The sequence below is a fragment of the Rhipicephalus sanguineus genome, chromosome 10, assembly GCF_013339695.2.
Source record: "Rhipicephalus sanguineus isolate Rsan-2018 chromosome 10, BIME_Rsan_1.4, whole genome shotgun sequence".
Taxonomy (NCBI): domain Eukaryota; kingdom Metazoa; phylum Arthropoda; class Arachnida; order Ixodida; family Ixodidae; genus Rhipicephalus; species Rhipicephalus sanguineus.
The window spans coordinates 15,070,606-15,131,722 of record NC_051185.1 but is presented as its reverse complement, the minus strand read 5'-3'; the positions used below and the strand labels follow the sequence as shown (position 1 = coordinate 15,131,722).

The 61,117-nt window shown below is 46.0% G+C and overlaps 3 protein-coding genes across 9 annotated transcripts; 2 read left to right on the top strand and 1 right to left on the bottom strand.

Annotated features, from left to right (window-relative positions):
- Positions 1–1,650: 1,650 nt before the first annotated feature.
- On the bottom strand, positions 1,651–28,635 carry LOC119407098 (uncharacterized). The gene is made up of 9 exons (XM_037673940.2): positions 28,379–28,635; positions 27,895–27,964; positions 25,142–25,582; positions 23,532–23,808; positions 19,894–19,972; positions 17,194–17,428; positions 5,860–5,992; positions 5,141–5,228; positions 1,651–3,811 (listed from the first exon to the last, which is right to left on the bottom strand). Exons 1-9 carry the CDS (start codon positions 28,487–28,489, stop codon positions 3,512–3,514), a joined length of 1,734 nt encoding a protein of 577 aa, XP_037529868.1. The 5' UTR covers positions 28,490–28,635; the 3' UTR covers positions 1,651–3,511.
- A 479-nt stretch (positions 28,636–29,114) lies between these two features.
- On the top strand, positions 29,115–51,775 carry LOC119407096 (nuclear receptor-binding protein). 7 transcript variants are annotated; one of them, XM_037673939.2, is made up of 13 exons: positions 29,115–29,426; positions 32,750–32,872; positions 34,522–34,716; positions 38,483–38,523; positions 38,708–38,802; positions 40,627–40,719; positions 42,113–42,171; positions 43,127–43,228; positions 43,718–43,850; positions 45,665–45,812; positions 47,056–47,242; positions 48,302–48,421; positions 49,853–51,775. In XM_037673939.2, exons 1-13 carry the CDS (start codon positions 29,295–29,297, stop codon positions 49,955–49,957), a joined length of 1,533 nt encoding a protein of 510 aa, XP_037529867.1. In that variant the 5' UTR covers positions 29,115–29,294; the 3' UTR covers positions 49,958–51,775. The 7 variants fall into 7 exon arrangements, with proteins under 7 accessions (XP_037529867.1, XP_049275775.1, XP_037529865.1 ...); XM_049419818.1 differs by having other exon boundaries at positions 29,117–29,426; positions 34,525–34,716; positions 40,627–40,710; XM_037673937.2 differs by having other exon boundaries at positions 29,117–29,426; positions 40,627–40,710; positions 45,653–45,812.
- A 4,705-nt stretch (positions 51,776–56,480) lies between these two features.
- LOC119372365 (uncharacterized) lies at positions 56,481–58,919 on the top strand. Its single transcript, XM_037642839.1, has 2 exons — positions 56,481–56,966; positions 58,674–58,919. The coding sequence occupies exons 1-2, from the start codon at positions 56,481–56,483 to the stop codon at positions 58,917–58,919; spliced, it is 732 nt and encodes a 243-aa protein (XP_037498767.1).
- Positions 58,920–61,117: the final 2,198 nt, after the last annotated feature.

Here is a 61,117-nt window from a genome sequence, read left to right as displayed (position 1 = left end):
AGTGTGTGGTGCCACTAAGCGTACGTCTTAGTACGACCGTTCTGTGTGATCAAATGATAAATCACCACATAATTACCTGTTTTAACAAAGCTACTAGATCTCCGACGTACTGACCTGAAAACCAATGTAGCAGTGCGTGAAATTAAACAATTTCAAAGTAGAAATGCCCTCACGTTGTTCAGTGCATCAGGTGGCACATAAGAATGTGAATAAGACACCTGAAGGTTCATGTTTAGCTGTATTCCTATTCTGCGAACCACTATAACCCAATTCTTGGCCATTATTTCACAGCTGAAGAGCAAATTTTTGAGAAACAAGTAAACAAACAATATGGGCTACACTGTGAGGGAGTATTAATTGCTACTGCAATGACAGAGTTTGATGCATGCAAGACTGCAGATGTCTGCAGTATTTATTAAAGGACTCCTAAACTATCTGCGATATTTAAAACACGAGTATTTGGTAAGGGTCATGTCTCCCATACACACTCCCACCCATCCTTTTCACAAGCAGGCTCCCTCGTTTGTCAAGGATCTAGACAAACATACTTTTGCACAGATGCCATCGTTTGTCAAGGACCTAGACAAACATGCTTTTGCACAGATTCCAGAAGCCGGTTGTCAATCTCGAACTCTTGCTCTTTCACCACACTGTTGAGTGTTACCTTTTGTCCATAGGTGTGCGCAGGGTTCCCCATCAGGGGGGCAAAGGTCCATCGCAGCGGCCCCCCCACCCTACTAAGTCAATGTATGGGGCATATTTTGCACCCCCCCCCCCCCTCTTAGGTGACTAGAACGGTTAATGTATGGGGCAGATTTTGCGCCCCCCCCCCCTGCCCCCGCTTGTGCGCACGCCTATGCTTTTGTCTACTGTAAACTTTTCAACCCCACAACAAATTGGGCGTGCTGGCTACACCATCGTAACGGACGATGAAGTGCGAGAAGGAACAAGGATGTGAATGAAAGTTGTTTTCTGTCCTTCCCTATTGAAACATTCTGTGTGCATTCCAATAATTCCACATGCTGTCTGTAAGATTGTTAGGGAAATTACACTGAATTTATACAGAATCCACATATGTCTGTACATTCACACGGAAGTGATAGACTTCTTGGAACGGCATTTAAAACATTTCAACAGGGTTGTTCTTTCTCATCCTGTTCATCATCCCCTACTTCGAAAGCTTTCTACTGAGAACCTCAATCATTTGTCGTAATTCATTCATTGCCACCATCGCTCTATGTTCACAGGTGGTTTTCCTTCCCTGTCTTCTTCCATGTACTGAAGTCAAGGGAAGGCGTCATGTTCAAGTGATGAGTCCCACCTAGGAGCAGGCATGAGTGTTCACAAATAGTTGATTACTTAAAGGAAATGACACTGCGGCACATTGATTTCAATACAATTTCTTATGAATCACTTTTTTTTTCCAGTTTGGAACAGAATGAGTGCGGCAAAGGAAGTGGCAGCATTCACGAATGTTTGTACGAAGAACCATGCAGATTATCACGTCATCTCCTCTCATTTCATCGCTCTGAATCGCATAGGAAGAATTTTGTGTCGAACGACCCGCTGCACATGTCAAAGTGTCATAATGGCTGATGTACTGCACAAAGAACCATCTATATTAGGAAAAAAAAAATGTGATACAGCATATCGCTCCTTCAATGAACATTTATGTGTGATGCTCCTTTGTTGAACATGGCATGTCTTGAGAGCAAGAAAAAGCAATTATTTACAAGCGCACAGTGCATATAACATGACATAACAAGACTGAAAAACAAAACAAAACAATCGTAATGCGAACATCTCGGCAACTGTACCACGAGGTATGTACAAGAGCCACTCTTTGCACATAGGTTTGGAGGCAACAACCGAGAAATTAACCAGTGTTAAAAACTGCGCCATGTGTATAAGATGGCAACACGTAGTGTCAAAAGTAGCACTAACATTTGCCTATTATGAAACAGCATACACTTTATGCACGACCTACTTTAACAAAGGTACACCGGTCAAAGTATATGAGTGACAGGCGAGTCAGCGTACATTACAAGTGCCGAAGATATATCTTACCATCGTATGAAACGTAACAGTTTGTTGGCAGCGGCTTCCCTTGTGTGAGACTACCGCCTGTGAACACACCATAAACAACAGAAATCCCTCTGCACAAACACGTAAAAGACACTAGAAGGCGATGACACCCAAAGCGAAATAACGGCCAGTGGAAGTCAAAAAAACGTTTAAATCGAAGGCCAAGACGTGACAAACACATCCTACCGTCATCTTTAAAGTCACAACGCAAGGCGCCCGGCGTGAGAAATGTGCCGAAACTGTCCACACGGCTTTTCGTAAAGAACTGCTGGCGACATGAAAGTACAAAGTTCCCCCCCTTTACAAGCTGTGCAGTGTGGTAACTTACGTAGTTGTCAGCAGAGTTCGTCGGAAGAGGTTGCGAGTGGCGTGCACAATGCAGAAGTACAGCGAGATCACCGAGTTTACAGACGTCTTTGCACCTTTTGCACACGTGACATTAGTGGGGACCGTGCAAAATGGCTTTCCTTGTAAAAAAAAGATGATACCAACGGAAGTGCTGGTTCGGTAGGAACACGTGCCTGCGTGCCTAAGCGGACAATCTACTGGACCGCCCAAGGCAATCTTCAAAAACGCTTGCTCCCACTCCCGCTGCAACAAGTGTTTAATTGTGTTCAGGCTCCCATAACACTGCTGACAAGCCAGTAGAATGTGCCAGTTTTTGCCACCAAGTCGGGTGTTCGATAGCTAATGGACAGAGCTAACAATAAAACAAAGCAGAGACAACAAAGCAGTGGATGTTCCCTTCTTCCTAGCGCTCTCAGAATGCTCCCAGAGAGACAAAAACAACTTCACGAGATCAAGGTAATATTAGACAAGTACCAAATAAAGTACCAAGGCGACCAATGCTAGCAGTATCAGCAAATGCCTGCTTTTCCGGTAGTACTGCCAACACGAACACATGTTCCGTGTTCTCAAAAATGTACATACCAAATAAGGCGCTCGGATAATTTTTACGAAGCTTACCTTTCTTCAACCGCATGGGCGGGCCACAGGTGGGCCACATGGGAGTGCCACAAAAAGTGATATCCCTCATGTCGCCTACACGAGGCCTCTGTCTAGCAGACCTGTTTCACTTTTATCAAAAGTAAACCAACAAAGATAATTTTTACAGAATCTACAAATCACAACATAGCTGAATTAAGGCTGAATTCATGCGTCAGTGTAGAGAGGGACCACATTCGCAGGGACTAAAAAAAAAAATCAGGGAGGTGCATTCTGATTAATGTGAAAAGCATCTGTTCTCAACGCACACGACGACTCTGCACCAAGTAGCACCGATGTGCACCTCGGTGCATCAAAAATCACTGATGCAACTTGGTGACGCAAAACTGTGATGCAAAAGAGACTCGAAGAAGCAATAGAACAGACGGGAGAGCAGTAACAAAAAAAAGATAAAAAACTAAGAAATGGCAGTTTTGTATGTCTACACATCCGTCACTTCTGTCGCTTTGGCACCGTTAGGAGTGGCTTCAACGTCGCCGGCGGTCGCAGAATCGTCCACGCGGCACCGCTTCGACGGGGTCTCTTCAACAGTGTCCTTGTCGGACTCCTTTGTGCCTTCCGACGGCTCTCCATCTGCAGGTAATGACCGCTTCTGTCCTCTGTTGCCATTGGCGACGTGGTCGTCATCTTTGTCTTGATGGAATTGTACAATGATGCAGGTCATGTTGTCACAGCCCGTGCCGTCGCCTGTCGTGTCTGGCGCAAGGCAAGCGTCGAAGAGCTGGAAAGAACAAGATAAAAAAAGTAAAAAATGCAGCTCCACAACTGTGAAACCTAAGGAAGTGGAAGTGTCTAGCACAAACAACCCAGCAATTCCCTTGGCAATCGCATGCTTTCCGAGGTGGTGGCGCCCTCTACTGCGCGGTGCAGGTATCAGCCAGATGATTCAGAAGCATTTCTCGCGATTTCAGGTAAATTATTGCGATTAATTCTTCATTATTTCTGTAGTTTATAATATTTTAGACGCTGTTCATTTTACACTGGTTTTGAGCATTGTTAGCCTTGTTTTAGGAATCACACATCTCGAGCTAGTTGGTTGATCATAACAAAGCAAAAACAACATGCACTTTACGAGGACGGACGGAACACAGGGCACAGGCGGTGACTAACAACTGGAGTTTTATTGCTCATATGCTGCGGTAAACATACAGCATGTGTCAACAACAACGAAAAAAAAAAAAAAAAAGAAAGAAAGAAAGAAAGAAAAAGAAGGCGCAACAAAATGAGCAAAGCCTGACAGATACACGTTCAAAGCAGTTGATGAGAGGGAATCGTGACTATCCAGCCCCCGATAGGAAAGCTAACTCTTTATCTAAAAGGGCTATGGAAAGGATACTGACGCAGCCGTCTTTTAGGTTCACGATATTATGGGCTTTTATGATTTCTCGAGCCATGTTGTCACCACACCTGCGCAGTACGCTCGTGCTACTGAATTGAGGCGAGCACTCACAATCTCAGCAGTGGATGCCCAGCCGACAGTGACAGTGCGAATTTCAGGACATCTGGGCATCCACTGCTGGGACTGTGAATGCTTGCCTCAATTCAGCAGCACGAGCGTGCCGTGCAGGTCTGGTGGCAAAATAAATGCGATTAGGCCGTACTGGCGCGTTTGCCGCCTGCTGCTAATCAAGCCTACATGCATTTCCGCGGCTTATCCGTAAAGCCATCACTGCACCGCGCCGTGATAGTGGCGCCTTTGGATTCCTGGTATGCTTCACCCCATAACACATAAGCATTGCGACAAAGCTGACTTTCGAGCACTACTATACGGCGGCAAACAGATCAACTCAAGAAAGCGCTGGTTCAAACCTACGGGATGATAGATGCAGCCGCGGTGGGGGCTTTAATTAATGCCGTTTCGGACCTAAAATTTGGGCTGAAAGTCCAAAAAATCAGACGTACACTCATGTCTATGGGACTTGTGACGGTGCCGTGAGAGTGTCCGAATTTTCAAGCATGTCCGAAAAATCGCCAGTCAACTGTATGAACAAAACTTTGCCATTGTGCAGAGGCACCTGCCACCTGCAAAGTCACCGATTGACCGACTTACCATTTCGCAGATTGTAGACAGTGGACGGGTACCTTTGTCCAGTTCGCGCTTCACAAAATCCACCACCTCCTGACTTGTCATGTTGTTCCTGCAGAAAAGATTTTCTTTGCGTTAAAACAATGTTAACCAGGACGGAGGAAAGATCATTTGCAGTGACGTGTCCGCGCGTTGTCACACTGAAGTCAGGTGCAGCAAAACTTTTCATGCATTACAAAAAGTATTTTCCATTATGGTTGGTACATGAGGTTCAATAAAGTTAGTCTATGCTTCTGAACTTCACAGGAATGGCTGTTTGCATAATGCAAGCACTTCAGTCATAGAAATCTTACTTTGCGCATTTTGCGGTGCAGTTGGTTGTGAGCTCCCCATGTGTGTGTGTCGTCTTCTCGACTTTGCCTTTTCGCATTATTATTCAATCAGCTGGAAACACCAACATTTATCGAAACCTGAGCGTTAACTTTATTCTCCAATTCCCCGTACGAATCAAGCAGATTTAAATTTTAAATGTCCTGTCAATGTCACAACTCAATAACAAAGAGTAAGGGTCGATGTTTTATCAAAAATTTTCATCTTTCACATATTCTAGTTGCTGGACGGTTCAGTGCATATCAGAACATATTTTGATAACGATGATGGTGGTATATGGTGCTTAATGGCGCAAGTGCCAGTGAAACAGATTTTGAGAGCCCATCCGGAAGACCGCTTCTGGGAGTTCTCACCAGATGCCGTCGCAGGCCAAGACCATAAACTCGTCGGTGGCAGGATCAATGTCCAGTGCCTTGACGTCGGGCAGCGCAGTGATCATCTGGTCCCGCAGCTCAAGATCTTTGTTCCGCTTGTACGCGTGGTCACCTGTCGAAAGAACGGAGGAATTTTCTCAATAAGGGGAAAAAAAAAAATCACAGCATATCCACGGAGTGAATGATGATGAGTGGGCGAAGCTGCGGAGGTTCATCGGTAAACCGTGAATCTTCCGTGAATTCTGCCCAGTACATCATCACCGACATGAGATCGGGCGCGTTTATACTAAAGGTTCGATGAGTTATGACGACTTGCAGCTCACTTTAATTTTACATGTACGCTGTGAATTTTCATTGTTTAGAAAACCATTGCTTTCGAAAACATCTGGCGTCTTTCGTTAAGCAGCTGGCGTCTTTTCGTTTTGCTTTAGAAACATCTGGCGTTCTTTCGTTTTGCTTTTACGAAACATCTGGCGTCTTTCGTTGGTTTATTTCATCAATCAAGGGCGTTTTGAACAAAATTTTTATTGTTTAATCACGCACAGGAGAAATCTCACCAGGCACTACCTTGGAGGTAAACAATGGCTGCTAATGGGAATGAGAGACAGAAGAAGTCGGCTTTTAGCTAACGCTGCGAATTTTTTATTGTTTAACAACGCACAGGAAAAATCTCCCACCGGCACCACCTTGGAGGTCAAAGTGTAAGAATGGTTACGCACTACGACTACTACGACTACGACTACGACTACGAAGGACGAACGGGTGCCGCCTTAAGGAGCTTCGCCCCTAAAAAAGAATTGCAACTGATCAAACAATGCACGAATTCCTTTTCAGTCAGTTGAATCGTGATGTAATGCATCTCACCTTACTCTTTTCCACAAGGTACACCATCATACAGTTTTGAAAGGTCATCCATCCATCCATCCCCCCCGCAACTTATTATTTTCTACATATTGATACCATACATCCGCCGCAGCGTGGCTGCATGAAAGACGAGGAAGACGACGTCGCTTCTCTGGTTGTTGCTGGACTGACGCCATCTTGTCCACCCTGCGCTGTTTTAACGATTTAATAAATAGTTACTGAGCTACCCGTAACATTATTGGTGGAGGTGGACGATTCCCGTACCTCCATGGAGACGCGCAGCGGTCGCAACACCGGCGAGCCCTCACCGACTTCGCCTGCCGGAGCTTCATCACCGCCGACCCCTTCCGCCCCAGCTACAACCTACGTCACGTTCTCGCCCCCCCGAGATCCAGGCACGTTCTCCGGAGATGGTTCTACCGACGTTGACGCCTGGCTGCACCGGTACGAGCGCGTCAGTGCTACGCACCGCTGGGATCGCACACTCATGCTCGCTAACGTTCTTTTTTACCTCGACGGCACTCCGCGGACATGGTTTGAAACCCACGAAGACGAAATAACGAGCTGGGATCTCTTCAAAGAGAAGATCCGCGACCTTTTCGGCGATTCCTCTGGTCGTCAGCTCGCTGCAAAGAAGGCTCTCGCCACACGCGCCCAGACTTCTACGGAATCATACGTTTCCTACATCCTTGACGTCTTGGCTCTTTGTAGCAAGGCCGACCAGCGCATGTCGGAGGACGAGAAAGTTAACCACGTACTAAAAGGTATTGCCGACGACGCCTTCAATCTGCTGGTTTTCAACAACGTCGCGAGCATCGACACGATCCTTAAAGAATGCCGCCGTCTCGAACAGGCTAAAGCCCGCCGCGTACCTCAAAGCATCACGCGCCTTCCGAACACAGCGCCTACTTCGTCTTGTGATGACGTCTTCCGCCAGACCCCTCCATGTGACAACCTCACCCGCATCATTCGTCGAGAAGTCGAGGCAGCGCAACCGGTAGTGACTCCATTCACAACGCCTGAGCCTTCCCCGACCACGCTTTCCTTGATCCAGGCCGTCGTCCGTCAAGAATTATCGAACGTCGGCCTACATCCTGTTCCACCTGTATATTCTGCTGAGCCTTTTTATCGTCGGCCGTCAACTCCTCGACTTGCGTCCAAATATTCTCGACAACGCAACCTGTCCGAATGGCGTACCTTTGACGACAAGCCCATATGTTTCAACTGCCGACGCGTTGGTCATATCGCTCGCCATTGCCGCAACCACTGGGCTCCAACGGCACACTATGGGTCTCCAAACCAGGCCAGCTCTGTCACCCAGTCGTCCTCAACACTTGCATCTTCTATGCCGACCACATTCTCTGCTCCAGCCGCACCTCTGACCAGACCTCGCTACGACCGCTCACCATCCCCTGCTCGCCGTCAATCTCGCTCGCCCCCACAATCTCGCCGTGCTGCCTCTCCGACCTATTCGCAGCGCCTCCGACCGGAAAACTAGGCAGTGCAGCTTCTGGAGGTGGAGCTGCATCGACGACCTCAGCAAGAAATCCTCTTTTGACGTTAACGACCAACCGGAATCTTTTAGACGTTACTGTGGACGATGTTCCTGTGAGCGCGTTAATAGACACTGGGGCGCATGTGTCCATTATGAGTGCTGCTCTTCGCCGCCGACTTAAGAAGGTTGTCACGCCCGCCCTAAACCGAGCCGTACGAGTCGCCGACGGGGGAACTGCCGCTATCCTTGGCATGTGCTCTGCCCGAGTTACTATTGAAGATAGAAGCGCTGTCGTTCTTTTTGCTGTTATCGAACATTGCCCTCATGAACTCATTCTCGGTATGGATTTCCTAGCCACTCACTCTGCCCTCATAGACTGTTCAGCCGGCTCTCTTCACCTTGATTTGCCTCTCCTTTCCGATCCGACCTACCCACCTCAAAGTCGTCTGAGCTGCATGGATTTCATACGCCTCCCGCCTAATTCCGTTATACACGTCGACTTATCCTCCACGCCACCTGTACCTGACGGCGATTACATGGTTGCACCGATTCCTGCCGTGATGCTTACGCGTGGCGTCGCTGTTCCGCACACGATTCTGACAATTACTGGAAACCGCACCTGCCTTCCTCTTGTCAATTTCGCATTGACTGCACAAGTTCTTCCACAGGGTATCTCCCTCGCCCAAATTACCGCTCTTCAGGACCACCATGTCGAGCCCTTCAGAGTGGACGATTGCTGCAGCTCAGCCCAAGGTTCAACTTCATCACCATCCTCGGGCGTCGACATTGAACGGATGGTTTCATCGGACCTCACGTCTGATCAAGCTGCAGCTCTTTGCCAAGTTCTGGAGCGCTATCGCGATATTTTTGATTTTGCCAGTACATCCTTAAGCCAAACGACCGTCGTTACGCATCGCATCAATACTGGCGATGCGAATCCTATTCACAGGCGTCCATATCGTGTTTCCGCGTCGGAGCGTACAGCAATACAACAGGAAGTCGAGAAGATGCTCGCGAAAGACATTATCGAACCCTCGTGCAGCCCCTGGGCTTCTCCTGTCGTCCTTGTCAAAAAGAAGGATGGAACATGGCGCTTTTGTGTAGATTATCGGCACCTCAACAAGATTACCAAAAAAGATGTTTACCCTTTGCCCCGCATCGACGACGCCCTAGACTGCCTGTATGGTGCTACTTATTTTTCAACTATCGACCTTCGGTCTGGCTACTGGCAGATAGCCGTCGATGACATGGATCGCGAGAAGACCGCATTTGTCACTCCTGATGGTCTTTATCAGTTCAAGGTGATGCCCTTCGGTCTCTGTAATGCGCCGGCCACCTTCGAAAGAATGATGGACTCATTGCTCCAAGGGTTCAAATGGTCCACCTGCTTGTGTTATCTCGACGACGTTATTGTTTTTTCGCCCACATTCGACTCACATCTCAGTCGTTTAGAGGCAATTCTTGACGTTTTCCGTAGAGCCGGACTTCAACTGAACTCCTCCAAGTGCCACTTTGCTCGTCGTCAAATCACCGTGCTTGGCCACCTCGTCGATGCCACAGGCGTGCGCCCAGATCCAGAGAAAATTCGCGCCGTTATAAACTTTCCTGTTCCGAAGTCCCCAAAGGATGTTCGCAGCTTTGTGGGGCTGTGCTCCTATTTCCGGCGCTTTGTTAAGGACTTTGCGACCATTGCACGCCCCCTCACAGACCTCTTGAAGAAAGACGCCCCGTTTTACTGGGGCCCTGATCAAGCCTCATCTTTTTCCCAACTTACGACCCTGCTTACCACGCCGCCAGTCTTGGCCCACTTCGACCCATCAGCTTCAACCGAGGTCCGCACTGACGCCAGTGGGCATGGCATAGGAGCAATGTTATTGCAACACCAACGTGGACACGACCGTGTTATAGCCTATGCAAGCCGACTGCTCTCTCCCGCCGAGCGCAACTATTCAATCACGGAGCGCGAGTGCCTCGCTCTTGTGTGGGCAGTCGCCAAGTTTCGTCCATACTTATACGGGCGCCCATTCTGTGTCGTCACCGACCATCACGCGCTCTGCTGGCTAGCCTCACTCAAGGATCCCACAGGACGACTCGCTCGCTGGGCTCTACGCCTGCAAGAATACACGTTCTCTGTAACGTATAAAACAGGGCGATTGCATCAGGATGCGGATTGTTTATCCCGCTACCCTGTGGAGGAAGCAACCGATACTGATACCATCGCAGACGCTTTTTCTGTGTCGCAGCTGCTCAATATTGGCGAAGAGCAACGCAAGGATTCTTCTTTACGAGCCATTATTGACCAACTTGAGTCCACGCCTCGCGACGCGCCTGTACGAATGTATCTCGTCAAAGACGGGATCCTATACCGCCGCAACCTCGATCCACTCGGCTCCGACTTACTCCTCGTCATACCAGCCCACCTGCGTTCGACTGTCCTTCACCAACTTCATGACGCTCCCTTGGCGGGCCACTTGGGCGTTTCCCGCACATACGACCGTGTACGTCGTCGTTTTTTTTGGCCTGGACTTGCCCGTTCTGTTCGACGCTATGTCGCCGCTTGTGAGCCCTGCCAGCTGGATGCCTTCAGCCGATCGACGTTCCCGCTGAACCTTTTTTTCGAGTTGGTCTTGACCTGCTTGGTCCTTTCCCACTCTCCAGCTCCGGAAATAAATGGATTGCTGTCGCCACAGACTACGCGACGCGGTACGCTATCACACGAGCGCTTCCGACGAGTTGCGCTACCGACGTTGCGGACTTTCTGTTGTACGACATAATTTTAGTGCACGGAGCCCCTCGCCAACTTCTCACTGATCGTGGCCGCACCTTTCTCTCAGCTGTCGTTGACGAAATCCTGCGGTCTTGCAATACCAAACACAAGTTTACGACTTCGTACCATCCACAGACGAACGGCCTCACGGAGCGCCTCAACAGGACCATAACCGACATGCTCGCAAAATACGTTGCGGCTGATCACCGGGACTGGGACATTCATTTGCCATATGTGACGTTCGCCTACAATTCCTCGCGTCACGACACTGCCGGCTATTCACCATTCTATCTCCTATACGGACGAGAACCCGCACTACCCTTGGACACCTTGCTGCCCTCCGCCACCGAATATGCCGCAGAAGCCATCGCCCGCGCCGACCACGCGCGCCAACTCGCCCGTAATCGCCTCGAGGCCTCGCAGGAGCACCAAAGACAGCTCTATGATTGTCGTCATAGAGATGTGCACTTTTCTCCGGGTTCTCTTGTGCTCCTCTGGTCTCCCACTCGGCGTGTGGGGCTTTCTGAGAAACTCCTGTCACGGTACACTGGACCATACCGTGTCGTTCGCCAAATCACTGACGTTACGTATGAGATCGTCCCAGCCGATCCAACAACGCCATCAGCAGCTACGAGCGACGTCGTTCACGTGTCTAGGCTCAAGCCTTATTACCCTCCCTCGACCACATCTGTGTAGATTAAGCACCGAGACGGTGCTTCTACCGCCGGGGGGTTATGATACCATACATCCGCCGCAGCGTGGCTGCATGAAAGACGAGGAAGACGACGTCGCTTCTCTGGTTGTTGCTGGACTGACGCCATCTTGTCCACCCTGCGCTGTTTTAACGATTTAATAAATAGTTACTGAGCTACCCGTAACAATATTATCACCATGAGGTAGACGTTGCTACTTGCTGCGCCTACAATTTTATTTATCGCTTCATTCTGTGCACTTCCAAAGACTGGAACTTCTGATATCATTTCCACTGCAGGCCATGACATGTTTTGTTTGTCGATCTATACTTATTTAACCAACAAGGCAGGAAGTGAACAATGTTGTCTTCTTTTTTTCTTTGTTTTGTAAAATGTACCTTGTGTCTTAATTTTTTTGTTGCGTGACTGTTGAAAATTGTGTTCTAGTTGGTGCCTGTACGTGTTTATACTTTTTATTTCATTTAGAGCGATGGCTCTGCTCCTCCCTGTATAAACACGGAAAAAGCCTGTGTGCATGCATTTGACCTTCAACGAACACTATACAGTAGACTCTCAGTAAACCGAAATCTGCTAAACGGAACTGCGGCTTAAACGGAACAACTGCATCTAATATAATTGGTTTCATACTTGGATTCTGCACTGCTGTTCATCTCTCAGTAAACGAAACTCCTGTTAAATGGAACACATTTTCTTGGTCCCTTCAGGTTCCGTTTAACGAGAGTCTACTGTACAGTAGAACCTTGTTGATACGTTCCCGCTTAGTACGATTTCCCGGCTCTTATGCTTGCAATAGTGAAAATTAAAAATAACCCAATACAGCTGTGTGTAATACGTGCCGGTTACTTTCCTGGAAAATACGACAATTCAGCAGCAATGTCCAGCACCGCAGAAAACTGCGGTCGTATAATAGGTTTTGTAGTCAAACTCTCATTCAAGTGTGCAAAAAGGGCCCTCTCGTGTACTTGTGAAACGCGAAGTGGCAGACAGCCACCGCGTGGCGATGGCAGCTTCTCTGCAATGCATTCCCCCCCCTCTGCGCTCTCTGCTTTGCTGAATTGTCCCCTCAGCGTCTCTTCTGATTTGCTCGGCGACGACACAACGACCCAAAAGCAAGAGGCGACGCTGGCCGTCAAAATTTTCAAACGGACAACACGGACGTAAACAATAAAAAAAAAGTATTTTCTATAGCACTTGGCACGATTTTGCTGAGCACTGCAAATCCTTCATCCCTAGCACGGTACATAGATGCACACTTGTTCCACACACTTAAGTTCAGACCCCATGGCTACAACAACAGCCTAGGAACTAACAATGCGGCCCAAACAATGGAGCCTGTCGCTCCTCCAGCCCGCCACGGTTCGGTATAAGCCCTACGGAAATGCACATGCCACCGCTGCAGCAGCACAACGCGCCGCGACACCTAACTATAGCAACGACGCCATTGTGCCCAGTGTATATGGCTCATAATTTCCCCCACACTTTTCTCCCCGAGCGTGTTCGTTCTCGGGTTACTTCGCCCATCGCGCGGCGCAATTCCAGTAGGTGTGCATTTTTTTTTTCTCTGGCTAGACAATTCTGCCTACCAGCGAGTCATCAAAACCTGCCAGAAAAAATTTGTTCTGGAAAATATCTGGAAGGTTTCTGGTTATCAGATGCCAAAACGAGACGATGTGCGCTCGCCGCCATCTTTGTGAAGACTTGACAGTCGCAATGAGGGCGCTATCTTTTAAAGCCCGTTCCAGCGTGCGAGATGGTGCGATTATGAGTGGCGGTGAACATACAACCGCAAGTCTCAAGTTAAGACAGAACACAAACTGATCAGCGCGAGTGTACGACGTAGTATGCGATAGCTGCAGGCAGCTATCGCTTCCGAGGATGGTTATCACTTTTGCGAGATTTCGCATATCGCATTATACCGCGATTGTTACGGGCACTGTGCAGAGTTCAACTTGTTATGCCTTTAGCGGGGCGGCAGTTTTCTTCACTGACGGGGTGAGTCGCGCGTCATCTTTCGAACATACTTGATCATATCCCACATGCGTATGCTCGAGAATATCATTTCCGCTCTTAGGCAAACCTAGCCCCATATTTCCAAGCGGCAATGCCGAAAGAACCAATGCTGATGCGGCGCAAAGTTTCGTTTGCTGACATGGCGGTAGCGTTTCTTTAAGTTTACGGCGGTTGTCCCAGAGTTTGAGTTTGCGATATTCGGGTTGCCTCGGGATTTCAACACACGTAACCACGACGTTATTTCCGGTCAGGACCGGAGCTAGCTGGCTGACCTCTGGCTGCCAGCGAGTTCGAAAATCGAAATGCCCCTTCATGTTTTTTGAGAAATAAATGTTTTTTGCCTTGCACCTCAATATGGGCTTGTCAGCCTAAATTTTTACTGGATTCGGATCGTACGTTTTCCCAGATCATAGGTTTATTTTCTGCGTTTTTTCGGAAATGTATCAACGAGCTTCTAGTGTACTCGTCGATTTTTCTTGGGCAGTACTGTGGAAGCTACAGAACCTAAATGCTTGCCTGCTCGCGCGCCATGAAATAGTACCTATTTTTATTTTCCAATTTTCAGTAGCCTAGCTCGAATTAATAAAGCTTTCTTCATCATAAACATAAAACAAGTACAGTCGCCGACCGTTTATTCGGACTCGGCAGGAACCGCTGAAAAGTCCAAATAATCGAGAGTCCGAAGAAAGGATTCAATAGAAACGAAAGCACCTTGGCCGGAAAAACTTGTCAATGCACGTCTGCACATACCGTATTTATTCGAATCTAGGCCGATAGTTTTTTCGGAATTTCTTTGTATCAAACTCCAGGGTCGGCTTAGATTCGAGGATTTTGAAAAACGCGCCATTTTTCATCGAGAAAAGTGTTGCAAAGCTAGCGCCACCTAGACAGTATTGTAGCCGTTAGTAGCCGAGCCAACACCTGGCTTAAGTACGCACGCGAGGCCGCCATTTTTAACTTTGTGGCGAGTGTTGAGGCGAGCCGTTCGTCAGTTCGAGTCTCGCTTCGAGTGGGCTGTGTGTGGTGTAGCTCAATGGCGCCAAACGAGTGTAGTCATTATAGTGTGGCGTATAAAAGGAACGTTGTACTAGCCGCAGAGTCGTCCTCCAACGTTCAAGCCGGGCGGGACTTAGGAGTAGACGAAAAGAATGTTCGTCACTGGAGGGGCCAACGGGAGAAGCTCTTCGCGTGCACCGCAACGAGGATGGCTTTTACTGGTCCACGGAAAGGCCGTCACCCTGAAATGGAAACGGCATTGGCCGACTTCGTTCGGACTCAGCGAGCAGCTGCCCTCCCAGTGACAACGGAAGTGCTCCAGGCGACGGCGAGGGCGTTTTCAAGGGAGCAAGGTGTTTCGGCGGCAGACTTCAAAGCCAGCCGAGGCTGGCTGCAGAAATTCATGAAGCGCTTTGGCTTCAGCCTCCATCGTCGCACCTCAATCGCGCAAAAGTTACCGGCTGACTATGAAGAGAAGTTGCTGGAGTTCCAGCGTTTCGTGCTTCGGAAGAGAGAAGCGAGAGCGTATCTGCTAGACCAAATCGGCAACGCGGACCAAACGCCGGTGTATTTTGATATGCCGGTGGCGTACACAGTCTCAGAAAAAGGGGCCAAGGAAGTGAAGGTGCGCTCTGCGGGCTATGAAAAGCAGCGCGCAACTGTTTTTCTCTTTGTGAATTTTACCCAGCCTACATTCGAGGTAAGTTTTTTTTTTTTTTTTCGGGCTTCGGACTTTAGGGGGTCGGCTTCGAATCGGGGTCGGCCTAGATTCGAGTAATTACGGTAAGCATGCTCACGCACGACCAAGTAGGCCTGTATTTTAGCCAGCATTTAGCCATCGCTGTACGCTGTCAGTAGCAGCACTGTCACGACCAGCATTAAATCCGCATTTGATAACTGTGGTGTGGGCAGTGCGTCACTGGAGTCACTGTGCACCCGTGCTGGTTCGAGGACCTGATGGATGATCTCATCATTGCCCAATTCAGCGAAAACTCCCGAGCAACATCAGATTGAGGTTGGCCACCTTCCACCTGACGTATCATTGTGCCATCATCAGTGTCTTGTAGTTGCCGCGTTTCTTCATTGGTACCGACGGCACAAATGGAACAGGTGGCGTCAGAACCACATCAGCAGATCCGGCCTTGCATGCCAAGCAACAAACAAGAGAGTGAGACACAAAGTGCGAGATGCTGATAAGGCCTAGATGCAGAAACAACTGACAATGCCAACCCTTAACAACCAAAGGGAACGACGTCGGGCTAGTTTGCGCTGCAGCACTCGTGGTGTAGTTCTTTCTTTGTAATACACTCTAAGAAAAAGTCGAGTATTTGGGGGGTGTTTCTGCCACACAACAATAATCGTCATCCAGTTTGCTCGCATTTCCTTTCTTGAAAACCCGGCTCTCGTCACTTTCCTATCAAGAATGCTATGTCACGCTGATAACGCGCGAACCGTTCGTGACCGGGAAGTGCTGGGACCGCAGTGATAATGCGAGGAATCTACGCGAGGTGGATGACGATTATAATAGTGTGGCAGAAATACTTCCCAAATACTCAATTTTTTCTTAGAGTGTAGAGGAATCCTTTAAGTCTCTTTGTCCATGTCGTACGTGTGGTCATTATTCTCAAATGCCACACCGAGCTGACTCCGAGCACTGCTTGGCTTGGCCTGCCAGCCATGGTAGCCATTCAAAAGATACTCAACTGGCTAAAGCCAAAAGGCGACCATTATGTGTAGCCAACAAACATAGCCTTCGAGAGCGGCAATTGTGATTTCTGCGTGTATTTTCACACTGGCACGACCTCTAGCCATAGCCAGGGCAACCTTTCAGTGCTGGCAACCAAGCAAAAATATTGTAAACATCGCTGACAGCTTGTGACGGAGTTCAATGTTCCACTCGATCAGCCAGCCTGAGTCCGAAAAATCGTACGGTGCACTATGGGGCATCCGAATTTTCAGTCATGATTTTACATTACTTCAATGGGACGAGTGGCTTTGCCATGAAGGTGTCCCAAAAAGGTTTTTGACTGTGTGGGAAGGTTCTGGTAGAAAAAAATTATTGTACACATTAAATTTTTTTCTTCCTTCATTTCTTGGACAGCCCAACGTTCGCAGCGCATTTGTGCAGACGGCGCCAAACAGCGTCTGTGTGTTGTCTTGTAGTGCAACACGTTGTCCCTCCTGTGCGACGTGTAGCCAAACCGTGTACAATTCATGTGGTCCTTGCCTAAACTAGGACATGCAGAAAAATTAAATCTCTGCAAACCAGTGGTCTCGTCCTTTTTCAAAGCGAGCAAAACTGAGCTATCACTTCACAAACTTTGTTTAGCCATGCTCAACCACGGCAAGTTTTTTTTTCTTTGTGTGGTCTACTCTCCTCTGCAAAGCTCTGTGTATGTGAAGGTAAAAAAAAACACAAATAAATACATACATAAACACAGCGACCAAACAGTTTGTGGTGCACTGACCTATGGCTCGAGAGAGATTGAGGCCACCGTTGACCCGCCCTTCCTTCGTGACACGACCGCCGGCGTTGCGGATGCGGTTGTACTCGGCAGCGTCCTCTGGCTTGTGGTCGAGCGACATGTCTAGAGCCTGGCCAGAGCGGCAGACGACACAGCGAGAGTCGCCCGCATTCGCCACCACCAGGTGGCGTCCTCGGACGAGACCGACCACGGCCGTGCAGCCGCTGTCGTAGCCAGCCTGCAAAAAAGGAAAAAAAAAAAAAAAATGTGTGAGTGAACCAAGTGACACCAATGGGGTTCAGCAACATTGATAGAGTTAACCCTTTACTGCCGGTTGTCGCGAATTCGCGACATACCGAAAGACGCCGATTAAGTAACACACGAAACGCGTTGATGCGTTCACCGGCGGCCGTCACGTATTTGCGGCGAACGTAGCTTTCAGCACTAGACATCTAGCGCCATCGCATGTAAGGTATTGCAAGCTGGAACCGAGTGTTGTGTATCAGTTGCCGGAGAGAGCGAAGCACGTGCAACAGCTCTCACTACTTCGTTGTTTTCTGTCCAAGGGACGTAAGTTCCATCTCCTATAAAATGTTTTCGATGTGCACGCATACAAGAGGTTGCACACGACATGTCACGTTGTTTAGAAGTACGTTATTTCCTGCGCGATCCTCGCTTCTGTGGTATGTCGCGAATTCGCGACATCCGGCATTTGAGTCAGTCAGTGATGACTGCCGGTATGACAAGTTCATCATGGACTTCCGCTCATTTTATGGGAAAAAAAGCCTTCGCATGCACTTGCCACCTGAAGATAAAAGTGACGACAGCTGTCTCAATGACAGCGAAGACGACGATGTCGATGTCGATCATCATGCACAAGCACGAGTGTCTTGAGTGGGGATGAAGACGAAGATGTGGTAGACCAGCCAAGCTAGTGCCTCTCTAAAACATGCAGTGCGGTGAAAAAAAAAAACTGTCAAGAACAGCGGGAAATGCCACACTGGAAAACCGCTCATCTTCAATGTGACACTGTCCGAGCTTCTACTGAATATTCCAAGGAATTTTTTATGACATTTTCACGGAACACATCGTTCAGCAGAGCAATCTGTTTGCGACGCAGAAAAATCCGAACAAAGGACTGGCTCTGTCTCGTGGTGAGCTAGATCTATTTCTCGGTGCCGTCACTTTCACGTCATTCGGTCGGCTCCCAAAAAGTCGGCTATACTGGGCGGCGGAGTCTAGGGCACACGTGGTGGCCCACACGATGTCACGTGATTGGTAGGAGGCAATAAAGTCAAACTTGCATTCAACAACAATGACGACGCCAAGTTACGTCGCCCTGAAGAGATCCGCTTCATTGATGCGGCGATGCCATACTTATGTTGCATTGAACATATTGAGCTACTATTGGCTTAAGTGCCGGTTGTCGCGAATTCGCGACATACCTAAAAGTATGCATTAAAGTTGCATTTTGGATAATACAACTGCTGATTTGTGTTAAGGCTGCTATTTAAAGCTGAAAAAACGAAAAACAAATTTTTTTCTTCGGTGCTTTCATAATTCAGGCATTAAAGGGTTAAGCAACACCCACAGGATTCAGAAACACACATGAGGTTTCACTCCAATGCAAACTATTCGCACAACAGGAAGTTGAATTGTCATTAAATGTTGTTAAAAGAAGGCAATGGTCCCTATGCAAGATCGGTAGTGCTGCACAGAAACATGCAGCAAGTTAAGGGAATAACAACACATTTTTAAGTTGTAGAAGTGACGGCTCCATTTTTGGCACAAAAAACAAATGACATTTGGTATGTACAGGGTTAGAAAATGCAACATATTGTCTCAATTTGATGGCAAAGTTGGTCCCGAAATGCTGAAACTGACATATTCGACATTATCATGACACTATAAAATAGAGCAAAATTTGTTGCGCAGAAACAAGCCAACGTACGACAACAACACTCTAAGTAAACAGGTGTGCTGTGGCTATTTTTTCTGGCTGCGCTTGGCACATGGCAGCTGCAATGATTGCAAGAACAAAGGTGCGCACGAAGAACCACTATACAAAGATGTCACAATGCATTCAACCGTGCATCGGTGTTGCTTATTTAAAGTGCAGTATAATTGTTAAAGAATGCACGCTTGCGCGAAAGGTATTTTCATAGAGAGTTTAAAACAACGCGTTCACAGAGTTCAGCCATCGTGTATGGCCACAGCGACATCATCTCAACATCTTGCCAGCGTGTGATAAACCGCATGAGCGGTTTATGATGCTGGCAAGTTCAAACCACATCAAAACACAAGTTTACAAAACAACAATCACTAAAACACAAGAAAATGCTCGTTGAAAGCTTCAGCTGAAAAAAAAAAATGCTGTGCACATCTGTCACAGCACAATACTAAAAGCTACAGTCTACGTCACTCAAATGCCAAACTTTGCCAATAACCGACGGTGAAAAGGCGTGTTCGTTTATCCTGTGGATGTCAAGACAGCACCGTACAGCACTGTGATGTAAAACTAACATTGCCAAAAATACTATGAGGCGCCATCAATTTTCCAGTTTTGCTCACCAGCCAATCAGCACGCATTGGAGGTGACAGTTTGGTGACATCTCAAAAAAGTGATCATCTCGGAATAAGGTCCGCAGCGCACTTCAACAACAGTAACCATCTCTGCAAAGAGGGATGGGATGTGAGCCTCACCGTTTCGGTGTCACCAGTCGGTAATGTGTTGAGTTGGCTGAGCCTGCGTTTCAGTCGCTCGTTCCAACCACCACAGCCCCTGCAAAGGAGATGAAAAATTGATACCTTCCATATGCAGGTTGCGGGATCAAATTTTGGGCCGTGGCAGTCGCATTTTTGATAGAAGCGAGAATGCTCGAGGCCCGTGAGCTTAGATTTAGGTGCACGTTAAAGAACCCCACATGGTCAAAATTTCCGGAGCCCTCCACTACGGCGTCTGTCATAATCATATCGTGGTTTTGGAACTCCATCAATTGTTGAATACCTTCCATAGCCGTAAGAACAATGTTAACAGCGTACCAACATTCCTTCAGCCTGTGCGATAAGGAATAGATATGAACGCAATACTAATGCATTCATGTTTTCTAAATTACAACATTGCGCTTGTATGGACATGAATTATATACCCAGAATTGATCAAAATTCAGTACAGCATCGCAATTTTCGGTCACCACTGTGCATTAGTCCAACAACAGTTTATTTAGTTGCCTTTATGACAGAACAGATACGTAACTTTGTCGCGTCAGTAGTGGTGTGGCAGATCATAGCAAGCAGCTCCAAGAAATCAGACAGCAATCGATCGACACTGTTTTCATTTCGGATCATGACTTATGTTCCATCTTACATAATTATTTACTTGGCAATGCATGTATATGGTACAATTTGGTACAACTCGCTGCACCTGTGCACAAGCACAGCGAGTAGCCCGTTCGTTCAAGGCGGCGAAGACAAGTATTTTGCAAGCAACACGCACCCTACGTCTCCGCGTGGTCCTGCACAACGAGGCACGGCAAGCTTAGGTTGCCGCCTAATAAAACATCCAGTATACGCTCGCTGTCAGTACATCATTGTTCTCAGTGCCAGTGCTGCTCAACACCAGAGAGCCACTTTCGTTTCTACAAAGCAACGAGCACTAAAGTGGTCCCGCATGATGAAGCGGCGGTGAACTTGTGCACGACAACCATGGCGCGATTGTACCACCATCAATCCGCATAGCTTACACCACACGCGTAGCCAGGCAGATAGCTGCAGATGACTATGATATGGCCATCGACGATAAGCCATAATGGCACTTTCATCACGGGCTGTCACCTCACCTTCGCTCTTTTCTGATGCTTATCTGTGGAGGCATTGCCACAATCGCGTGGAAGCCATAATCATTGATCGGCTGGTCTCTACCATTTCCGAAAAGACACATTGTGGTGTCGACGAGTTGAGGGACGCAGTGAACTTTTTTGTGCGACGAAAAGTTACAGCGGTTATTGCATTTGTGGTTTCTTCAGTTCCAAGATATTGTTTGGTTCATCATAGGTAGTCGTAGCTGCAAAGAACGGCGCCAGAAAAAGTTGCCGTGGAAATTTAAACGCAGGGCTTGATGCTGCCTCCTATTTTTTTCCCCCTCGCTGTCATTCTGCCACTGAAGAAGCATCAGAAAAGCGAGCGACCTTGCTCGCAGCGTCCGAAATCTCCGTGCAGGGCTCGCCGATCTAGGATATCTTAGCCGCGAGTAAACTGGAGTGGGGCAAGCACAAGTGCATGCCTCCGTCACGCTTCGGAAGACCTGTTATAACTTTTTTTTTTTTTCGCTTTGTAGGCACCATATTTTTACCGCGACTGTGTCTGAAATGTTCATTGTAGAAGTAGGAGGCTTTGAAAAATATTCACTATTTGTGGACACAGTTTCAATGGGTAGCATAGAAAAATCGTAAGTGCGCTGAAATATGGTCGGTACAACCTATAGATTGTTATATGTGGGATGTACAGTAAAACCTCGTTAATTCGAAGTCACTGGGACTGTAAAAAATCTTCGAATTAAGCGGGTTTTCGAATAAACAAAACATATAAAAAGTGGGATGCAAAGAACTTTGTTCAATTAATGAAAGTAATCAGAGGTGGTCGTTTGGTGTTCCTGCTAGTTTGAGGCCTCAAGGATTATGTTTGACAGCAATACCCGGTCCCAATTTTGCCACAAACCCAGGAAAACAGTGGGCCTCGCTGCTGCCAGCGCATAAAACAAAAACAAAAACCACAATCTTGTGGTTAGCTGAATGCGCGCCTGCAGAAAAGAAGACGTGCTTCAGTGCAGCACAGTGGTGACATGTGGGCAGCATGTCCCCTACTCCTCGCAGCATCAGTGCGTCATGATGCGACCATTCGCCCCTTCTTTCTGGTAAAATAAATAATTTATTATTGGCCAGTGCAATGGAATTCGTAATGTCTTATGGCTGGAAGACATGATCACTGAGGTTTACGAACAGAGTTTTCGAAGTAGGTCTTGCAGGCAAGAACTCCACCAGCAGTGCAAGTGCGAAAATTGCCGGAGCAACCGCCAATCGAAGGTTCGCATACATCGTGAATTTCGTCACATCGTCCTTTATTATTTTTTCTTTTCCCAGAAAGAATGGGTAAATGATGACGCGCTGACGTTGCGAGAAGCATGCGACATGCTGCCCGCGTGTCACTGCTGTGTTGCAGAGCACTACTGGTTTCTCACCTTTCTTCTTACTGTACAGAAGGCACCCGTCGCACATCATCAACACAATACTTCCACACAAGCCGGATCCATCCGAGTGTGCGCCTATTTCAGACACAGCCAGGCTTGCTGAAGAGTGTTGCGAGCTTGCCAAGATCTTTACAACGTACAAACAAGAGCTGCAGAAGAGCATTTGCGGTGGCACCACCCCTTCTGAGCCCATGTTCCTCCCTAGAGCGCTCGTATGGCTCTCGATCCCTACCACTGCCACTGGCCTCTCTTCAAAACTACTGCCGAAATACGAAGGCCCCTACCGTGTTGTCGAGCGCACATCCCCGGTAAACTACCTGATCGCGAAACCATCTAACCATCTTCAAACATGCGCCGTTCGAGGGCGCGACATTGTCACCGTGGAGCACCCGCCCGTAGTGACCCGCTTTTCGAACTCGGGGTAATTGCAGCGAAGCCTCTTTGGCTTCTTGAAAGGATGCCGCTCCCGTTGAAAGCCTGTGCTTTGCCTTTGCGTGTTGTCATTGAGTGCCATCAAATAAACACCTTAACATTTTTCTTTTCCGCCGGCAGCAGCGCGGCTTCCGTGTTGTTTCCGCGGATTTGCCGCGAAATTGGGATCGGGAATTGGCACATAGCACCCAAAGTTTTCGAATGAAACGGGCTGGTGCTGACCACCGTTTCAAATTATCCACTAAAATTTACTTTGCAAAATACGGGCCCGCAGAAACCATTCGAATTAAATGGGATTTCGAATTCATGAGGTTTTACTGTACAGTTGAGTGTAAAATAAATGAAATTAAATATATGAAAATTAAAACTTTTCGTGGTAGTGCACTTGCCAAAAAAGCTTTCATCTGTGATAAAACCACCTGCCCAATCTGATCGCTTTCCCCCCTGGGAATTTATTTTATTCTTTAAAGATCCCAGTATTCAATATGATTTGGCTTGATTTTGGCACTATTTCTTTAACAATCCATTTGTTTTAAAAAAGACGCACAGCCATAACACCTGTAACTCTGAACCACACTACGACACAGAGCAGCTAGCCGCACAACGACTACGCATAATTTCGTGCAGAAGAGCCAGCCACGAAAGTAGAGTACAAGCGACTCACTCTTCGTCTCCTTCCTCTCCTTCTTCCCCCTCCTCCTCCTCTTCTTCCTCGTCCTCCTCATCCTCAGCTTCTTCCTCTTCCCCGGACTCTTCTTCGTCCTCGCCACTCTCGGAGGAATCGGAAGACGCGTCCTGGTCAGCGACCAGCGCCATGTAGGGCTTCCAGTTCCGGCGCGACCTCCTCCCGGACTGTGGCTCCTCGTCACCTGCGCCTGCTGACCCTGATGACGATGCCGATCCACCCGCCTCAGCGGTGTCGCACGAGCTTCCTGCCTTGCCTGCAGGAAGAGGAGACAACAAAATCAAATTTGCTTTAATTTCATAGCATTGTTATTGTTTTTTTTAAACCATATATATGTCCAGTGACTCGATAATAGCATTATACAACTTTATTATAATTCGTGTTAATTTTTTATGCATGTGCCCAATTACCCTTTGTAATGCTTTGGCGCTTGAAGGTATGTGAAATAAATAAATAGATTAATAAATAAAAGCGAGACATTCTTCTGAGAGTGCTTTTGAGGCAACATCACACAACAGTATGCAAGCTCCATCAAAAGAAGTGCCAACAAACATTCTGGAAGGCTTTAGTACACTCTACTCGAACGTGAAAAGACACTTAACAGCCATGAAGACTGCAGAAGCACGGAAATGCAAGACATTGCTATTTGGCAACGAAGCTGGTCTCAAGGTGATGTACCTGGCATCACTGACATTACCGTAAAATCATTGACAATGGGCAAAATTTGTTCCTGACATGTAGCAATAAAGCTAGGCATGATGATGTTGCTCATAAACATATCAACAACCAAGAAAAAGAAATTGAGAAATTTTGTCAGTACTCAATGAAATTTATCACAGCTCCCATCTTGATTAGGCCTCACTGGGACTTCTCATGCCATCTAACGTATTCATTACCTCATACGTCGTCAAAAGATTTTAGGAATTATCCCAAGCAGCAACTGCGGCCTTCTAGTTAGGATAATGGATACTAAACAAAACTTTAAAGGACAACTATTCCCGTATAGGAACAGCTAAATGTTGTACGACTTCTCTGCGGCCAGAAAGCATAGACAAATGCAAAAAATCTTTGAAGTGGAAATGCTCCTCTAACATTTTACTAGTTTTCCCACATAAAAAGCTGACCATTTTTTTGAGCCTGCACATATGAAACACGGCAAAGCCCTGTACAGTCCACTGTTAACGGGATCACTCGAATGTGCACCTTTCGAATTGCTGGCCCCCTAACTGCAAGTGGATGGGAAAACATACTTTGTGCAGGATACTAGTCTGTCCATAGGAGTCAGAACTGTGAACACCAGTAGTCTTATGCAAATAGAAGCCACTACGTTTTTGCAAGAGAGTGAAATCCAAACATGCCTTGAATGCAAACGTTCCCTTCAACAGTGAACCTGCCTGTACAAAAGAATGCAAAGATGAGAGAGGAATGCACGAAGTGGTGTTACTTGTGTTAGTTGCTTTTCTTTCGTTTACAGTCCTTTAAGCCTCGAATTTTAGTCTAGCAGCATGCCTATTTGCCTGAGCAGACTTAACAGCATGACTGCAACAATGCTTAACGAGCGTTAAGTGGAAAACCAGCCGAGACCTCACCTTCATCGTCGACTTTCTGCTCCGACTGCTCTTCCTGCGAACACTCCCCGTTGACAATCTTCTCACCCGCCTGCTGAGATTCCGGTTTGTCATCGGCGTCGCTTCCTCCGGTCACGCCGCCCTTCTTTCCACCGTCCTTCTCTTCGCATACGGCTTCCTTCACTCTGCCGCTGTAGCGTGCGAGGAGATCTTCAATGGGCATCGTGGCTTCGGCGTGAAGCATGTCCGCCTCGCCTTCCTCCGGAGTCGCTTCACCCGAATCGTCGGAACTCGTACCGGCCAGTGCCTTCAGTTCGCTCAGTCCGGTGGTAGTCACCAGGCTGGCGTCGAACTGAAGAAAGCCCTCCCGCAGGGCTTCCTCGAGGTTCCCTTCCTTGTAGCACGACAACGTTTTAACAAAGTCGGGCAATTTCATGGCGCAATACTTGGCCACCTCGGCACCTGAATGAAATGTGGCAAGGTGAACTGTGTCAAGCCCAAGTTTCACCTTAGTACGTGCTTCAGCTACGACGCACTGTCCCGAGACAGCGTACTCCAGCTGCAAATACTTCAAACCTTACTAAGAACTAAGAAAATTGTGCGACAGAAATAAAAAAAACGTTAACCACACAAACACGGCACCTGTGTTTGTGTGGTTAGTCCTTTAGTCTTTCTCTGTCGCGCTGTTTTCTTGATAATGCATCCGTACCAACTAGCCCAATTGTCAGTGTTGTTTCAAACCTGCTTTCCAAATTCTTTTACCACTCCAGCGAGTGGTAAAAGCTGTGATTACTCAGTGTCTATAATGTTGTGCTGCTAAAGATGAGTTTATGGGTTCGAATTATCCGCTGTGATTGCATTTGGCGAAAGGAGTATGCAGGAATACCTATCCACCAAGCTTAAGATTCACCAGAAATGAAATGGGCAAAGTTATTCTAGAACCTGTCAATATGTCTTGCATAGTTCCTGAATACGCATTGCATCACTTCAGTTTATGGTACTACGTCCGTACCAACAACCCTGACTAACCACCATTTTACAGTTTCTGTGTTGCTTCAGGAAGTGAAGATTCAATGGTCTCTCAGTTTCCTATGAGTACAGTTGGCCCTGTGATCACACTTCTAGTGCACATGCTACCTTAAAACAGCAGGCCTTTAAAAGCTGGATCATTAGGTTATCATGCAGCTACATTTGTCACGCCACTGTCATATCTACATGCGCATTTTATTAACTGCAATAAATTATTACAATGCTATAAGACAAATAGAAAAAAAAAAGCTAGTTTCATTTTCTACAGTCCTTTCTACAGTTTTTTTCTACACATATCTTCAAATGGGTTAGTAGGTAGACAAACAAGAATAAATATAATGACTTATACTGAAGTGGTTACGTGGAGCAGCAGTACAGGAGTACTTGTAATCCTCATTTTGAATACGTAAGCTTTTTTTCTTGAGGTTTTTCAGTCAAACCTGAATCACAAGCTTGTGATCTTCTTTATGATATTGTTTTTAGACATGTGCTAAATTTACTAGATCTGAAAAATAGACAATGGGGTCTAATCATTATGCAACCACACTTGGACAACCTACAAAGGTAGAAAAATAGGAACCCTCATCAGTAACTGCCTGTTGCGTCAACAATGAATCTCTGTAAAACAATGAGATGACTGGAGATTGCTAGTACATACTATTTTGTCTGCAAGTAGACATGAAATAGGATGTGCAGACGGCAGCGAAAGAATGCTGGTCTAAGAAAACTTGTTTAACTGTTTGACCCTTGCTGAATGTGAAAGGCGTCATTTACAGTCTCATGGTGTAAAGTATCTATAGTGAGAGCAAATAAATACACTCATTCACAATGTGACACAAGTCACTGGTGTGTAAGTTGACATTGCATGGAGATTGAAAAGGTCGTCAGCAAGAAATTATATTTTCAGTGTCAGGCTTCTACGCTGATAACAATCACCACTGATCATAGATATGTCGTGTCACAACTCGCAGTAACATACAGCAAAGTGCATCTGTGGTCACTAACAATATTACTCTAGTTTAGCTCAGCTTAGTGATTAGCTCAGATTAGCATCACTAAGCTGCAACTTTGCCACCAAAGGTGCAAAGTAACAGGTTTTGCTTTAGCTTTAAATGCACATTTTATCTCGTTAATGTGGACCGATATTTGTTGAATAAAACACGAATATAACGAATTATTGGATATACAAAACAATTAGGAAAATTTGTGATGTATCTAATTGATATCAACCTGTAAAGAATAGGAATTCATTAGCATTATGGAATATACCATAGGTACTTTCATGGTGAGTGCTACTTTGTTATTGGAAGATTTACAAAAGGTATTTTTAGCGCATTCAACTTCTAGCAGAATTCACCCTCACTTCAAACTCGCATTCACGAGCAGCTTGCCCCTTCTTGACAGGATAGTGCACATGCTTTGTTTACTTCTTGCAGCGCCATTGGTTTTGAGCGGGGTCATACATACTTCGAGACCAACGAGTAACAGTGCCTGCAGCTTTCATTAGAACCCAACAGGGGAGTCAAATCAGCGATGTTTGGTCAAGAATGTCCTAATGATCGTTCCTGTCAATCAACGAATGTCTCATACACATGCGTCAGAAGGTTTCAAACAGCGACAGACCACGGATGCAAGTTACACTTCGCGCGTACGAAAGCAACCGGCAAGCAGTGGTGTAACGATTGTTCAGCCACGCAAACAGTGATTCGCTCAGTTTTGCATAGAATCGTCGAAGGCATACTTACCACCGTGACCATCGTAGACGGCGAAAAACGAAGTGTCTCGATCATAATTTAAGATCGTGTTGTGGGCATCCTGAAACGAGAGAAGGAACGCCAGAGTGGTCAGAGGTTTGTTTACATCAACAACGTGGGCGGAGCCTAAGCGTTAAAAAAACTGCCGCACAGTGAACGCTGTGTTTATATCGGGAATGTGAAGCGCCAAGATTACAATGACGACTGAACGGAAAGCAAAAGAAAAACGCAAATGAAACGCGCCGGGAAAGGTCGCGACTTCCGCGGCATCTAGCTCGCAGTCCTACTTCACTGATCAGAAAAGGTGCAGCGAGCCCGCCAACGCTGCTGACCACAACTTACTGGAGGTGTCGTGCACTACCAGCGACGCGTCCGCGGTTTCCAAGTTCTCGGACGTCTGTGCGGCGTCGCCGACTTACGGCGACAATAGTGTACGATCTGGCACGTCACGAACACAATGAGAGAGAGGTCTTACCTCTTGGCTCATTCGCCAGCCTTGCATCGACGAAGCGCCGTACGATATGCGACTGCCCGTCTCGTTAGTGGAGAACTTCTCCGTCACGGGCTCCGACAAGTAGGCACCCATAGCAAGTCGGGTATTCGACGAACGCCGGCGTTCGATTTGGCGATCTCTTCAAATGTTTTTTTCCGTTGTTTACAGCGGTTTATTGTAACTGGGCGCACGCAGCCATTACACGTGCCCGCTTATGCCCGCTTTGTAGAGTTGAAAGCGGCGATCGCAGCGCCCCCGATATCGCCTGTCGACGAAAGGCAGCAATAGAAAATACCGGAGATGACGTCATGGTAATAATTAGAGAACGTTTAAGACAAACAATACTCAATCCCGTTGTCTTCTGAAAGAATGTGCCACAAGCTCATTACCTATGAAGAGCGTGTGCCACGCTGTACTTGAAAAGCAATAGTTATCATAATAAATTACAGACGAACTCATTCGTGTCGCGGAAGCGGAGATCCAGCGGCCAACGTTACTCCGGAAATCGTGTTGTTTATCTCCAAATTAAGAATACTTGCCAAGCCTTATTACGCATACCGTTAAGTTCTAAATCTAGGAGCCTTATCAAAAAAAATTCTAACCTCTGTATTAACCTATGAGGATTTATTTTTACCGAATAACGGCGTAGGCAGGCATTAGCGGGCTAGATTTTACCACTATCCAATTCCGATGACGTACTTCTACGCAGATTAGGCCGGAGAAGTGTATTTAATGGCGTGCGGTTGTGCTGTACGCTAGTTGAGTGCTCAAGCTGTATTGTTGGTGTTCGCGGCCTTTGATAGTGTTTTAGCGCCGTGATAGGGTTCGAGGTTGTAAAGGATTCTCGTTTCGATGTGTGCCGCATGATCGAGCTTTCACGAAGCCTTCCACCGCGACTATGGGTGACGCGAAAGACTGCAAGATTCCTCAGGAATCCAACGAACAGCGTGGAAGCGGCGACGATTCAGAAGACGAAAGCGAGGTCCTTGAAGAAAGTCCTTGTGGCCGATGGCTCAAGCGCAGGGAAGAGGTAACGCCTTCGATTAACCCAGTTGTTTATCGTGACAAATTTTCTCTGTGGCGAAGAAGAATCGAGCGAATTGGGTCGCGTAGGGAACCGCTGACAACGGGTAGTCTTGACAAATCAAGAACTCAACGGCGCAACGAATATTGCTGTTCGTTAAAGTCGTGATTCCAGGCAAATCTCTTGAAAAACGGGCCTTCCGATGGGCCTCCCAAACTAGCGGATTGGAAACGCCCCGGCTGTTGCCCTTTTTGTTGGTTTATATAACTTTATTTGTGCGAGTTGTTCGAGCATGTCGGGGCGATCGCACGCGTGAAGTTGTTTGTTTGCCAGGCCCCCGGAGCGAGGTTTACAAAGGATTTCTCGCCGAAGCTTCCAGACTCGGACAAATGCGTAGGAGGGTTAACAGTTTTGACAGCCGTGTGACGACGCTGTTCGGCTGTAGTGGCTTCCCGTCTTTTCAGGTTTTTATTTTTCTTTGTTTGTTTATTTGATCTATCGCGCCTGTGCGGCCGTCTCGCGATGACGTCATGCACGAGACGCTTCCATGTTTGCTTGTTTCTTTCTTTGCCCCCGCGCGAAAAACGTGGCGACGATATGCGACACATGGGGAGCGATCTTGCGCGTTGTTAAGCCGACTACATCACCATGAAATCCATTCGAACCCGTGAACAGTTGTAATTTGTCATAAACAATAAAAAGGAGAAAACGAACTGTTGGGATCGCGAATCTGTTTACCCGCAATGCAAGCGTCGAAAAAACCGGGGGGGGGGGGGGCAATTTTAGAATGGCGTACGCTAAGTTAGCGTTTGCGGCCCGCTATTTCCGTCACTTAACGGGAGCCCGCAAGCGGTTAGCGTACGACGCATGCACAGTTGCGCGAAAAGCCAACGCAAAGCTTTGCGTACGCTATTCTAAAACTGCCTATTATGTAGACTTTAAAAATTCAGATGAGTACTTCCTACTGATATCTCAATAAAGACACGATGGCGGCAGTGTTTATGAGATTTGTGGACTGAACTGCCAAAAGGTGTCATTCTGGGCTACTTCTGCCATATCAGCAAGCTGTACAAGCTCCAAAAGAATTTAATATTTTTTAAATGTTCGTTTCAAGGAACCAGAGCTGCGAGATGTACGTACACTGTCTATAATGTTGTTTCATTGTACCAAGTTCTGTTCACAGTTTAAGCAAACCGCTTGTGGTATTGTACTTGTGGCAGCTGAATGGTCCCTTTTAGCAGTTTTTGTAGGAAACTGCCCACAGTTAAACAAGTGTCGTTAGGTTGAGGCCGCTTAATATGAAAATGTAACTTTTGATGTGATGACTAAAGCTATCGGCAAAGAAACCCGACAGAAAAGGAATTAGCAATAGCATTTGTCCAGGACCATCGACAGCTGTGCCGTCTTGTACTGTTTAGATGTCAGGACTGTCAAATTGACTTTCCAAATCTGATAATCTATGATTCACACCATTATCTATAGTTGAAGATAAGTTTAGATTGCGTAACACAGAGCTTGTGGATCACTTTTGATAAAAAGAGCTAATGGGGCACTTTATGTGGGGGCCGCAGCTTTTGTGTATCGTAAACTGTGCCTTAAAAAGATAAGGTTATCAATATCAGATCTTGCAATCCACGATTAACACCACTATTTAGTTGGAACATAAGTTTATATTACATGGCTCGGAGTTTGTCACTTTTTTTACAAGGCCATAGTTTTGTTGTGTCATAAAAGGAATGTACAATTAAAGCACAGGAATTAACACTGCCTTTCATTTCCTCTGGGAATACCATACTCTGGTGGGAGTTGTCCATGGCTTAGTTGAGAATTCATCACTTGACGAAAGCTTGGCCATGGGAGTGACAGTTTGTCCCAGTTTTTGCGGCTGCAGATATGCCCTGGTGACATTATTTGTTTTACGTTTCAGAGCAAGAGGCAGCCTAAAATGTGCAGTGCGAGACCGGTTTCTGGCTCCCAAATAGCTTCTAAAACATGGTGAAAGTGTAGCCTTCAAGATCTGTTTTTTGTTCTCCAGAGAGAGATTTGTCACTTGTGTGATTTTGAACACCTGCTGTTTCGAAGACATGTTACTTTATAGCAGTACGGTAACAATAAGTTGTTGTACATATGATTTATTGCAAATTGTTGCACTTGTGCATACCTGCCAAGTCTCCCAGATTACCCGGGAGACTCCCGGATTTTGAACGTTTCTCCCGGTTGTACGGGTCATAGGAAAATCTCCCGGAAATCCAGTTTTTCCCTGCACGTCCAGTGCTTTGTCTGGCCACATGAGCAAGGTTGTCTGGCCACGTAGTAGAAAGGATTCTTTTTCTTTTTTTTACGATGGTAGAAAGGTTCAACTCAGTTTAATTGCGCATGAAGTAGCAAGCAACGACAGGCCTCGCACGCGGAGCGATGTTATCGCATGTGCCCTTCGCGCGACGGTGACGGCAGGGTCGTTTCATCTCTGCTTCAACCGCGTTCGTCCCTAGCGCTAGCGCTAGCGCGCTTTAACTCGCAAGTGAAACAGACTATGCGTAAGCGATGTTATCAGTTTGGACTCTGTACAGATCAGCGACGACCGCAAAATCCCGCTGACAGTGTCCATATAATTGCTATCGCAGTACCCCCCCCCCCTTTGAGTATATCTCCCGGATTCTGTTTCGCCAAACTTGGCAGCTATGACTTGTGGCATAACACTTTGACTCAAGCAGATCTTGCCGGCGTTCGCATAATCATGGTTTCATTGGGAGGCGACAGACAGTGTCAGTTTAGACTGTCTCAATACCGAGCAAAGCCATAAAGATGAAATTGTAGATAAATCCATGGGCTCTGCCCATCATTCCCATTATGGTTGGACTGCTGCACTTATAACATGAGTAGAAAATGGTGCCGGAGTTACTGCTAGAAACTTTGTTGCATACAGCGAATAAAACTGCACTGTTTTTTACAATTTAAAAAGAAGTGTGACAGTTGCTACCTTTTAAATCGCGTGTCTACACAAATTAGTGGAAGTTTTGGAAAGGGAATTGTCCAGCTTTGGTTAGGGTTTCACAAAAGCCTCGTTCAGTGTGGTACATCTTAAGGTATCGTACAACACTTGGTCATGTGCCGTGATGACTGTCAGCGTTAGGAGGCTTGCCGTATTGTTTTTCTAGCACTTCGTTGTGATTGAAGATCGTTTAACACAAAATGTGAAGAGTCGGAAATGTTCTGTTTGCACTGCTTTATTTGCAAACAGCTTTACTTTACACAGGTCTGCTGTGTTGCCAGCATTTACTTACCACCTTGCTTACTTACATTAAAAAATTTCTGTTTCTTGCCTGCAGGTCCAGCAGAGAGACATTCCAGGTATAGACGCTGCGTACCTTGCGATGGACACCGAGGAGGGTGTCGAGGTTGTCTGGAATGAAGTCAAGTTCTCGGAGAGGAAAAATTTCAAAGCCAAAGAGGTGGGATACCTTGCTGGAAGCACTACACCAAGTTACACTATCTGTCTGCCTTATGTAGTGTATGTAGTGTACATATTCTTATGGTAATGATATGTTACAGGAGCAACAGCATATATTTTTGAAGCTGTATCAATTCTACTATATATTTTTTGCCATTAAAAAACACTTAACGGGCATTTAAATTTGATATAAAAACAGACTTGAAACACTTTAACTTGGCATCGGTGACATTATTGTAGCACTGCTACAAAAAAACAAAACAAAGCAAGGCCTTCTAAATGTGCTGCAAACGAGGAGTATTGCACCCGCTATGTCAAGCCTGGTCCCGCCAGAGCAACTTGGTGCATGTGCCTTCAAAATGACAGACATTGCTTAGGTAATGTATCCAAGGGCATTATAAAATGTGTAACTGCAAAGCTGAATTGGAAAACATACTTGTGGGCTAGTTGGTTGGTCATATTCACGATAAACAGCAGCGCACACCGCGTTAAGACAGAAACGCAAAACACGAAAAAAATCAGCGCTTCTGTCGTCCTTTTTTTTCGTGTTTTGTGTTTCTGTCTTAACCCGGTGTGCGCTGCCGTTTATCCTGAATTGCAAATTTGTTACGAGGAATTTTTGGCCATGTGAATTCAATTTGCACTATCTTTCACACGAGGTAACTAGAAGTTATAACAGCCGAATAAGAAATTGTTGCTGGATTCAACATTTTCAACAAGGGGCTTTTTCCTGATCGAGACACGGCTCCCTGTCAAAGAGTTGGCTTCGGCAACGGTCCTTCTTCCGCAGCTTTTCATCATTTCATGCCTCCATGTTTCCCCAAACATTTGTTTTTTAAAAAAAAATTCTTAATCAATTTTGATGAGGCTTGCAGAGTTTATACATATTTGTGTGCTGATTTCAAATATGCAATTATTTTTCTAGTATTGTATGCAGATTTTAAAATAAATATTTCATGTGCCTTTTGGGAGCTAGTTTTTTTTTCCTAAACTGACAATTGCAAAGTGAATTGGCGTATCACAATAACCTGGAATCAGAATATCCACACTTATTGTACTTCATGCAGTTCTGATTCCAGGTTATTGTGACACGCTGATTTACTTTGTAACTCTGTCAGTTTAGGAAAAAAAAAAAAACTTGCTCCCCAAATGGCTCATGAAATATTTGATATTTTAAAATCTGCATATTGCACTAGAAAAATAATTGCATGCTTGAAATCGGCACACAAATATACATAAATGCAGCAAGTTTCCTCAAAATATATCAAGAATTAAAAAGAAAAGTTTCGAAGTGCATTGTTCCCCCTTATGCGGCCCCCAGAGCTTGTGCTGTAACAGCCAAAAAGGCAGCTCTCCCTCCTCAGGCGCTCGTGCAACTTGAAAATTCAATCAGTCTACTTTATTTTCGCCATAAACAATACAACATATTACAGCAAAAAGTAGTAGGCCAGAGGAAAAAGCTCTGGCCACCCGTTCAGCGGCAGTGACAGAATGATTCATTACGTAGCTCTTATATAAAGACGTGGTACATAGTTCCTTAAGTTCACACATACAGGCAATACATAATCATTACATGTGACCATATGAATTTTTATAAAAACAATCTTGCAATGTGTTTATTTAAACACATATTGTCACTTGTTGCTTTTGCAGGAGAAAATACGCGAGGTCTTTGACAGCTTGGCTCAGCTCGAGCATCCAAACATAGTCAAGATTCACAAGTACTGGATGGACAAGGACTCGGAAAAGCCCCGAGTCATTTTCATCACCGAGTACATGTCCAGCGGGTCACTGAAGCAGTTCCTGAAGAAAACTAAGCGCAATGTCATCAAGCTCCCCCTGCAGGTACACACTGATGCTAGCTCACTTCTTCTCTGCATTGTTTTCTATGTCTCGTTGAAGTGTGCCTGGAGGGGAGTCCTGGAAAAATCCGCAGAAGAACTTGTAGGCTGAAATCGCACTGACGAGAAGTTTAACACGTGGGAACAATTGTCAAAGATAAGTGAAGGGAAAACCTGAAGACATGGTACTGATGGGCTACCTTCCAATGCAGGCAGATTTGGTACTGTAGAAAATCTGATTCGAGACGGTGTCTATATAGACTCCTTGTTACGTGAGCTATTTGTACAAGCTAGTAATTTAGTTCGTGTCTGGTATGTCTTGAAATTCATTCGGTAACCACATGGTTGGAGTGAAAGGAGTCATGATGCATTTGCTCGCTAGGTACTGAAATTCCATCACAAAAACAACATTTTCAGGCTGCTATGTTGCAGTGTAATGCATGTGTATAGTTTTGCTGAAGCCTTACTGTCATGTGATGTCGCATGTCATTATTAATTGGACACCTGTATATTCCAAAGTACGAGGATGGAATTCTGCTCCTTGTTCAAGCAGCAATACCTCCTTTTCCATTCTTTCTTTCTTTTTCTTTCCCTGTGTTTTTTTTGTGCCAGGCTATCTGACTGCTAATCTTTTGCAACTAAAAAAAAATGATGCAAGTAAAATGTAGGGAAGTCTCTGTGAAATTAAAAAAAAATTATTCGAGGCATGCTAGGAATAGAAACTTTGGTAGCTCTTTTTCCACCAACTCTCTGTTGATTTTCCTGGACCCCTTCAAAGGCCACACTTGTCCCTTTTGTTGCAGTAAAGCACAATGTCAAAATGCAGTGAATATTGCTTCTTTGTTGCCCGATTATCTCGAATGTCTTGGCATCAGTATGGTTGCCCAATTTTTTTAGTAATATTGCAACTATCTTAAAACACGGACAGTCTTTATCGAAAAAAGATACTTTGGGGGGATATAAAAAGGTAGACGTTTCATGTCATATATTTTTTTAGGCTGCTGAATACAGTGTGAAAGAATGTGCTGCGACTGAAAAAGTTAACTTGAGTACACTTAAAACAAAGACTTTGGAGTTAATGGGTCACTGCACGCAAGTCAAACATTTACTGGACTGTTTCTGCGACTAATTTTTGCCACGAGGCACGGACACTTCTATGGCTGGCGATATTATTGAAAGAATTGGGTGACTGTGTTTTGACTATCGTATGTGTGTGACCCTGCTTAATTTTTCTTTAACAGGGCAATAATTTGAATAAATGTGACTTGCTAGTCTCTTTTGATGTTGTCTAGCGTTGTTGGTTTTTTTTTTTTTTTTTTTTCTACAGGAGCGGGTACAGTGTGTGTAGACTACTTTCTTACGTACAGTCATCCAAGCTAAGTTTACGGATGGCAGGATCTGAGAGAAACTTGCATATCTATGCTGCCTCGGAACACAACTTGTATGATTCGTGTTTCCAGGCTGTACAAGATTGTCTTATATAGTCTTGCTAAATTTAGTCGTAAGCTGCTAGATGTTTTCTCAGATACAGTGGTCCGTAAACTTTGTCATTTGGCTATAGAGGGATGCCTTATCTTGCCTATTGTGCCTGCTGCACAGGCATTTTGTTGCTCTGCACAGCTTTGTTTTGGTTTGCAAGTTTGTTTTGCACGAAATTGTAGAAAAAAGGCAAAAAGCTTTTTGCTTTTGTAGCAAAGGCATGCACAGTCAACATTTATTGAATTTCTTTTTTCCATTTAGAATGAATGGAAAGGTCGTGTATTGTTGCATTATGTCAGACCAACAAAAAAATACTTGTGCATATTTTGTCCAGCTTTCTCTCCCAAGAAGGGATTCTCAACAACGATTGGCTGCAGTTTTGCTGAAGCCTTACTTTCATGTGATGTCTCATGTCCTTCTTCAAGCAGCAATATCACCTTTTCCATTCTTTCTTTCTTTTTCTTTCCCTATGTTTTTTTGTACCAGGCTATCTGACTGCAACTAAAAAAAATGATGCGAGTAAAATGTAGGGAAGTCTCTGTGAAATTTTTTAAAAAATTATTCGAGGCATTAAGGTGTCAAGTAATTAAGTCTGCCATAATTTTGGCTCGCGCAGTAGTTCCGGTATGGAGAGCTAAAATAATCACTTCTGAACTGCAAGTCTGGTATTGTCCGATTCATTCAGGAGAGCTTGAGCTGAGCGATTGCACTCTGCTCGATTTAGACTAGTGTACTCGCAACAGCTGCCCCATCGAAATTGCTGTTGCACGTACACATAACACCGTATGCTCTGCTGCTGAGCCAGTCAATCCGCGCATGAGTTTGGCTTCCACGTTGTTCTGTAGCCAAGCTGAGTGCTTCTCCAGGCGCATTTTTCAGAAATGTGAGATATGTTCAGTTGCTTGCAGTGCTTCAGCATGTGAAATGTGAATAAAGCAGACTGTGACAAATTCTCAACTAAAACCGTTCATCGATAAAATCCTTGTAATGCTGATTAGTGTACGGGGTCGACCACATCGAAGGTGAACACATCACTAGTATTCAAGCCGGTAAAGCTAGAGCTCTTATTCTACTTGACGAGTGAAGTGTTCGTTATAGACGTCTAATCGCGATGTCGATAGGCACAGTAATTTTTCGAATTATGTGCTAAACATCGGCTTCTATATGTTGTCTGGAATACTAATGAGGTGTTCACCTTGGATGTGGATGCCCCTGTACAAGAAAAGTATTCCATGGCTTGATTGCGTTGCTCTTCAATGATGGCAAAGCTTGTTTGCATTCAGCATGAACACGTAAACGCTTGGCTGTGAAACTGGGAATATCGTAGGTCTGTGGCTAGTGGTACATTTAAAATTGCTTCACCTGGCTTCTGGTGTGTAATTTAAAGTAGCATACTTCCGTAATGGATGTAAACCTCTCAAAAGTATCATGGTTCCATTCCATTGTGCTGTGCACACTATCGGTCAGTATCTGCAAGCTTGTTTTGCACGTTAGTGGCATGAAGTCTTCATTAATATAAAGCAGTATCATGAATCGTAAGGTATAGTAATAACAATAGAGTAAAAACTTACATTATGTGCAAAATTATTAAACCTTTTACAAGCTCTCATTGACATACACTGTAGCTTTAACTTTGAGCATTTCTGTGTCCATCCTAGATTAGTGGGATTGCAGGTTTGCCCTTAAAAGAAGAACTATGAGAGGAAATTGGTTTTGACAAGATTTTCATAAAACTTCTAAACATCAGTACATGGAGTATACAGCCTACCATGCTCCATGTACCTCCGCCATTGGAAGACGCGAGAAGTTACGCGTTTATATCTTATCGCAGTCATGTTGAGTGCAAATCAGTCTGCCATCATTGTTTCCCTTGGAGACTGACCTACATGATCATATTTCTTGTTGGCCATGGGTGCCTTTCATAAGTGGGGCAGCTTAAGTGGGGCAGCTTGCAAATCTTTCTGGATAGGATTAATGATCTTCGTAGTATGTTTTGATTGGGACTAAAGATTGCCAGCTAATCTTCAAATGATTGTGTCTTAGTTCGAGCAGGTCACCTGTCAACTTCTTCTGTAGTCCATAAGGGCTCCTGCTCCCCAAAACTTTTTTTGCTATTTTTTTTTCTCAATCGGGTGGTGAAAACTAGTGGGCCGAGTGACATGTACCTCAGTCTCTATGCGCGAGACCTCTGGGCAGCAACAGTTGTTTCCGCTTACTGCTGTGCTCAAAGTGTGGCGTGGTTTGTGTCGTGTCGCTGGCACGCGTCATCACCTTTGCAATTTTCGTTATAGGCCTGGAAGAGATGGTGCAACCAGATTCTCTCGGCACTAAGGTGTGGTCCCAGCATTTGATGCTATACTTACATGCGGCGGCGGGAGCCGTCGCCCGCCGCCATATTTGTTGCCTGTTCTTGGCCGACGGTCGTGCCGCACTCTTTGCGGCGGTCGGCCCGAGGCGCTAAGCGTCGGGACCGTTTCTCTCACCGGTGCCTCTTCTGTTCCTCCTCTCCTCGACAGTTACCTCCACTCATGTCTGCCACCCATCCTGCACGGGAACATGACATGCGACACCATTTTCATCCAGCACAATGGCCTCGTCAAGATCGGATCGGGTGTGTTGCCTCTTTTTTTCGTTGCATTTCTCTGCCCTCTGGTGCCCCGGCAATTCGTGATGAATAATCATGATGCTATTGCTGACATGAAGAATGCAGGTGGTAGTACTTTCTGCAGTCTTAAAAAAACAAAAAACATTTGCACCTGTTGGGGCATCTTTTGCACTGAAACCTATAACGAACACGGACATAACGAAATACCGGTTATAACGAAGTAGATGAAAAATAGTCTTACAATACATACGGTGTTAGGAATATACGTTTATAACGAATTTTTGGATATAACGAAGTTATTTTCGTGTAAGATGTTTGAGTGTAGTGCTGCAACAATAATCGTCTCGCGTGCCTTTTCTTGCTTTGACACCATGCACATAGCACCTTCAGGTCGCATGCATGTTCTGCTGTCATGACATTGCAGTCTTGATAGGAAAGTGGTGAGTGCAGTTTTCAAGAAGAGGAAAATGCGAATGAGCCAAATGACGATTGTTGACAGAAACTCCCCAGAGGATGCAAGCCAGGTGACACTTGTGACAAACTCCTCAAAGGTTGTAGACTGTTAGTATGTGGCAGGCTGACGGGGAAATTGACAGGAAGCATTTTGTGTTTGCATAGTGACAAGCTTTACTCGTGCGTGTGATGCAAAGCCAGGGAAGCAAGAACGAAAAGATTCACTAGGTGAAAGTTGGAGATGACGACTGTGGTACCACCAATTTTAATTATCTTGGCATGTGCAGGACCACATCTTTCATGGTAAAATTACAGTATGCATCTCAAAACATCCTCCATGGTTGGCCTTTGTTGGCATCATTGAAAATGCCAACAAGCCATGTCCATTATCATCCATTATATAACTGATAGCCCATTCCATTTTTCAACTTGGTCAACATTGGTCGCATCTGGTAAAAGAAGAGACTCGCCGTGCTAACTAAGCAACTAAGGTGTTCGCACTGCTAAGCTGTAGGACACAGATACAATTCTCGGCCATAGCGACTGAATTTCAGTGGAGGCAAAATGCAGAAACAACCATGTGCCTACGTTCAGGCGCTCGTTAAAAGAAACCCAGGTGGTCAAAGCTAATCCTGATTTCCCCCTCTTCGGCATGTGTCATAATTGTATCGTGGTTTCGGCATGCAAAACTCCAGAATTTCATTTTCGATTTTTTTTTTTTTTTTTGGTAAAAGAAGCCCCAAGAAATGTGTGTTGTCTGAAGTGCTTTTGGTTGTCCATTTTTTTTCTGTCCCATTTCTTGTACCCTTGTCACACAGGCACTTTTGACCGTAATCAGAGCCGCTCCAAGTCAGGCTCAATCCGTATCAGGTGCTGCTACGCGGTCACTTTTTGTCGCGATCAAGCTCAATTGCTATCTATTCATCGCAGTTTGGCTGGCGTCTGCACAAAACTCTATTCAGGTCACTTTGAACCATATAGCAGCGACCATTCTTGATTGAAATGAAGAATGCTACCCGGATCGGGCCTAATCGCGATAAAAAATTCCCATGCCACACCAGTATTACAGCAGAAATCCAAAGAAGGCAGAAGTTCAGGAAAAGTGGAAGCTTGAAGGGATGGGAAAACCTTGAACAAACAAAGAGTGCCACTGCAGCCACTGTTTCAGCAAGTGGTCTTGTCTTCTTAAACGCAGCAACTGTCATGAAGAAAACACTGCTTGTTGAACGTCTCCTTCGACACCCCGTGTGTTCAAGGATTTTTTGTATCAGTATTGCAGAAAATGGCTCGTAATGAGCATAGTGAACATGCATTATTTTGAATTTGTTTGGCATAATTGTCATCCTGAAACCTTCCTCCTCCCTCTTATCGTTTCAGTGGCACCTGATGCAATCAATCACCACGTGAAAACTTTTCGGGAAAACATCAAGAACGTTCATTTTGTGGCTCCCGAATATGGAAGTAAGTCGAGTACGTGTCTGGCACTGTGCCGCTTTTCTCTTCTTCTTCTTCCTCTCCTTTCTGCTCCGTGTTGGTGATTTCCCGAGCTTCTTTCTTTCCATCGCTCCTGTTTCTCTCTTCCTCCTCTCTCGTTCGACCCATCACTGTTGAGGGTCAGCAGTCCCAAGCCACTCTGGCGTCGCTTAGTGCAGTTCAATCTTTTAAACTCTTCGCTACCGAGCAAAGATGTAGGCAAGAAAAAGAGATGCAGTTTTCAAAATGTCAAGTAAGTGGCAAAGCAAAAGCCATTGCGACAAAAATTCATTTTCAAACTATGAAAAGTGGGTATCCATAAGCGAGGACTTTGGTTGTGAATATGGCAAAAACACCGCCGATAAATGTGAATTCTGGCTTTCAGTGTTTCAAGTATTTTTTTTAATGATTTCCAAAGATTAATAGCATAACTTTTGTTCACACTAGCGTGTATACAAAAAAAAAATAACAATTGCAAAACTTTAAGCAGTTAGGCCTAACCAGCCGTGCGCTGTGCAATCTGCCCACCGCAGTTTTGTTTTGTTTGCACACCAGCCATTAATGTTCATTTCTGCTGCTCAATTCTGTAGTATGGGTAAAGGGCACTCTGGGTGACGAAAGCACGTGTTTTCAGTGACACTGAGCAGATTACTGTTGTGTAATTTGCTTAAAGGGACCGACAACCAATTTTTATGGTGCCCGTTTTCTTTAGCACAATGGAAAGCTTACTGGTCAATGTTCGATTGCGGAATGGCAAGGCAAAAAACTCTGCGAGACAGTCTATAATCAAAATTTTCGATCTGCGGCGACTGTGAAGTCGTATACACACAAGACATGCTGCAAACAGTCGGAGGTGAGCACAAGAGTTCTTTGTGTTTGTGCACAGGGGTTTGCTGCACATGCGTGCACTCTGTGCGCATGTGCCGCGACTCGATATGTCCACTAGTTGCCTCGAACGCAGCGCTGCTTCTCAGCGTGCAACTTCTTTTACCTCGTAAGCAGCACAGTATAGAGCGGGGATGGATAATAATGTACAAACTTTAATTTTGAGCACTAATAATGGCATGAATGAAAGCAGTGAACTACTACACACTGCAAAGTGAACGACTCCATGATCCAGCTTCAAGGTTGTTCCGCTATGTTGCACGACATACCGTTTTTTTGCGACTTTTAAACCAGATTTAAAAATATAAATCCTACTCTGATCGCGAAAAGGATGCTTGAATGTGTCAGTATAATTCAGTCTTTTCATCTCCACCAGGATCTAGTCACACATTCAGGCCAGTTGTCGGTTCCTTTAAGAAGTCATGTCCACGAACGTGGACGCAGGTAGCAAAGATGTTCAACTGACTTCTTTGATGCTGAGGTATCATTCATTCTTTTTCTCCAGCTGCGTCTGTCGTTACGCCCGCCGCTGACATATACTCGTTTGGGATGTGTGCTCTCGAGGTGAGCAGTTATTTTATTTATTTATTGTTGCAATGAACTTCTACTACAAAGTACGAAAATGTCAACTGCATCCAGTGCACAGGCAATAGGATTATGTGAATCTGGTCGGTTCTTAGTAATGTTTTTGGCTTGTCGCCAAAAACATTACCACTGATTCTAATCAATATAGCCTTGCCCAATTTCATTATATTTCTCCAAATAAAGTACATATACTGTAGCTTACGCACAGTTGCTACATCATTACCCCCTTGTAGTGGCACACTGCTGCCTATAGGGTGTAATATGTTGCTTTGCACAAGGTCCTGGGTTCGATACCTTGACATTATGGCCTCATTCAATTGGGGGTGGAGTGTGAAGTGTACCGCGCCTTGGGGACTTGAAAAAAAGAATAAAAATTGAGTGGCTGTAAATTTTGTACAGCCCTCCAGTAAGGTGTGCCTTGTAGCTGCTTCATTAAATTTCAGTGTTAAATGAGCGTATTTTGGATGTTTAAATGCCAGCCATAAAAATACAGATGAAGCAAAGAATTTACAGAAATGGCAGTGCATCGAATTAAGCTAAAAATGGCTTCACATACCCAGTGCTTTGTAAAGAGTATCAGCACAATCTGATGCGCAGTTTCTGGTGACCGATGCAGCCTTGGGAGCTTATTCAAGTAATGTATCGCTAGACATATTGACAGGTGTCCAGTTCGTCTGCAGATTTACCCCAAGTTCTGTACTAACCTGCACGATCGCTGATTTCGGTAAAGGTTTTATTTTTCGGTTAAAGCTTGTGCGAGAGGGTTTGATACTCTTCCTAGCCTGAGAAAACCCGGTAGCATGCGGTTTGTTGGGGGCCTCTTGCGCAGTGTGGTAAGTTGGCCTTTATTTCCTTTTTTGTATGGACTTGCGCCGGTCCCTTTTAAATGCCTTGCCCTTGCTTTGGTATCTGAGACGTTTGCCTCTTCCTCTAGATGGCGGCGCTGGAGATTCCTGGAAATGGCGATTCTGGCACACAAATCACCGAAGAAGTCGTCAACAAGACAATCGAGTCCTTGGAAAACATTCAGCAAAAGGTACTAACTTGATTACAAACAGAAGCAAAAACTTCAGGCACCTGGTATGTAATGCTGCTGTACTGGGACAGAACAAACCCCATTCCCCATCAGAGAAAAGTAACACAACTTGTTAACATGTGTTTAATCAAATGAAGTTATATTTCAAGAAATAATTATGACAGTTCATTAATTGGTTATGCAGCTGAAAGCTTTCTCTTCAAAGTACTAAGAGTGTCACTACGAAATAAGCCTTGCATTGCTTTCAGCGCTTATATCAGAATTTCGTGTTATCAAATTGAAAGTAAGCGAACGTCCAAAACGTTAGCCTTCTTTAGGTGACAGAAACCTCAAAATTAGCCTTCACTTTTCTTTACTCTGATGGTGAACCCTTTGCTATAAAATATGTAGTTTGAAATAAACACATTTTAATCTGGAGTGAGTGAAGATTGTACCTTTGAAGTCTGAAGCTAGGGGTGTGCTGCAGTAGACTTTTTGCACCATTTTTAGGACTTCATCCGCAAGTGCCTGCGAAAAAATCCGCTGGAGAGGCCCACTGCCAGGGAGCTTCTTTTTCATCCAGTCATCTTTGAGGTTCATTCCCTGCAAGTCCTGGCAGCGCATGTCATCATCAAAAGTGCCTGTAAGTCTGCCATTTTGTCTTCAACGTGACTGCTACGTACATTGTTTGTGTATGTCCTTAAGTCATGCTCAATGAAGCTGAAGGTTAGAGTTTTGATGTTGGTAGCGCATCAGCGCCTCAAGGTTGAACGAACTAATGGAAACTTCGCTTTGCCTAAATTGGTTATGAATATAGCACAGTCTAACCTCTGCATTGTCAGATCTACGAAATAAACCTGACATGGTTCTTGCGTGTATTAGCCGTAGGAAATGAGGGCGTTTTTCTTATTGTTAGCATAACTTTAAAAGGAAACCCATGTCATTTGGAACTATTCTTCATGTGCAGATTGACCTTGAAAGCATAATTTAATTGCACGAGAAATCAAGATGACTATTTGCCTATTTAGCAGTCCTTATCTCATCTTATCACATGTTGAAATGTAGGAACTGTATCATCTGATTGGAGTGAATTCCGAGGAAAGTGCCAGTTTAGAGTTATGCGTTCCCAGCACAAAATACATTGATGCTCCAGTTATTTTTGAGCTCGAATTAATGAAAAGGTGTTTTTCCTAAACAAATAACTAAAGTAACAGTGCATTTTCACCACTAAAAGCTTAGTGAAATTTGTCCATGGTGCCTTGCCTTTTGCTGCCTTGTTTATGCAGCTTGACAATTAAGCAGCAGTGTTATGTTTTTCCTTTTTGTTACCCTATGTGCATGAACTGGAGATTTCACTGTGAGCAACAAGTTTTGTCTTTGCTGGGATTAAGTTCTAAAGCTACTCGTTATAGTCTAATGCTGCTAACACCCGACATATGAAACTAATACCAGCAATATGTGTAAAGGGGAAATTTCGCATGTAAACTGGAATAATACGCAGGAGAGAGCAACACCTGACCCTCTTGATAATTTGTAAGTGAGCTTCCCTGCACTGCACATTTGCCCAATCCTATCGGAGACCTCGATCGTGGTTAAAATGTAAACTGAGCGCTAGTTGTACAGGCTTTGGTTTGTCTTTCATGCATGGTTTCGTCACGAGAGCCAGGTCTCTTGCCAACCTCACGGCGAGAATTTGGCTTTTCCTATTTCGAAGCTGCAATTTATCAATAAGAGATGAATTGCTTTTTCTTCAACATGGCCTTGATGAGGGTGCAATTTTTATTTTCTCGGAGAGTTGCTTTTGCTGGGGCACACCACTGACCATAAAGTTTCCTAATATATTTACTAGAGGAGCTGTGGTGCTGCATTGTTCAGTCACTGTTGGAATGATGGGTAGTGCATGGATTTGTCTTGTCTTTTTGTTTGTGGCTTGGAATGCACTTGGGGCTTTGTTTATTGTTGTGTTGTGGCTTTTGTTTCGTACAAAAGAATGGCTGGCCATGAACCTCGTGAGCCTATTTGAATTGGTCAGCTTAAAAGCGTCAAGGTGGTGAAGTGAGGCTGCTGAACTTTGTCTTGCGACAATGTGGCTGCAGGCCACACGGAGCCGGAAGAACGAAGCCGAGGCAAATCTACGTACTGCCCATCATTCCCATGCTGGCTGAAGCGCCATGCATTGCAGCTCCTGTAGACACCAGTGCCACATTTCCCTCTAGTGTATTATTATGAAAGTCTATGCCGCAGAGTACTGGCAGGCTCTCTGGTGGGGACACGCTCATTTGCAGGACCGATACGCACAGTGGACACGAGAGAGGGTGGAAGCGTTTGTGTGTGTGTGCGTGTTGCTTGGCTGTGGCACAATTACGCCACTAGTCTCATTACCAATCCGGCCACAGCAGCACTGGTGGTCTGTTGGTTCCATAAGGTGGGCCTTCACACTTTCAGCTTATCACCCAGACCAACTGACGGATGAGGCCGTGCTTTTGAGGTACAGCCAGGCGGACATCATTGCCGAGATTACGCACCGGGACGGCAGGGTTGGCGTGCAGCTGCGCAAGAATGAGGTGCCCAAGCTGGAGTTGGAGAAGCTGCTCGAAGATGTCAGGTGGGGGTGTGTACATGTACTCCGCATGCAGCGATGGGCAGGGTTAGAGTGAACACGAGAGTGCATTGCCATTGCATTAAAGTGACATTGCATTAAAGTGACATTGCATTAAAGTGACATTGTATTAATGTGCCATTGCATTAAAGTGACATTGCATTAAAGTGACATTGCATTAATGTGCCACTGCATTAATGTGCCACTGCATTAATGTGCCACTGCATTAATGTGCCATTGCATTAAAGTGACACTGCTTTAAAGTGACACTGCATCAAAGTACGCCTACACAGTTGGCGCCAGTGGCTGACCAGCGAGGACGCTCATCGGCTATTAGACTTAGGAGCACGCTGCACTTGAAAACTTTCTTTTAAATTCTTTACCGATTTAGATGAAACTCACTGTGCTGATGTATATTTGTGTGCCCATTTCTAATATGTAATTATATTTCTAGTACAATATGTAGTTTTTAAAATATCCATTCCATGTGCCACTTTGGGCGCCATAGTTTGCTTAGACTGAGAGAGTTACAAAGTTAATAAGCCTATCAAAATGACCTGGAATGAGAGCTGAGTGCAGGAAAAGGAACATTGGATGTTCTAAACCTATTTGAACAAAAGTAATGGTATGCTGAACATTCACGACTAAAATCCCAGCTTGTCCTAGACTTGCTCGCAAATGTTCATCTTACCATAACTTTTGTTGAAATGGGCTTAGAACATCCATTCTTGTTTTCTTGCACTCAGCTCTCATTCCAGGTTATTCTGATGTGCTTATTTAGTTGGGAACTCTCACAGTTTAGGCACACTCTTGCTTCCAAAAAGCATATAAAATGGTTGATATTTCAAAAACTGCTGACTATCCTAGAAAAACAATTCCATATGTGAAATCTGAACAAAAATACACATCATTTGATGTAGGAAAAAAAAAAAAAACAGAATTATTTTTCAGGACCCATGTCCTTAAGTGCAAACTACATAATCGCAGGTGGAGAAACTTCAGCTTAAGAAGCCGTTACAGATGTGCCCAGATATATAATGTTACTTGTCCTGTTTAAATTACTTAATGTTGAAGCCAGCGGCCTGTAGGTGCATTGCATTAAATGCCTTTTCATCTGAGACGGGACCAAGTAGCGATGCAGACACTCTCTCAGCACGACATGCAGCAGGACTCGGGCTTTATTATCTAGCCATTGCACTCGCACCTCCTTATGCATTTCTTCTTTTCTTTCTTTCTTTTTGCAACCTAGAAATGGCATCTATCCCTTGACAGCATTTGTCATGTCCCATCAGCCAGTTGTGAGACCCCGAGCGTCGTCACCCGAAGTGTCAGAGTCTGTCCAGTCGGCATCGCCGGAACCGTTCGATGCCGAGACGCGACGCATCATAAACATGATGTGCAACATCAAGCAGCAGGACGAATCTCAAAACTTTGTCGTGAGTATCATTACCATCGGCTGTGCTTTCATATGCTTTTCTTTTAGAGCGCAGCTCTTAGTTGCCCGTTCCTGCGTTGAGCGCTCTCACCATTGCTGTCGGTGGTGTAACCGATAGACATGAGAAAATAAAATGAGAAAAAAAAATACCCAGGATCGAACGGGATTTGAACCCGGGCACTCTGCATGGCAGTCGAGTGTTTGACAACAGAGCCACACTGGTGCTTGAAACTCGTTTGCAGAAAGATTCTATATAGGCGTCATGTCGGGCAAGGAATCGCGTTAACCTATGTAATATAGCGTGGCAGAAGAGTAAAATAACAATCGGTCATCACATAATGGTAATTGCGCAGGGAATGTGTGGTTTAATGCTGCCCACCCACTGCCAAATGCTCAGCCATAATCCTTCATCATCAGCCACATGCAGCATCAACAAAGTGCACATAATACCTTACAGATGTGTAACGGGTACCTCTCTTATTCGCAGAAAGATTATTAATCGCATAATGGGTGCTGTCCTACTTCACAAAAATTATGATTTCGATACTTGCGGAGTTGATACCTTGCGTCGATACCTTGAGGAAAGCCAAAACTTCAAACACAGTTGGCCTTGCTCCAACATGAAACTGCGCTCGGAATTCGCATCAGGCAGTATCGTAATCGTCAGTGAATTTTTTGTTCATGTTGCATTCCTGCAACCCTCCCAATTTATATGAACAAATTTGGGCTCGTTTTGTAATTACCCACCGTGTGGCTAAGGTGGTGCGCTGCTAAGTGCGAGGTCGCGCATTCGATGTCTGGCCACGGTTGCCCCGTTTCAGTGGTGGCAAAATGCTAAAGCACCAGTTTCTTGTCAGTTTGTGCTGTTCCAAGTTTGCTACTGCATGCATGCTACATCTAAAGGTAAATTGTCACCAGTAATTTCTGTGGTCATTGCACAAAAGGCGATTGCTGTGGATAGAGCATCATGATGGCTGTGGTGCTTACGATGCAGTTTTCAAGTTAAAGTGCACATGTGGTGTGTTGCATGCGCCAGTTGTAGTATCTCCTTTCTTTACAGATGACACTGTTGCTGCGTATGGACGACAAAATGAATCGTCAGTTGACTTGCGAGCTCAGCATAAAGGACACACCCTCAGTGCTGGCCACAGAGCTCGTTCACTATGGCTTTATCAACAAGGTACTGTACCACACTCATCTTGCTGTTTACGGAAACCGTTGAAAAAAATGAACTGTTGTAAACACTAATTTTTCTTTGTGGCGCCAGAACTGCACGGAAATGTGGTATTTACCATATTCTACCTTGCCCCGAATGTTAAGTCTAGATCTGATTCTCTTTTAACAGGAAAGCTGTTAAAGCTCGATTTAAAATGGATGACAACAAAAAACTATCATCATCATGAACGTGTATGTGCCACTGAAATTGGGTGAATCCCGCTACTCGCCGCTGGTTCACTAAAAATGAAGCAGGCAAATAAAGGCAGGGAATCAAAGAAAGAAAGAAAGAACTAAAGAGAGAGAGAGAGAGAAAGATAGAAAGTAACTGGTGTTAGCCAGAAGACTTGAAGATCGACCGCTTCCTTTGCACGACTTAGTGCAAACTTCCTGCATTTTTTTTTTTTATGAATTAGAGCTCCTTTGTACCTTTAATGACCATGTGCACTTATGGCGGTGGTTCGACGACCTCGGTATGACCTGTCGAGCACAAAAATTGCGCATTCAGTTTCTGGCTGCCGTGACCACATTTTAGCGCAATAGTGTTAAAGAGCTTGTTTCGCAGACATTCAGGCATTAGGGTAGGCGGCAGTGGTGGCATCGTTGGTGGCAGTGGCGGCAGTGGTGGCGAAATATCGAGATAGGTACAAATAAATATATAATAAAAAATCTTTGCCTCGAGTGGGACTCGAACCCAGGCATTCTGCGTAGCAGACAGGTGTTTTACCACAAAACTGCCCCACTCATTGAAGCCGCTTCGAAAAAAAAGCAACCTTACATAGGTGTCATGTAGGGTGACGAGTCCCGTTAACAGCTGTAATATTACATGGCTGAAGGTTAGAGTTGCACCATGTGAATTTCACAATGAGTGGGTCGTTTAAAGGCCCACTCATTACAAAGCGCTCTGGCATGTTGAATCATAATCACCATCAACAGCAGCATCAACAAAGTGTGCAGCTGCATGTATTGCCTTATTGATGCGTAGGGGTATTATATGATGAATTATGGTATAGTGAGCACTTCACAACTGCACTTGCAGTAGGCATGCATTTTCGGAGAGTTTCAAGCAGCCGATGTTACACGCACAGACGTTCCTTTCCTCCCGACACGATTGAGGTGAACACTGAGAAGTGTTCCTAGCAGGTGAATGAAAAGACCATGCGAATGATGCGCGATCGCGCTGTTGTGTTCCATTCCTAAAGGCAATGCTCAAGCGTCCTCAAATTTTTGTTGGCGGCAGCATTGGAGCATTAAAAGTTCCGAGTAAACGAATTTGTCATTGGAAGGCCTCGCTGTGTTTCATTGTCACTGTAGTCAATTAGACATGCCCCACAAGGTGTGCTTCAGGACAGGTGACATTGCTTTGCAATGCTTTTTTTTTTTGTTCTGCCTGCAGGACGACAGGAACATGGTGGAGGTCCTGATCCAAGACACGCTAAGCCGGAGTCACATTCCAGGCATCTCCAATCAAGCGGCTCCCATATCCATCGGTGCCGCGTGACCTCCCAGCCCTCAGAGGCCATCCGCTTTAGTCACGGTGCCGCCTCTTTAGAAGGGACTCTGAGAAAGACTGGGCTCCCATTGTCTGTGCCTGTGTGAGAGGTGTGCGTGTGGGACGAACTGCTAGTTGCTCTTTCTAGCGTGTGTGAACAGGCCCTTCGTGTAGCGACTGCAATCTCGACCGCCACTCTAGTTGCCTTGCGAAGAGGGATGATTTTTCAAGGTCTTAGTCAGTAGATGTCCAATGGCTCCGCCTTCCCAATTTTCTTTTTCCTTTTTTTTAATGGGCTCCGGAAGGAGCAAGCCGGGGCCAAGCACGCGCATACTGTACAGGAGTTTTATATCCAAGAGTGGAGGCCGGGAGGGTGGGGAGGGAGGCATTGGAGCTGAAAAGAGAGGTGTGGGGTATGCTTGTGAAGTTGCCGAACTTTGTATTATGCTAGAGGTTTTCTTACACAGTTTGTGTAAGCCATCCTTTGTGGTTATAGCACTGTTCTAGCATGCCACTTTGTCACCAGGTGAGCTTTGTTGGCATGAGCAATGGCTGCTGAAACGAGCTTGCATGACGTATGGTAAGGCCACCGTAAACGGCTTAAGTGAGCTCTTTGCAGGCCCACTGTGCCGCAATTCTAATGCAGCGCACTTGTTTGCGGCCTTCTTCACATTATATGCAACGTAATTGACACACGAAGCAATTCGGAAAAGGACGCGTCAAGGTTCCCTGCGAAGGAACATTGGAATACTGTTTGTGACCTTTCGTTTTTCTCGTCTCTTGCTTACATTTCTGCTAAGGATGCCAAGCACTGCACCGACACTACAATCTCAAATTGGTCAACAGACCGCGTTTCCCCTTTTCCCTACCAACAACCCCTCTCCCCAGTTCCGTACAAAGGTTGTCGTGATACCCGAAAAAAAGCTATTGCTGTTTCGCATGACAGCCCGAAGAATAGCACAAGTGATGGAAAGCTGAGTGTGCATTCCAGCTTCCTTTTTACAATGCTGTTTGTACGAAAAGTAAAAGAAGGCGTTGCAAAACATTGTTTTTTTCTCTGCCCCATGCTTGCGTAAGTCGTAGACGTACCACTTCTTTAGTGACAGTAAGCCTGCAACTCGTCACATGGTGCACTTTAGGTTGCCAAGGTCAATCGTGGTCAAACGCTCCCCTGTGACACCAGTTTAAGCCCTATTTGTTAATGGTTTGCTTTCATTATGGAGAGAGGTGGTAATGATTACTCCAGAAATTGGGTACCGACCTCATTACCCTTATTCTACGAAGTCGCATCTGACACGAAGATGGCTTCGTTATATCCGAAAATTCATTATAAACGAAAATTTTGGACACTGCTATAATGGCAAGGCTATACACCGTATACTTCGTTATAACCGGTAATTATATCTGTATTCGTTATATCGAAGTTTGACTGTATAGGCACCGTGATCTACTAGCAACCATATTTATGGATTGTTGACTGCGTTGCAGTATCTCTAATGTAATGATATTTCTCCCCAGGTATTCTGACAGTGTGTGTAGCTTGGAGCAAGATTTTCTTGGCAAAAGAGCTGTTGAAAGCTGCTCACTCGCATCACTGTTCGGAGCATATTCTGCTATAAGTATGCATTACTCTAAGTTTGGCATTTTCCAGTGATGCTTTTATCGGCCAGGATCAAAGAGTATGAGCTGGTTACCAGACCAGAGTTTTTGCTTTTTTTAAACAGATATACATGACTGGAGGATGGGGATTTTTCTTTCCTTTCTGTGGATTAGAACTTGACCGCCGCTTGTCATTGCAAATAAAAGTTGATGCCTTCACATTTTGTACATTAATTTTCTCGCTGTCTTATTGCACTCGTTTTCGTTACATTCAGTTATGGAGGTTTTGATGGCGTGGCAAAATAAATCTGCAGATTGCTTGTGAACAACACATTTGCTACCAATTGTTCATTCGACATAGGCTTTCTGTAGGTGTGCAGCGTATTTACAAAAAGAACTGCTTCACCCAAAAGGCAAAGCAATGATGCTATAAAACTGCACCAGGCAACTACACAAACAAGTTCGAAGTTATCAGCGCTAGCATTCGCTTTCCAAGTTAAAATAATGAGCCTGGTTTCACACACAGGCAATTATAAATTGTAGTGCAATGGCCTCGAACACCCGTGCACAATGCTGGTGTTATGCGACGAGTTTTTCAATCTTAAGTTTCGAACATGAAGGAAGAAAAAAAAAACGGGGGAGAACGTTGCGTCACGCAGGCAGCCTTCATAGAGTTAATACGCTAACTCAGTATATGAACTCTATGCCAGCCTTAGCAAGCGAACGCTCAGTCAAGCCAGCAGTAGTGTCTGCCCAATGCAACTTTTTGCGTCAAGATCACGCAAGAAACTTTGGGGTTTGGTGCCCGGTAGTTTTTTTTTTTTTTTTTTTTAAGCGTGCTTGTTCGGACCGGGTTCTATTCTGGGCACTGTCAGTCCTCTGGGCCAATCGGAGATGACCGATGGCGGAATTTGACTATATGTCCAGGATAACACCCTTATGGTGGTCGTGAAGCCTTCTAGCCACTGTAGCACCTCTGCTCACGTAGGAGATTCGACAACAAAGCGAAACTGAAAACTAAACCTACCGCGCGCCGTCGCGTTTTTATCACTTGTTGGGCCGACACAGTAGGCTTCAATCGCGTTGTGAAATGCTCTCGCCTAACTTTTATCGCGATAGCAATTATATGGGCACTCACGGCTGGTTTTTACCGTCGCCGTCATGTCCCGAATATATATATATATATATATATATGAGTAAAAGCCAGAAAGAGAACGAAAAATCAAGAAAACACTTTCATAGCGTGCCACCGGGATTCGAACCTGCGCCCCTCGCAGCGCAGTGCGTTAAACAAGGCCACGCGCCATCCGTACTTTGGAATACACTAACGGCGAGCTGTTTATAGACACCATTTGCCGCTGGCGGTACTTAGAGCTCGGAGGTGTTTCAACGTGTGCAGTATCACCAGCGAGATTGCTCGAAGGGCGAGCTTTAAAGGGTCCCTCACCAGGTTACTTAACGAATTTTAGTTAGATATTGGGAGTTGTTGGGAGCCCAATAAAGAGCATTATGCCGCAAGAATTTTTCTAATCGGTCCGTTAGAAGCTGAGAAAAAATAATTTGTAGCGCGGCGCAGAACCATGATGCGAGGAGGCGAGCTGCAAGCCCTTGCCGCTGGCCCCGTGTAGCCTTCGCTAGCCTTCCCTGTCCTCTTCGGCTGCCCGAGCCCACGAGACGCGAGCGGTGTTGTGACGGCGTTCTTTGCGCTTCATCTCTGCAAGTTATGCCGAATGCGCCCTCGCCGATCACTTGGCTTTCAACCTATTACTGAGCACGAAAGCTGCGACATTTGGGCGCACGCGAGACTAGCGGTGTGCCACACGAACAGCTAGTTAGACGCGGTAGGATAAATGAGCCGAATGAGCGTTGGAACGCGGCAGAAAATTAGCGGGAGGAGTGTTCTCATCCGACGTTAGCCCGAAGCGGGCCGCTCCCGCGTTGGGACCGAAAGGTATACCGTACATTCATTGCGTATCTCACAGGCTAAAGGAAGTAGGAAGTAGATACGGCGTTGATGTTGTTTTCACGGCTGCCAATAAGCTAGGTAAGATTTTTGCAGCTGTGCAGAGGAAGAATGAGCGAGTAAAAGACAAGAAGCGGACCGATATTTGTTTCGTAAAACACACCAACAAATTCACCGATTGCCGTACAAATGTCCCATTCAGCGGCGGCCACTTCTACATAGGATAAACGGGCCGCTGCATTAACCAGGTATTATTGGAACATAAGAGATCGCTAACCGGAGGCACACCTTCTAATCTATCTTTACATTGTCGAGATTGTAAGTGCACGCCAAAATTCGATCAACGCGCAGTGTTGTACCGGCATAGAAATGAAGAAACGCGCCTGATGATTGAAACATGGCATATCGAGAAGAGTGGTAGCGCATGCGTGAGCCAACCCTCGATTAACTTGCATAAAGATGAAATCAAATGCCTTAACAGTTATCTCCCACGTAGACCCCCACGCGTGCCGCGGATTGATAGGTCGGCGTCCCTAGCGGCAAGAAGCGCAGATTTGGCGGGATGCTCTGACGCGCTCGAAATGGGGTGAAGTCGAGGAACTATGCCTTTTACGATGACTACACTTTTCGTGCTTCTCGCACTTGGCTAGTGACCAGAGCGACGGTACGTCCTCGTTATCATCGCGATCAGTCAGCCGCAGGTGGTGGACGATAAGAATAATATAGCATACAACATCGCTCCGCGATTGCACCCCTCCTCGCTCCACGCTCCCGTTGTGACGGCGCGAGGTATTTTCGCGGGCAGTTCGTTTTGTGCCGGTTCCGCTGTTCGTAGGAATGCCGAACTCCAGGAATAATTGCTGCGTTGTTGGGTGCAATAACCCCTACAGGAATTCTCTGGGCACGCGTTTTTACCGGTTTCCATTTAGAGAATATGAACGGAATCGGCGTCAACGGCAGATCGCACTTGTTCGACGACAAAAGTGAGTTTTGTAAATAGATGTGTTTTTTTTTTCTGGGGTTGCATTTGCCCGTGATTGTTGATCTGCCGAGCAACACCTCTTCCACGACGCCGTGAACGTGACCCGCTTCGAGGAGTTCCCTACCCTTCTTCAGGTTAGCTCCTCGGAAGAAACTATCTGTATCACGTAGCTCTCTGAATCCAAACGTAATAATAATTGGCACGCTTTGCAGTGCCATGGCAGCAAAACACGAGCCGCGACGACGAACTCGGCTGCACTGAATAAGTCGGCGCAGCGAATGCAGTGCCATGGCCGTTCGATGGAAAGCGTTTTTTTTTTTTTCATTCAGCGGCCGTGACAGTGCAATTGCTGGTGTTGCTGGTTTCAAGCTGCCGCTGAGTTCGCTGCCGCGTTAGCTCGAGGGTGATAAGCTGTGATTGTTTAGTGAGTGAGACGGCCCGCGTTACACGTGCGCAGTTTCGCTCAGCGGGCTCGTCACCTCCGTTGTCTTCCCCAGGTAATGCATTTTATGTTGCCGCGTTCGCTTGAGGATACACGAGGTCTGGCGAAAAGAAGCACACGCGCTAACGCTACGTTCTCTGACAGCTGATAACAATTTGACGTCTTTTAGAAGCGAACGGGAAAGAGAACGCTTCAAGCGAAGCACTAAAACACGGCGCAGTGGCTGGCCGCCGCCTGTGTCGTCTCAGCATTTTCTTGCCTTGTGGCTGCACGGTTGGCAAGTCCTCGTGCAGCACTGTGGGGAGATTCGTTGAGGTTCGCGGGAGCACCGTTGATTTCTCCCATGTGAGCAGGAAACCAGATGATCGTGTGTGGTTTGATTACTTTTCCCTTGAGAATTGCCAGAGCCAGTCTGGAAATAACTCCTTAATTTGGCAAATGCTCGGACGGCTGCCCTAGAATCGCTGTGGATCCTCTATCCGTTTGGGTCCAAAAGTGCCAGTGCGATGGCTACTTGTTCAGCAATTTCTGATTCTGTGGTGGAAGCCGAGTTGACGAGTTCACCTTCACCGTTCACAAGTACTGCTGTGAAGGCTCGTTTATCGGACATGAAAGCCGCATCGACAAACGAGCATTCTTCAGCCCGATTTTTAGCTTTTTTCTAGCGGGGCTTTGGCTCTGGCTTGCCTCCTGCTCACATTATGAATGGGGTGAACATTCTTTGGAACAGGCAGAACTGTTACATTCTCCCTCAGATCGTTGGGAATATTTTTATAGTTGTTATCTATCGCTGTAATTGGTATACCAATCCGTGTGAGGATGTGCCGTCCTGATCGCGTGGTGGAGAGTCTAATGATGATGACCAAAGAAAATTGAGTGAGCGGTGAATTAATTAGGGAAGGCTAATTAATCTATCGCCGGCGGGTCGTCTAAGGCGAATGCATAAGAGACCGTGCGAGTGATTATTTTTATTTTTTTGGTTAGGTTTTCAGGAAGAGCGTGTAAGTATGTGTGCATATGTGTATGACACCGCGTCAAAACGTAATAAGAAAAGCTGATGCAGAAAGAAATGAGGCCACTACTGTTTTCTTGGTTTCTTGCTCCATTTGAGATGGCACTTACCCACTGCGGGAGATCGTTTAAGAACCTTGCGGTGAAATGTAGGAGGAGAGGTCAAGTTAGGAAAAAAAAAAAGAAAGTAAGATGATTTACTATGAAGATTTCACAGGTAATATTGAGGTAGACTAGTCATAGTGATCCTTTTTGAATTATTCTGGGTCGCTGCTCGCTTCTTCTTTTGCTTCCATTACGCGCCCGCGTGGTCACGATTTCGAACGGCTTGGGAACAGTCGCAGGCTGCTATCACCCGCGTCGGGCGAGCGCAGGGAGTCCGACTGGAGGCGGTGACCTCGGGCCTTGCTATCAGGACCTGCGACTACGGCACGCTGAGGCGTCGGTCCCTCGTCGAAGGGCTCGCCTGCACCTAGTCTCGGAAAATTCCTGGGGACGTCGCCTCGCTCGCAAGGCTTCGATTCTCGACGCAGCCATGAGTCGTTCTGCGCAGAACTCGGAGACGATTATCTTCCTGACGGCAGCGCCTCGCGATGAAGAAGAGCCACCAGTCACCGAGAGCAGGCGACCCAATAGCAGGAATCAGATGTCGCGCAAGACCGTCTACAAGATCGTGCAGCAGACGCCGCCCCCCTCTCCGCCGTCGCCCGAAGAGGACGAAGAGCAGCGCGAAATGAGCGTGAGCTTCTCCCTGGAAGAGACCAACGCGCCGATGGGCAAGGCGCCGGGGCTCCCGAGCGGATCGCAAGTTCTGCGCGTCCTCCCGCAGGGTGCTAGCATTGTGCTTGAGCAGGTAAGCACTCCGCCGCCGCCGCGTCCACCGTCCTCGTCGATGCCTCCGAGGCGCCAATCCCTTCCGGCTTCGATGCCGCCCAAGAGCCCCAAGCCCCAGTTTCGTCCGCCGTCTAGGTCCAAGTCGCGACCGCTCTCCCCTCCCATCATCAAAGTGGTCCAGGATAAAGTGAGCTAGAATAGGGTAGTGGGCTCACTCGCCGGCCGGCGCTATGCATTGCGGTGACGCCGCCAATGTCACAAAAACGTGCTTCGGCCCGCCTCCGCGGCGCGGCACCATCGCCGCATCAAATGTAGTGAGCGTTGGCGCTGGGGCAGTTGCTGGCTGTTTGGAGTGGCGGTCGGTGCGTGCGAGTTCTGTTTTTTGAGAACTCTTCGCGCTTTGCATCCTCAATCTGCTAGGTTCTTCTGCGAACAGCGATGTGGCCTGGCAAGCAGTGACCGTCTCACGAGGTTAAAATGCTTCCGCGGCGGCAAAACCACTGTTTTGCGCCAGGCTATCGGACAGGTTACGTCCACGTGAAGGGCAGCACGAAGCCGTCTTCGTTAGGCGTTCCGAAGGATACAGCCCTGAGGAAGCAATGAGGAAGCCCTGGGAAAGGAATTTGCATCGAGTGGACAAAGCACTGGACGACACATCTGCCGTGTGTCAACTTCATTTTGAGCCGAAGTATGTGCTACGGTACTACGTGCATATATAATCGAAGGGAACGAAGTACGCACACCACGTGGGAAACCTTGCCTACGAGAGGATGCTGTGCATACAATCCTGCTAACTTGGCGTCGTATTTGACAAAGAAGACACCACGAGAAAGACGGACCCGAAAGAGAAAGCAATCGGGAAGCGTTCAAGGCGAGAAGGTACGTTCTCGTGCCATTGGCGATACTGTTCAAGCAACTGTGCCCAATATATGATGAATAAATGTTCATGTACTTGTGCCCAGTACCCGAGGATAGTGGCTTCCTGTTTTTCTTATCTGTTGATTTTTACAGTGTTTGCATAGGAATATTCAGAGCAGAAATAGCCAAATTACAGAGCCAAGGTACTGGAAATCTGCAGAAAGAATGAGCAGCTCCAAGTCTTTAAATGCTGTGGAATGTGTAACATTAAGAGCTCGTGGTAAACTCCCGAGTGTGTGTCAAGGTCAGCATCGGCAGTAATTTCACACGCTCGTAAAAGGCGTGCGTGACGAAAGTAGTGCCATAGAAATGCAAAGAATCCACTTTACAATTGATAGCCGCAAAACGTGTAAGCTTTGAAAAGTTCGCCATCGCTGCTTATCACTCGTAAGAGCAGCTTTACTCGCACGAGTACTAACGGTCTTCCGTGTGTTTCATTTAACATCAGATAACTAGCTAATAGCAGAGCTGCATACACCATGCTATACAGTGTTCTAGATGGTTACCATGCCTTACGCGCGCATGTAGGCCAACGCACCTAGCTCGCGCTAGTTTTCTTTCTTTATTTTTATATTGTCTCAGCGACATCAGCATCACTGTTTACACTGCCGAAATTCGCGTACATTTCCGTCCAGTGCATATGATAACAGCGCACAAAAAAGTATGATATCAGTTACGCACAAACGCCTCCGTCAGGCAGTGCCCTACATTTAAGTCCCATGGTGGCGCCACCACACATGTGACATACCCGGCGTCAAGCAGGGGACCCCAGCAAGCCCACTACCCTCTTCTAGCTCACTTTATCCAGGAGCAGAGCTAGAGTGACCTAGCAGAGCTGGTACGAGCGCGAACCCGAGACCGAGCCGGAGCCCGAGCCGGAGTCCTCGAACTCTGAAGAAACGGAGTTGAAAATCAAGTTCGAGATCGGTGGCCGTAGCGGTTCGGAAGAGGGTCTGAGTGCCGCAGGCATTCCAAGACGCCCGAACCGTGCCTCGACTGCTTGGAGGAGTTTGTCCGCCGCAAGAGAGCCGAGAAGCAGCGACAGGGCACGGACGCTTCGTCGCAGGTGGAGGTGACGATGAGCAACAAGCGCATCTGCTCTCGTCGCTCGTCCAAGTCGGTGGCGACAACATCGTCAGTGCAGAGCTACCGTTGTCCCAAGTGCATGGCGTGCAAGTCCTGCGGAAGCATAAACGTCACCGTACCGATAGCCAGGAAGTAGTCGGCTCGAAGACTTCGACCGAGTAGGAGGGCTGTAGCCGCGACCAGAAATTCATTTAACACGTTCACGTGCCCAAGAAAAATTGTTGAGATTTCCCAGGAAAGATGTTGATTTTGCGCAGGCGCTACCTGATAAAGTTGGTCTGGTCTGTCAGGGGCGCAGCCAAGGGGGGGGGGGGGGGGGTTCAAACCCCCCCCCCCGAAATTTTTCAATTTTGCTTGCGTATATAGGCACGCACACATACATACACACGCACGAACATACATAAAGTATGGTTGAACCCCCCCCCCCCCCCCGAAAAAAATTTCTGGCTACGCCCCTGTGGTCTGTCACTGCAAAGAACCTCTCAGAGGGAAGGACTCTAGTATATACAGTGTCAGTAACCTCGGCCACTGAAGTCTGCTTACAGTCCTGCTACTTTTGCTTAAATTAAAAGTTTACTGGATTCGTCTATTTCTCAAATCAGTCAAGTTGATTACGATCTGCATGGGTGAATAACTTTACGCGCAGGATATGCGAGTATATAATATAATAGATAGTTATAGGCGTATAAGAGTACATGTTGCATTTAATTCGTTCTTGTGAAGAAGGAGCGCCAGAGCGTGAGAATAACGCTTTCTGCTCTCGTTTCGTCTGCGCTGTTGATCATCCTTCACTGTGATGTACCAACACGCGCAATTCGCTGCTGCAGTGCGCACTTGTGTTCTCGGTAATCTCTGCTGCAACCAGACAAACTATTATGGAGGATACGAGGGTCGGAAGTGCCCCTACTTTTTTGTCAAAGAGTTCGCAAACGTAGTGCCAACGTGCAAAATTAACCGAACATATGAAGAGCATGTCTAGCGGTATAGTGACATGACGACGGATAAAGAACATTCGTGGTTTGAGTGAGCCCTGAATGTCCTGCTCTATGGTATCCGTACCCGGCACTTGTAACTGGGAAAGTTGTTCTTTTCTTCCGAGAATTGTAAGTTAGCAGGAGTATGGGTAAGCGCGATTTTAGTGTCCACGCGCATACTGCGCAACTTGTCTTAGCAACATTGCGTATATTTAAGAAGAGCGCTGAGGCATAGATCAATTTTTGTGTGACTCTGTATACATAAAAGATGATGCACTCTTCTGCATGCACGCCTAGCGAAGAGTGTATTCGGAACCGGCATTTCTTCCTTATTATTCTTAGATGATTATGTTTGGTATGACTGTAAAAAGTTATGGCCTTGACTGTACAAGCCTGAGTTGGAACTGCTTCAGAATTGATTTGCATGCTTGAAGTATAGCTATCCCCTGAAAAAAAAGAGGATTTGTCATTTTCATTTTATATGTATTTGCTACAACACTTCTGTTCTATGACGTGACGCACGAATAAAAAAGATTTGAACACCTGACAGTGAAGAAAGCGCTGCCCCTTGGGCGTGCTATATAAGCGTCATTACAACTGAATGCGTAAAATAATTGGCTGAAGGAACAGTAAACATTTCTCTACACATTACTGTATACAGTAACACTTTCGTGGCACTCAAAAGAGATGATGCAGTAAAGGTCTAGTTTTGAGCCAGTTGTTCACACACACTGATAGGAGAGGGGGGGTATGTTTTATTATTAATTTAGAGTAATTGTAGTGATCGTCGCTTTGTGGTCGCTGTGGTAGACTGTAATTGGTTCCGCGACTATTTTCAGCAAGAATTTGTTCCTTTCGTCGAGCATTGTATTTACGCTGTTCTTCTGGTGTCTTTAATTTCCGTGGTCTACCCATGACAGTCTTAGAATGAACTGAATGAGTTGCCAGACGGGTCTTCCTTTTATATATGAAAGTGGGAAACACACGCCGGGAGAAGGAAGGGCCGTTTGACGTCATTCGAAGTCCTCGTGTGAAGTGCACAGCAGCTACAACCTAATCTTTACTGGGAACGCGTGGGAGGATGTTCCCATTGTTCACAGGTACCTTGTCATCAAGCATGCGGTTTTGTGGTTTTCTTTACTGAAACGAATACTGAGCTCAATGCCGTATGCCTGATTGCAAAAAAAAAAAAAAAAAACGCCAGGCCTGCGCAGAAAGCGAAGCACAATCACAGCGAAAGCTGGAAGAGTGGCATTTCTAGAGCCTGTTATAAACCCTATTCTGGCTACTAATACAAGTACACCAGCAAGGTACCCACTACGCCACAAACATTTCTGTGAAGTTTCGAAGAACTCACCAT

What these genes read in the sequence shown, in the direction of transcription:
- LOC119407098 (XM_037673940.2), bottom strand. Translation starts at nt 28,489, where the DNA reads ATGGGTGCCTACTTGTCGGAGCCCGTGACGGAGAAGTTCTCCACTAAC. An exon ending in GCAGAAAGTCGACGATGAAG is followed by an intron (nt 23,809 to 25,141) that starts GTGAGGTCTCGG and finishes CTCTTCCTGCAG; the next exon opens with GCAAGGCAGGAAGCTCGTGC. An exon ending in TTGGCCTGCGACGGCATCTG is followed by an intron (nt 5,229 to 5,859) that starts GTGAGAACTCCC and finishes TCTTTTCTGCAG; the next exon opens with GAACAACATGACAAGTCAGG.
- LOC119407096 (XM_037673935.2), top strand. Translation starts at nt 29,295, where the DNA reads ATGGGTGACGCGAAAGACTGCAAGATTCCTCAGGAATCCAACGAACAG. An exon ending in TCATCAAGCTCCCCCTGCAG is followed by an intron (nt 34,717 to 38,482) that starts GTACACACTGAT and finishes TTTTCGTTATAG; the next exon opens with GCCTGGAAGAGATGGTGCAA. An exon ending in TGTCATCATCAAAAGTGCCT is followed by an intron (nt 43,851 to 45,652) that starts GTAAGTCTGCCA and finishes TCACACTTTCAG; the next exon opens with CTTATCACCCAGACCAACTG.
- LOC119372365 (XM_037642839.1), top strand. Translation starts at nt 56,481, where the DNA reads ATGAGTCGTTCTGCGCAGAACTCGGAGACGATTATCTTCCTGACGGCA. An exon ending in TCAAAGTGGTCCAGGATAAA is followed by an intron (nt 56,967 to 58,673) that starts GTGAGCTAGAAT and finishes AGGCATTCCAAG; the next exon opens with ACGCCCGAACCGTGCCTCGA.